The following is a 56,701-nucleotide window of genomic DNA, read 5'->3' on the forward strand; positions in this document are numbered from 1 at the left end:
GTGTGGGGTAGGGGGCAATATACACTTTAACATTGTTTTTACTCCACATATAAGAATCAAAACTGAATGATAGAAATCACCGATAGTTAAGAGGATATGAACTTTCTTCAAGGATTTGGTCATGAAGCACTGGATGGAGTGGAAGTTTGGTAAGTCTTCAGTTGTTCTGGCTGGTCAGGACTTGAACCTACAAGATTGCCGCCTTAAACAAATCTTGCCGTGAAAAGGACAGACATGTTTATCCAGTTGTTCTAAGACATGGATTACCCTTAAAAATTTACTAGAAACAAACCTTTTGTTATCAGCTTTCTCCTTCTGTGGCCCTTGTTAGGCCACAACAGCAGCAGTAGCAACAGATCAAATTGCTACAAGACATACATCAGAGATTTAAATTATAATAAGCTACAACAAAAAATTACTAGGTACAGAAATAAGAAGCAAGAAAAACATGGCCCAATTCCAGCATGACGTTAATTTCTTATTGGTTTCTCTTGTTTATATTAGAAGTCCTATTGTTAAAATTAAACAGTGAGGAGTGCCCTAACACTTTCCCACATCTAGAGTAATACCATAAAACAATGTGTAAGTGATAAAGAAGGAAGGAGATAGATCAGTTCTGAATACATGTAGCATACAAATCATCAGCTAGACTTGCTAGAACATGTTGGCGTTACTAGGATTTTGACAGGTTCTCCTTTTCCCTTTCTCTTGCAAATAAAGATTAATTCTTAAGTCATTAACGTGAACGATACTCGGAAACAAATAGAAGACATAGGCAAAACTTATCTGCAGTTCTACAATCTTTGCTGTAAGCAAGGCTCATCTAAATCCAAGTTCATGCAGTACTGCTTTTAGCTGCTAACAAACAAAGCCAAACTACATATAGGTATATTTTATTTTGGGGGTGAGGTGGAGTAATTACAAAACCACATATTTGGGGAACTTGTATAAACAAGATAACTTCATTTCTGGGAAAGAAATCTACTACATAAATCTTACCTTATCGTTACCCAAGTTAAGTTCCTGCACAATTAGAGAAAAAGTATCAATAAATTTTCTGAAACCAAGAACTTGGTTCACATAAATCAAAATAGAGAATGAAACTGATCTTGCGCTGCAGGCTGAGCAATAGTAATCAAATAATGGTGAATGCTTAGATGATTTAAGAGAACTGATCTTAGGCTATAGGCTGGGGGAATCCTCATTTGTAATCAAACTATGTTCCTGTAGGATTCTAGGGAGCTAACGCTTTATTTGGTTTGTAGCAAACAAATTTCCTAGGCTCAAACTAGTATTGCACACCAAAAGAATTTACATATAGAATGGTTATACTAATGTTGGTGAAACAAATCTGAATAAGGTATACCTGTTTTCCAAAGATTTTTTCACTTAAAAATGACAAAATACTTCTAAAAATCAAGGATAGATGAAAACATATGGAACCAAAATTAACTACTGAAGATAGGAAAAGCAACCATACTGCTAGCATCTGCATGTTGGCTTTAGCAAGGTGCCAATTCTGATGCTGTAGTTTCTGCTTGTTGATTCCTAATTTCTGCAACTCAGTCTTACTCAATTTGATGGTTTTGCTAACAATAAAGGTTAAGGAAACACAAGAAAAAATATAGGAACAAAAAATAAATAATTTAGTTCCAATTAAAACTGCAAAAGGTGAGTGGAAATAATTTGATCATGGAAAAGGGTACTCCTCTGCCAGAATCCTGAAGAGCTCTAAGTTTTCCAGCTTCCAATGTCCATAGAGAAAAACCCACTAAGCTACAGTGAACACAACATAAGAAATAGGTACAGAGAGAATAGGCATAGAATGGTGGAGTAAAATGAAAATAACTTTAAGATCTTGTCGATATGTTCTCTAACTGTGGATAAACAGGTTTGAGATTTTCGTTTTGAAGAGCCTATTCCTCACTGCACTTCCTGTAGAAGATCTCTTGGCTATTTTATCTGCTCCTATGCTCCCTGTTAATGAGAAGAGCTCACCAAATCACTCCAACAAACCCTAAACAGAATGTGATTAGGTTTCCAAAGGATATAAAAAGAGATTCCCAAATGAAGTCATATGATTCTACCAAATGGGAAGAGTCATGTTGAACTTAAAAAGAGACCCAACTAGAAGAAAATATCATCTGCACCTGCTAGGGATCTTGAAACCATTTTTATTGGTTGATGTAGTCAATGTTTAATAAATAGTTTGAAATCACTTCTCTCTGCTGTGCAATGAATAAATAAGTGATCCATTCTTGGAGCATGTGCTACAGAACAACATCCAGTTGCATGGAGGAATGCCAGATGAACTTGTCGTGTCCATAAAAAATCATCATTTCAATTACCAGTAGATATCGCTAAAGGTCAAGCCAAAAGCATTCAACTTTGTGAGATAGAACGCTAGTCAGGCCCAGGAATAGATAACATTATCCAAGATCTCTGTATAGAAATTTGCTTGTATACTTGAGAACTTCCAACTCAATTCAGATTGGCATTGTCTGAAGTGAGCCACATAGAATCCCTTCCTGGCTACCCAATGAGAATTTAAATAGTTTACATAACTAGATGAAGTTTCAACCTTAGAAATAATAATGAAGATGTCCAATTAAAAATACTCTAGAAAAAAGAGAAAACAACTGCTGCCCAATCAAATGATATTCTAGAAAACAGAGATAACAGCTGCTATTGAATAATAAACAAACTTCTAACACAATAAGCACAAAGTATATATCCAATTAATTTCAGGCATCAAATGCGAGAAATCATGACCTATATAATAATCAATCCTAATAAGCAATAAGCATCAAGCAAAAAGTTCTTGAAGAATCTGGATTCTCTTTGGTTCCATCTTGTTGGACACAAAATGGTGTAAAGTTAAAACAAAACAGAAATGAAATTTTCAACTTACACCAAGAATAATTGTATAAACACCACAAAAGCATACTAAAATGGCTCCTTTCAATTTGAAATGCATCAGCAAAAGGGGGGAAAAGTAACATGAGTTTCTGAATATAGATATTATTTCATAAAAAGTAACTAAAAGTGCAGTTTAGCTTCATAGTGGGGACTGCTATTCTATGGCTAAACATTGTGAACTATATAACCGGAAGTAAAATATTCCCTTTAACGTTATTTAAGTATTTGGAAATTTACATCAAGTCGAACAAAGCCTATATAGTAAATGGAACATTCCCATAATACCTCAGGTTTTTGTAGAAAAGCATGGCAAAGGAAATAACTTCTATATCACTGGAATTCTCTTCTGAAAATATTTGTCTACTTTACATCATTTTACATCCCACCAGAAAGAGACTTAAGTAATTCACAATAACTGGTGGACGAACTAAATCCTCATGAAGGACATTTACTAGCACAGATCCACATGTGGGTGATACCTGACGAGTAAGAAATAGAAAATCCTGAAACCTTCTATCAAAATGGGCATCAAAGTTTACGAAAATGGGAAAATCTAAAAGCATTCATTTCCACTTTTTCGACTCCACAGAACAGATTCTGAAACCTATCCTCACCCACTAACCCACTAAACGATTGAACCCTGTTTAAAATGAGATTCATCCAATCTCATGATATTCCATCCATAATTCTATAAACATCAAATACATATTCCATTCATAATTCTATAAACATCAAATACCATTAGTCCAAAGATTTTCTTAGCACCTCAAAAAGAGCTGTAAGCACAAAAATAAACATTAGGTAGTGCACAGTGATAGAAGAGAATGATATGAATCATAAACCAGCTAACTAAAAGTCCAGACCTTACACCCAGCAACCACCGAACACAAAATTAGGCAGCCATTAGTGTTTCCAAGTCCCTAAGAAAGATAAACTAACTATAAATGTAGCTTCTTCTCTGTCCCCTTCTTCTAACGAGTCCGAAGATCTTTGTGAGTTGGTTTTCTGTTTCACCCTACCTGAATGGAAACTACACTTGCTAAGCTTGAGCCTCTCTCTCAATTCTCTAGCTTTAGGTTGGTATTAGCAGGTAATAAGCATTGGTTACGACTGAGAAAGTTAGTCAACTGTTAGAAGCAAATTGACAATGTGAAGTTTGATATTCGAGTGAAGGTGTTTGGGTTAATACCAGAGGCATTTTATATTTATAATTTTCCTTGTTAATGTAGTGAATCTTGGCATGACTCAAGAACTGAGGGAGGTGGCTTATATAGTCCACATTTTGTGGGTCATCAAATTCCTTTGTGGTTGATGATTTTCATACAATTGGCCTCTCAGTATCCCAATATGTTATAGAGGAGTTTGTTGTGGTGAGGGGTGTTTTAATGAGTTCTTGGTTTGGACTCCATTAACAAAGTTGAAATTACTTGCAGACACCCCGGCTTTAGTTTGATGTAATCACACAATCTTATGCCAACAAAGAAGAACAAAAACAGAAGTGTTAAAATGAAAAAAAAAAAAAAAATCTCTGAAAAGTAAGTGTGAAAAGACCAGCTACCTAATTCAAAGTTTATTACAAGCATTAGAGATGCACCTAATAGTGTCATGACAGATTTGGTGGTGAGGTAAGAGGAAACTAAAAAGCAGAAAAAGAAACAAAGAAACATAACTCCTATCAATTTTCAACTAACAAGATTCAAGCATATCCTATGTTCTCACATAGAAAACGTTGAACACACACACACACACACACATAGAGAGAGAGAGAGAGAGAGAGAGAGAGAGGGCTCAGTTGAACTCAACTGTTGGGTCGTAGCTTTAGATATTGTATCCTGAAAATCAACCAGTCGGCCATCAAACATAAATTAAGGCAAACCAATCATTAAGAAAGAATAGATCCTGCATACCAAAGATTAATAAAGAGCTGATGCAAAGGTTGTGAAAACAACCAAAGAATTCAAAACAATGGACAGATTCATAAATCGCAACAATGAAGTGAGGCTAGGAAGGAGATGGTGGAATTCAGGTTTGAAGACATGCTTCTGAACTGCCCTAGTTGAAAGGAGGAGAAATGGGGAGTAATAACATATGCTATGTTCATATTTCATGAGAACTTCCAGAATTAAATGAAGAACAGCATAGAGACAAGCTCTGGAAACATAATCAACAAAATAAAGATACTGAACTTGAGAGGCTTCAAGAAACGGAGAAAAAAGAACTGTCTTTAGGGGCTAAAAGGAGGTTAAATGCAATGGTTTCAAAGGGAAAGCAATTAATTGGAGGCAGAAATCCATGCACTTTGACTATAGTCAGGTGCAGAGGCTACTCTTACACCTATGCCAAAATAAGAATCAGAATCAACTACATAAGTAGAATATAACATAGACGTCTTTTGTGGAGCACAGAGATAAGGCTGGCAATTGAGATCTAGAATGAAGAAGTAGACAGATAGAGTGGCCTCTTATGGTTATCACTAGAGTGGCTTGAATTGAAAATTCTTATGAGGAAGTGAAGCATTTGGACAGAACTTTCATGAAAGAGATCATGGACAAGGTTGTAACTTCTAACTGCAAACCAAGGGGCTGTTGTCAACATTTACAGTTATTAAAGATAGCAACATTACAAGAAAGAAAAACATGCAGGGTAGTCCCTTATTCATGAGGCCAAGAGCACATGCCAGCTAACTTGAAACCTGTGGTTAAACCATGCAAGTTGCATTCCCACAAATACTCTTTTCCAGACACAAGCTTTCTTGAGGAAAACCTCAAGGAAAACATAGTAATAGTACTTGAGTCTTATTCTAAGAATCTATGTTGCAATAAATGGATACAAGTGTTAGAATCTGATCAGCCACAGTTGATTTTTTCTTTATACTTCACCTTACATATCGTGGAGATCAAATTTGGATTTGCAACTCTGCTGATTGTCTGGTTAACTACTAGAGGTTAGGCTGTAGCTCTTCTTTGTGAAAAACAGCAGTGCTCCTTCGGAACAATAGGAGTGTCATGCAAACATGTTAAGGACATGGCACTTATAAAGACCTTTATTTTTTGGAGAAAATAACACATCTCAGCCTTATCCCAACTAAATGGGGTTGGCTACATGGATCTGAGTGTATATATTAAAAAAAAAAAAAAATGACTACTTTAGGACATCCCACCCACGAACAATCAGCAACCCGGATCTTAGCCCTCCAACAATCACAACTATACCCAAATTCCAAAACTCAAACAACACTTCCTCCCCTGCCTTACTTTGAACTCCGATATTCCCCTTCCTGGTGTGCTAGCAAATGATTCTTGGAAGAGAAATTTTCACAAACCAAAATGTGAGGGAAAAAATCCCCCTTTCTCTCTCTGCAAAATGAGTCCATTCTGATTTTAAAAGCGGAACAATAATAAAGTTGTGTAAATGAATGCCAATCACATTCTACTATTAAGAAATAACAAGCCAAGTAACACCTAATTAACCATGGGTTGCTACCATGATGGCAAGGTAGTTGTCTTTTGCAGGGTGCTAATTCTTGATAAAAAAAAACTATCATTTTCAGATTAGGAGCTACTATTAAAACTAATGGTACCTTTTGCTTCGCACTGTGATTACTAAACTAATCCAATAAAAAAATGATCTTCTCTTCTTCTCTCTCTCAACTTGGGGGTTGGGGGGAAAGTAGTTTTCTATTTTCAATTCCTTTTTTGACATGTTTGACCATCTATAGAACATTTCCATTTCATATCTAGGTGTATGCTATGCACAACAACCTTCTTCTGCACAAGAAAACTATCCTTTTCGCTAAACTCATTTATTGCATTTTTTTTTTTTTTTTGCTATTATTTTTTCAGGGTTTGTTAATTGTCTTTGGTTGCATCGTGTGTTGTACAGTCTGCAGCCAGTGCAGTCCAAGCAAGCACCAAGGAGTTTACTTCAAGGTAATTTCTAATATAGATCTTTCCCTTGCGTTTGACCATTGTTGTCAAATTTGAACACAGTAGAGTCGACTGCGTATAAACAAGTTGACTGGTTTTTTACTTTTCCTTTTCTCTTTGTTTCTTTTTTTTCATCTTCCATTCTGCCTTTAGTTTTGTTAAAGTTAAAAGATTATGACAATAAATCTCATTATAAGATTATGAAAAAATCCCCCTGGATTAGGAAGAATACCTTTCCACTGCACCTATTCGTGCCACATGGAAAGTAATGTGGTCATTCCAACTATTGGATGGAGAGGATGCGATCTGGATTATTGAAAAGGTCAAATTTCTGAGCCTAATTCAATCAAATACCCACCTATTACGCCCATGGACACTTTTTGATACTCCGGCCACTACTGTCATTTCTTTGGTCTTCCACAGTACTGATTTTTTAAAGCTCTATTTTTCCACATGAAAAAATCTGTTTTCTCTGAAACTTAAGCATGTAAGAATGGGCATGGGGTCTACCTGTACCCAAAATTTGGCCCCCCTTAGAGATGCCATGAGGCAAAACTACTTGCCAGTCTACATATTTTTCCTAGACCCACCAAAGCAGGAATCCCATTCCTTAATATTATACTGTTGTACTGAAGAAATTAAAAACTTAACAGGTGGGAGAAGGCGGGTATGGATATGATGACACCGTGAATGTTGTGGCTCTAAGGGCCACAGAATTTGGACAAAATACTTGGGGAATTATAAAAAGTGTAATGACCATGGCATCTCAAAAGATGGAAGATGCAATCCAGAGAAAAGCAGAACAATATGACCCCTTAGAAGTGAACTGGACCAGTGATGGTAATGCCGAACATGAACATGAACATGAACATGAACATGAACAGTGCAGTATCGTTACCATTTGAGTTCTGAGACAATTTTCTCCCCATTTTTATCAATGTTATGTTTGCAGGTTGGTTTTGGGGATCCTCAGTTGTTTTCCATTTTCCAGAAGATATATCTCCAATGCCTTTTTCCCAGCCAGTTTCTCATGGTAGTGGTACAAAAGTCAGTTCTGCTGCTGATAGTGGTGTATCAGAAGAACTTCTGGTTACACTTATAAGGTTGTTAAAGAAGTATATATTGGATGATCCTGTGAAGATAATTGATATAGCTTCACAAGCTCTTCAGGCAAGTCCACATAGATCCTGTCCATTACTGCACTAGTCTTCTTGGCTTCTTGTCATGGTCAGAAGATGCTATTCATTACCTATTATTGTTCAATATAAGTACAAGTAGTTAAATAAGCAGAGACACAACTGCACGTATATACAATGCATATTATATCTCTTCAGAGAAGTACACATAAATCAATCTATAACTTCCATTATTTGATTCTGTAAAATGTAATTAGTTATTCCTTTCATATTATCTATACATCTAATTAGCAGTTGAGCAGTAATGTACTAATGTCCCTAGATTTTTGTTACTAAAAATCAAGGAAAACAACTAGCAACCCTGGGTGGGAACCAAAAATATGGATGGAAGCCTGCTGATATTCAATCAAACTATTAAAAGTGTTGTTTGCGCTGAGAAACATATTATTAATAACTCTACTAATCCTATTCTAACTTAAATGACTCAAATAACCCAAGCTAATCACTTAAAACCGGGGCTAGTTGATCGAATAAATGATGGACTCGAGGAATAACATTAATATAGATAAGCCTAGTTAAAATATCTAATTGGGGGAATATTGACCTAAGGGTGTTCCCAGTGCATGAGGGTCTTAATGTGACAGCCTTGCCCCCTCTTCATGAAGAGCCTATTTTCCGATTTGGACCCACGACGAGAAACCTTACCATTGCGGCGAGATCCACCCTCAATATTGACCTAAACTAACAAGAAAATAAAGAAACTACTATGATTAGAAAATGATAGGGAAGGAGAGGGGAAGTGACAATGCCTGTTAATTTGTCAAAACCTACTTGAACTCCTATCGATTTTAGCTGGTTTGAGCCTTGTATTGACCACAATACTTAGGAGAGAGCAAAGGTACACTGGAAGATTTGGGTGTTTGTCCCAACCTTTTCAAGATATATTAGATTGCTATATTATTATTTGGTTTCCTAATTAGAGTAGGTTTCCTATTAATACTACAACAGTAATTTGTTACACTAGTTATAAATAAAGGAAGTTCCCACAATAGACATACAATCTAGGTCTACCGTGGGTTCAACAACTTCTCTCTCTCTTCTCTTCTTCTTCCTCCATTGGTCTTGGTTTATTAAACTAAGCTTTCACAACAGTTCCAAATTTTAATTTTTACCAGCTTTTGATCATAGTGAAACCAATATTTAGGGTCCAGGACTCAAAAATCTGCAAAATAGACTCAAAATTTGATATGTTCCACAGCTCAACCCGAAATCGCCATTTTGGTGGCCAAATGATGGAATTTGCCCTAAAACTGAAACTTCTTATACCTATTTAAGAATGTTTACACATGCTTGAATTATTAGATTGGGGGGAAAAACCCAAAGTGGTAATTTGGCGTCGGACCCTAGGTTGCTAGTGCACGTTGTAGCCTACTATGTCCTTTTTCTTATAGCCTATTCTACACATAATTTAGTCTTATAACATAGAACATTTAGTAAAAATTGGAAAGAAGAAACATAACATTGGAAAGAAGTTATAATATAGAACATAATATCTTCTTTCTCACTCATATTTAGTAAAATATAGAATATGAATGAAGAAACATAATATTGGAAAGAAGTGCAAAATTGAGACTATTTAAAGCAAAATTTTGACCAATTCAAGTGAAATTTTGACCGTTTCAGTCATTCCGGTAATTTCTTCAAAATTTTGATCAAAACCCTGTAAACTCGTCAAGTCCCTGGTGGTTTTGCTTTGACCAAGGCTGAAACTGAGATAAACAGCCAAAATTTCAGCTTTTTTACCTAAATTTTGAACTATGGTTTGAAAATACTTTGTTGTAATATCTTCCACCACCTAAGCTCAAGATGATACTAATTGAACTGATATGGATTCAAATTTTAAACCCCAAAGCTAAAGGTGTTATACAGATTGATCCCTACTATATTTCTTAATGTATATGAAAAGAAAGGATAAGGCATCATAAAGCAATAAATTAGACTCATATGGTATCTATTATCGATAGATCTATCATGATATGACCCACAAAGGAATTTTTTTTTTTTTTTTAAATGTCAAGGCTTCCTCAAGAGTGTTTTATTAGACAAAGTTTTTCCCCATACATTATCTTAAAGTTTTTTGTAGAGCTTTATCATAAAGTTTTTTGTAGAGCTTTCCTTTGGTTTTGCTCCTCTTTCTGCATTAATAAACTTTCCCTTTTGCTATACCAAAAAGAGAGAGAGAGAGAGAGAGAGAGAGAGAGAGAGAGAGAGAGAGAGAGAGAGAGAGAGAGAGAGAGAGAGAGAGAGAGAGAGAGAGAGAGAGAGAGAGAGAGAGAGAGAACTGTGTGGCGGCGTGTGCCAATTGGTAACATTTTAGGCCAAAAGGACTAGAGGAAGTAGCTCAACTCAAAATTACAGAGATTCCATTTGAATTCTTATGTTCAACCCCCTCTAATGGTAGTTTTGTAATTTCACTGAAACTTTGCATCAAAATTTGGGCCACTCCTTGATTCCAAGAAAATTTACCACCGAGACGAGTGTGGAGTCCTACGTTAGATGAACCCACTAATGTGTACGTGGCAGATCATGACATGTAACACTTTACTAAACTATGACACTGTATAGTATTAGAAGAATCTAAGCATGTTTTACATCTAGTGACCGCTATAGCACAATTTAAGGTGCAGTATCATCACGCAATCCCTAAACTAAGATAGATCAGCACAGGTCAGCCCCTTAGTGACTGCTACAGCATAATTTAAGGTGCAGTATCAACATGCAATCCGTAAACTGTGACAGATCAGCATAGAGCATTTACACAGAAATAGGTCACCCTCCCCCCCTCCTTTTCTTTGACACAAACTACTTGAGCTAATGATGTTCCCAGTCTTATCATGGATATTATTACAACCGTCTTTACTAATTGATTCCAGCAAATGACCATGAAGATGCAAGAACATAGCAGTTAAGCAGTAAAATTTTCAAACAGAAATTTTCACCAAAAAATCAAAAATGTACTTCTCTCTTCTTTTTTTTTTGGTAAGAAAATGCACTTCTCTCCCCATCAATACGATATACAAAAATATTTCAGGAGGTAGGAAATTCAGGGATAACGTCAAAATTTTTTTTAGTTGATTTGGAAAAGCCGGGAATTTAAGAGAGAAGAGGAAGAAGAAGAGCTCATGATTGGAGACACCTCAAGATTCTACTTTTTATATGATGGCATGCATATAATAATGTCCACATGAAATGGAACAAGAAAGTCCTCATGTATAAACGTATCTCAATAACTAAAGTACCTTTAAAACAAAAAAAGTGGCGTTGATGTCATTGAGATAATAAAGTTCCATATGTTAATAGCATGGGATGACAGATTTATATTATAGGGCGACTCAGCCAATCATTGGCTGGATGAGGGTTCAACAGCTAAACCACGTAGATGTTTACATCCCATCAGGGACATTAGATTCCCAACATTCTGAACTGCTTGTTCCAAGGGAAGCTTGGAGTGATGAAGAGATGGCACATGATCAGATGATTTAGCAAAATAAGGAGCTATGCCGCCTTGATTTCCTCGCATGCAATGCTTAATATTTCTACTTCCAGACAACTTTGGTCACCTAGAATCTTTCTAGAACCCTAAAATGCATTAAACAGAGCCAGATAAAAGCAAACCCCTTGTCTAATCCCACTTGTGATGTATAACAGATCAAAGTCATCAGACAACACTACTTATTTAATAAAGAAAACAAGGCTGATGACATGTTTGTATTTATTGAACTTCCCTAAGTCTCCACATTCCTAAAAAAATTATATATAATACTGTACATCTACTCCAACAAACAGTGCCTCTTCACAAGGCCATATGCTCTCTCCAAGTCATTTTGCATACCATGTCAATGCATTCACTAGCAATAGTATCCAAGCTGTTTTTCCCTTCCTATACTAGGAAATTATTTTTAGTTTTACACTGTTTTTATATAAGCGGGTGTTATTAAGGTTAGTAGAAGAAAGTGCAGCCTGATAGATTGACCCAATTCCGCTTCTTGGCACTTTTTATCATGACTATGTTTACAAAGAGAAGTACTGTACTAGAGAATAATCAAGTAACGTTGATAAAGAAATATTTCACGTTAGTTACCTCATATTCATCTACACATTTAACAATCAGGCATACTCTACTTTCACCTGCTAGGTTGGAAATAAAAACCATATAATATTGAAACTAAGAAGAAGAGGTGAAAATCGAAAAACAAAGTAAATAGAAATCAATGTATGATGCAATTCTTACAATTAAAAATAGTTTGTTGCACATATCAAGAGGGGAAAAAATAGTCCTACTTTTAGAAGAAACAAAATCAACAATAATCTTCAAAGTAAATGGCCATTAGGATAGGGAATGCAGAAGTAGTAGTAAAAGTTACAACTGAAATGAATGCAGAAAAAGAAGTAAAACTTACAAATGACGTAATGTTACTGAATATGGGTAGCACATGCATCAACAGGTCCAGATTATATGCCAGCTAGTATGATGCTGTATAAAATGTTCAAGCAATCAATCTCCTTTCTTTTAGAGGGGGTGTGGCGTGCAAGGGTTGAATATCTCCATTCTCACTCATGTTTAAGAGAACACAGATGAAATGAGACATAGAAAAATGTAAACCATTATTCCATCAATCCACCAGTCACTTCTTAATCTCAATTTGTGGGAACGAGTCTCCATTCAATCATACTAAAAAAGAGATGACAATAACCACCTTTAAAAATAGTCTCCCCTCTCAATCATTTTGAAGAAAGGAGACTTGATAAGAAAACAACCCACAAAAAATATCCATCAGTCTCCTACCATTCATGTTTTAAGAAAATAAAGTCAAGAAGAAATAACCACTAAAGAATTTTATAACCACCATAGCATTTTCATCCCCAAAATATGGATTTTGACAATAAAAAAATTATAGAAACATTGCAAGTTCCATGCCTTAAATCTTATCTTCACCAATCATTTTAAACCTCCATGATGATGCCTCAGCCTGAATTTTGAACTGTAAGAAAATCAAATGGGATTTGGTTTGCACGACTAAACAGTTTAAGTGATCGGGGTTCTTCAGCAATTTTTTTTTTTTGGTGTGTGTGGGGGTGGGGGGAGGGTGTAGGGTTCAACAGCTGCCATCCAACAAAAAAGACTCCAATAACAGTAGGGACAACTAGCGATATTTGCGGACACACTCCATATGGCCAATCAAGGGGATTACTATAGTACCTTCAGAATAATATTGCCACAATCAAAAAGGAGAGAGAGAGAGAGAGAGAGGGCTCTTCAGATAAGGCGGTAAGGCGACGGAGGCATTTGAGGGTCTTTCGGAGTGCCTTAGCGATAAGGCGGGCATAAAGCATCGCCTTATTGACTAAAGCGTTCTTGTGTAATTTTTTTTATAAAACCAATCTATTTGGCTCAAATCCTAGTTGAATCCTATTACTCATATGTTAAATAAATATTAACAATTCATATGCAAACCAATGTAAGATATTCATTAAGAAAACAAATCAATAAAGTGAATAAACTAAGTTCATCTTCATCAATCATCAATCATCATAACATATTAACATATAATATAAATACATAATTATGAAACAAAATTATAAATATAAAGAAAAGAAGAAATAAAAAATACAAGTATTTATTATACTTACCTCTATGATGCCAAAATGAATGCCTAAGTCCTAAGGTCATCCACTATATTTCTACTCCCGTCAAAGAAGAATGAAGCTCACCGCTGCCGGAGCAAAATGGCGGTCTGGATCAATGGTTCTTCCTTGTTCCTTGATTCCTTCTCAAAGCCCTTTCTTAAAACCCTTGACAAAATCCAAACCCTGTTTGTGAATCGTGTTTTTTTTTTGTTTGTTTTGGTTATTTTTGGTGGAGTAAAGCTGATCCCATACATCTCAAGTGTTAACAAAACCATACACCTACCAATAAAAAATCTATATTTGGAATCTTCATCAAGTAATTTTAAAATGTGTTTAAAAAAAAAAAAACCTATAAGGCCCCACTTCACGTAAGGCGGAGCACTGCCTTACCATCTTTAGACCGCATCAGCTCGTCGCCTTACCAGCTCCTTAAAAACTATGGTCTAATTATCAGATGGTAAAATGGACATGTAACACCAAATCCAAAGAAAACTCAAAGCCCAAAGAAAGATCAGATTGCGATTGTTACCCAATAAAATTGCGGAAGAAATAAAAAGAAAAATTATGGTTGTTCCTAGTCTGAGGATGAGGGATTTCCCTTCCTGTTTCAGTGAGAATGGAGTTCAAGTGGCGGATTTGTCTTCAAGTACCAGCAAATCTGCTCTGAATATAATAAGTTGCGTTTACCAAGGTAGATGGCTCAAGGCTGACAGTGTTGGGATCGACGATTCGAGCAACCATTGCCTCTGTAAATTCGATATAAAGCCATGTTTGTTTTGGAAGAGAAAAGGGTTATAAGAAGATGAAGGGGTTAGGAGCAGATGGGAGAAGAGAGGTGGGGGTTAAAACTATCAAAAAACCTCCTCAATTGAGGGATGACACTGTTTTGGGTAGTTCTGTAAACCCAAACCCCACATAATGTATTTTTGTTAACTGAAACATAGATTGGGTAATTTTGTAATGGGAAACCCAAAAGTGGGTAATCATGTAATTTTACCTTGTTTTTTAAACTATCAAAACTAATCTGAATTTCTAACCTCAATGTAATTATGCTTTGTGTCTCAAACTAGAGTTAGGATTTCTTATATTCAATAATGTACTCTTGGAGCTGTTCCAATAAGGGGGTTATTTAACCCCCCCCCCCAAATAGGAAAATAGTCATATATGTGCCCAAGCAAAATACATCTCAAAGCTTTCACAATTATGCCTTAGAACCAATTAGTTTGTTACTGTTCTAGGGAGCAGGAAAACAGAAACATATCTGTTAAAAATAAGTTTAAAAAATGGTTATACATCCATAATGCCAAGAAAAATGCCATGTTAAGCAACTGCATGAGTGTATGACTGTACTAGAACAGCTCACCAAAAATGACACACCTCACAGTAATGAAAATTGACATAATTGAAAATAAAAACATTCAGAAAAATTAGTATTTCCTAAGTTAACACCGAGTAACAAACTCCAAAAGAATTTCAAACAAATGCATAAGCATAAATTTACTAATAATAGCATCGACTTAAGAGCTATGTAACTCCTAGTAAGCAAAGGTGTGGATGTTTTTCATTTTATGTGTCTGTTATAACTGGTCAGATATAATTTTAACAGACACATGAAGTAGCCTCCTGCCTGATGGATAAGAAAGAAAAAGAAACGCCAATAGTCGGATGATAGATATATTCATGCACATACAAACACTTCCATGTATTTCCACAAATTTTTTTTTTTTTAATTAGAAAGGATCACATTAAATCCTACAGCTAATCAAGTACAAATACAACTTTCAAATCTCATAAACATCCTCAACATAAACAACCATGTAAGCTACTCGATGTGAGTGCAAAATAATAATTGAGTAAATCAAATGAAGCATAATAGAGTTCCTGTCACCGACTCGACAACTTTGTATCCTTTGCTCTTTTGATGGTAATTCGAAGGGATTTTGGAGGAAGCAAATTTGGTAGTCACCTTTTGCTTGTGGATATCTCTGAGGCTATACATTGGATGAGCAATGTTACAAGGAAAGGCCATGTTTTAGTTGCGCACAAACAATGGATTAGACAAAATAAACAGAAGATTAACAAATATTGGTGGTCACCTTTTGCTTGTGGATATCTCTAATGCTATAGATTGGATGAGACAAGGAATGGCCATGTTTTAGCTGCCGAAAAACAATGGATTAGACAAAAATAAACAGAAGTATTATAACGTAACTCCAACAAATATACCACAATGAATATTTTCCAAATAAAAAGAATATCTGAGTATAATGCAAGCTTACAGTGAAGAAGCTTTGCAGTGCTCGGTTTAAGCTTTGCAGTGGTCTGGCTTAAAATCTTGCAGAAGCCAAATGATCTTTCCCCCTCCAACCAATTATCCATAACAAATATGGATACATCACATGCGTGAACATTTAGACTTATCTCAGTGCATATATATTTATAATGGTAAATTGGTAATTATGATCTTTCTGATATGAATTGTGCATGAATACTTGTATTTCTTCTATAACTCAGCTATCTATCATGTGTCCATCAGTTCAAGTAATGTTTTGTTGGACGAGAATTTCACTGCGAAGGTAAGAATTATTTGCACATGGCACAAATGGTTTCTGCTTGTTGAAAGTTTGATCTTCTCATATCCTGCTGAGTGATGCTGATGAATACCAGAAAAGAGTGATTGGCAATTTTCTTTGCAGCTCTCTGATGTTGGTCTTCTTAGCTCTCATGGAAATCACATTGGAAAGTCTCATCTGTTATGTTCCAGACGTATGCTGTACTCTAACCCATGTAGTGAAGTAGCAACTTACCAATAAATAAATACACATTCTCACTTTCCTTCGATTACCCTTCATTTTTCTTTTCTTTTTTTTCATTTCTTCTCCCTCCTTTCAGGGTGCATGGATCAGGAATGCAGAAACATAATCTTCCAGCTTGGAGTGCTAATTCTTGAGCTAATAACTGGTCAACCTTCAGAGGAGGATGGTACTGACTTTTAGTCTAGTGGGTCCAGGATTCTAACTTTCTCAGATCTGTGCATAAGATTGTAGACCCAGACCTTGGAAATACTTATGATTCTATAGAGATTAGAACTCTTCTAATTGTAGCAAGATTGTGTACCAAAACTGATGCCAACCCAAAATTTTCCATGCAATAAATACTTTGGTATCTTCAAAGAAAGGTAGAACCCTAAGTTATGCTTGCCTATTGCTGTCCATGTAGAATTTTGCTTTCTTGTTGATATTATGTACATTTGAAAGAATTCCATTCCTTAAATCTTATCTTCACCAATCATTTTAAACCTCCATGATGGTGCCTCAGCCTGAATTTTGAATTGTAAGAAAATCAAATGGGATTTGGTTCGCAAGACTAAACAAGTTAAGTGATTGGGGCTCTTCAGCAGGTTTTTTTTTTTTTTTTTTTTTGGGGGGGTGGGGGGAGGGGGTAGGGTTCGACAGCTGCCATCAGACAAAAAAGACTCAAGAACAGTAGGGACGACTGACGATATGTACGGACACACTCCATATGGCCAATCAAGGGGATTATTATAGTACCTTCGGAATAATATTTCCACAATCAAAAGGGGAAAAGAGAGAGAGAGAGAGAGAGAGAGAGAGAGAGAGAGAAAATAAAACCAGTTTTGGTTTCTTTACTTAGTCATAGCCCTTTAGCCTCTCCATCTTCCTTCTAGAAGTGGAACAAGGAAAAAAAAGGGTACCAATTCTACACCACAACGAAAAATAAGTTCAGATATTGCTGAAATTTCTAAGCTTCTAAGGTTACTTACTTCCCACGAACTCCCACCTTCTGCTACTTAGTATTCTCATTTTGTTTTTTTCCCTCTTAGAAGGTTCCTTTACCCAAGTCTCCTACAAATGAGTGAGTTGCATGCTCCTCACTACCTTAGAAAGAAAGTCTCAAATTTTGACAAGTCATTGCTCTCCACAATGTAATCTAAGATTCTTACACACTTGCAGCATCATTCCATTGGAGTTGGGCTTCTCTTGTTTGATTTGGGATTCTCCCCCAAGAGTTCCAATGTAGATGATGCCAATTGTTTCTGTCTAAATACCAAATGGTACAGTAGTCATGTAACACCAAATTCAAAGCAAACTCAAAGCCCAAGAAGAAGTAATGCAGGGAGGGTAGGGTAAAACTAGGAATCCAATTAAACCCAAACCTCAGTCCTCCTAGGTACATCTAAAAGGGTAGAAAACCTAATGTTGTATGGATACTTGGGTTGATTCCGTACAGGGATGGAGGTTTATTGGCTTTTGTATAGGGGGTCTAAGTGTTGGAGGCTCCATTTTGGCTATAACATCCTTTTATAAATTGCTTTTTTATTTTTTTCCTTTATATCAATAGAATACCTGTTTCTTTAGAAGAAAAATAATAATAAGCTGACTCCAAATGAAAATATGGAATCACATATTTCCAAAGATATCAATTAACTTTTAATTCTTCCAACAAAATAATACGATAAAAACAAAGTAGCCAAATACCTTCATAGAGGTGAGAGATAAGCACTGTAGAGTATCCACACTTGCTTGGAAAAGCAGCACAAAAGAGAGTTCCTGCAAGGCTCCTTCAAATGCATTGCAGAAATAATAAATCTTCAAAGACAACAAAAGCGATAAAGAAAAATAAACATATCTTGCAACTTTAAAGCAACTGCAACTCAAAAATATTACCAGTAAAGCCCACAAAACCAGAACAGTTCAACAAATAGATGGCAATAATGTAGTTATAAACGTATTGAATTATGGAGTCACAAATAACTCTATGATAGCGATAAAGCAAAAATAAACATACCTTGCAACTTTAAGGCAACTAGAATTCAGAAATATTACTAGTAAAGCCCACAAAACTAGAACAATTCAACAAATAGATGACAATAATGTATTCACAAATAACTATATGATAGCAATAAAGCAAAAATAAACATACCTTGCAACTTTAAGAAACTGCAACTCAGAAATAGTACCACTAAAGCCCACAAAACCAGAACAGTTCAACAAATAGATGACAATAATGTAGTCATATAAACGTATTGGATTATGGACTCACAAATAGCTATATGATATTAAGAAAATTCGAAACTATGTATTAAACAATGAGAAATATGTCACAACCCACAGTACACCATTGTAAGCATGATATGTGTTTCCTTTATTCAAAATCCTACAAGAAAACCCAAATCATCAATCCAACCAAAAGATCATTTGAGCATCACCATCAACATCACTATAGCAACATAGGCATCTAAATGACGAGCAGTACCCAACATGCATATATGAACAGGTTTAGCAAATAGCATTTAACCTATTATTCAGGGGAAGCCCAAAAAAAATTTCTAGAAAATTCCATGGATATAAAAGGTATAGTGAAAAATTCTAGCTATAATTCTCAGTAGTAGTCTGTAGGTTCTTCAATCAATCAATTAGCTCATCAAGCACTCATCAAGAAAGTTGTAAGTCCTTGCAGGATCACTTCTCAATAGGGAAAGTCATGGTTTCTTGCGAAACAAACAGTTAATTCTGTCTTCGGGATTTTATCCATTATTTCCATAGAAATTCTTGACATTCTGGTTTTGAGGAGTTACTCTTTCCTCCAGTATGCCTCTTCATAATGTGGGACATTTCTTGCCAATATTTATTTCAATTTATGCAACAAAATTTTGGAATTATAGCTTTTCAAATTAAATCTCGAAATCCCTATAAATTGAAATGCCTAATCATGCTAGTCAGCATCCATTGCAAGTACTTTAAGCCCACGAATTGAAGGCAAGTTGGTCAATCAGTGTGCCCCAAGTAACAATCGACCAAGTCGCTATCATTCATTTGGAATATCTTTAAGGCAATGGTTTGTTTAGAAAATCCACGGGGATATTTATCCTACCTAATAAAACAGAAAAGTAGAGACTCTGGAGTAGAATCTCATGTCACAACAACAGGAAGATCGAACTCTAAATCATGGGAATTGATTTCTAGGTCCCAGTGATTGAACTTTCAGATTGAGATCATAAAAGAACTACTCTTTCTTTTTTGGGGGGTGTTCAATTTTCATTTTTGTTTTAGGAGCTTAACGGCCTGCCTCTTTGAGCATGCACTGATGCAGCAAAAACCAAGACCAAAGGTGTTACAACCCTTAACCAAGCGCTACTCTAGAAGCTTGTTACTAAAACTACAGAAGATCTGTTCTAGTTTTTATTTCAATTTGAGTAATTCTTTTTTCTGCTTGGTTTGAGAACGTAAGTTGAATCTGATCGTAGAAGCTCCAGAAGCTATTATAAGAGCTTATATTTTCAGATTTATCAGTCCACAAGTTTATTTGGAAATTATAAATTGTATTTTCTTTCACATATTAAGGGTGGACCTCTACCTATAAATAGGAGGCGTGCTGCTCGCAAACACAGCTCTCACTGAATAAAATGTTCTGCTGATGCTTTCAGTCTTATGTGTGGATTCACTGGGAGATATTGACATGGACTCCTTGAGGTTTTAAGTGAGGATTCCCTAATTGTCCCAGGGGGATTACTGTGAACATCTCTTCAACTTCTGATTCCTCTTATATTCTGGTTCAGTTCTGCTATAAATTCAGATCAGTTTCTGTTCAAAATTATACAGTGCAGATATGAACATCTCTTCAACTTCTGATTCCTCTTATTCTGGTTCGGTTCTGCTATAAATTCAGATCAATTTCTGTTCAAAATTATACCATGCAGACACATTGTTTTCTTGTCCAGTTTCAGCTAGTGTGTTTTGTTCATCTCTCTTATTTCTATATTGGTCTAGACTCTATTGATTCCACTGTTAAGACCCACTATTATAACTGCGACTATCACTATTTAGCTACCTCACCGGTTTCTGTTAGATGCCCTCGTGGAGACAAGCACACTCCTTTATAGTTGAGAGAAATCACCCATATGTAAACCTCTTAGGACTAACTGAAAGGGCAATGACCTGAGTTTCAGGCCTAACTGATCAGTGGTTTAGAAGTTATTAGCCCCAATTCTGCCTAATTTCAATTCTATTTCTTTATTTCTGTCCTATTATTTCTCATTACTTATTTTGTCCTTTTACTTGATCAGACCTTGATCATAATTTATTTTGAACTATCAAACCTAATCTGTATTTCTGACCTCTACGTAATTATGCTTTGTGTCCCAAACTAGAGTTACGGTTTCTTATTTTCAACCATGTACTCTTCTTGGAGCTGTTCCAATAAGGTCGTTATTTAAACCATAGTTCGAAATCTCGCCGAAATTTCGGAATATTGGTGGTTTTTTTTTTTTGGCTGAAATGAAATAAGGCCCGAAATAACATTTGTACAAAAATTTGGTTGAAATTTCGGTATTTCAGCAGAAATTTCAGTCTCGTTTTGGTATCTCGGTCATCTCGGTACATTCTATGTGTTATAAATATCATATCTCGGTCAAAATTTCAACTCTGTCTTGCCTATCTCGGTGGTTTCGGTTCCATTTGCATATTTTAAAGGAAAAACACTCCAAGTCTCTAACAAGCCTCTAATTAGCCACATCCTCACACATTTTAACTTCCATTGGATTTCTACAAGATCTACACATTCAAAGCTTAGGAAAGGTAAAGCTCTTTCTCCAAAACTAGGTAAAATTTTCAGAATAGTTCAACGGTTGCTGCCAAACAAAGGTGTAACTCTAAAACAATGTCATGTCATGATATTTTTGCATTTTTATGTTCTAAGCATGTTTATTAACCTTAAAATAAGCTACCCACCAAGTTTCAGGTCAAAATATGGCTGTTTGACCACCGAAACAGTCAACCAAAACAGACAAAAAAAAATACACCATTTCGGCCAAAATTTCACCAAAACGAAACGAAACTGGTGTTTCTGAACCCACCGAAACACCAAAACGAAACGAGATTTCGAACCTTGATTTAACCCCCCCCCCAAAATACCAAAACAGTCATATATGTGTTCAAGCAAAATACCTCTCAAAGCTTTCACAATTATGCCTTAGAACCAATTAGTTTGTTACTATTTTGGGGAGCATGAACAGAAACATATCTATTAAAAATAAATTAAAAAAATGGTTATACATCTATAATGCCAAGAAAAATGCCACGTTAAACAACTGCATGAGTGGATGGCTGTACTAGAACAGCTCACCAAAAATGAGGCACCTCAAAGTATTGAAAATTGACATAATTGCAAATGAAAACACGCAGAAAAATTAGTATTTCCTAAGTTAACACCAAATAACAAACTCCATAAGAATTTCAAACAAATACATAAGCATAAATTTAATAATAATAGCATTGACTTAAGATCTATGTAACTCCTAATAAGCAAAGGTGTGGATGTTGTTCATTCCATGTGTCTGTTAAAACTGGTCAAATATAATTCTAACGGACACATGAAGTAGTCTCCTACCTGATGGATAAGAAAGAAAAAGAAAGAAACACCAATAGTCGGATGAAAGATGCATTCATGCACATACAAACACTTCCATGTATTTCCACAATGGTTTTTTTTTTTTTTTTTTTTTTTTTTTTTAGAAAGGATCACATTAAATCCTACAACTAATCAAGTACAAGTACAACTTTCAAATCTCGCAAACATCCTCAACATAAACAACCATGTAAGCTACTCAATGTGAGTGCTAAGTAATAATTGAGTAAATCAAATGAAGCACAATAGAGTTCCTATCACTGACCCGAAAACTTTGCATCCTCTGCTCGTTGGATGGCAATTCGAAGGGTTTTTGGAGAAAGCAAATTTGGTGGTTGCCTTTTTCTTGTGGGAATCTTTGAGGCTATACATTGGATGAGCAATGTTACAAGGAATGGCCATGTTTTAGCTGGGCACAAACAATGGATTAGACAAAATAAACAGAAGATTAACAACTATTGGTGGTTGCCTTTTGCTTGTGGATATCTCTGATGTATATAGATTGGATGAGCAATGTTACAAGGAACGGCCATGTTTTAGTTGCCGAAAAACAATGGATTAGAAAAAAATAAACAAAATATTAACAACCATTGGTATTATAAAGTAATTCCAACAAATATACCACAGTGAACATTTGCCAAATTAAAAGAATATCTGAGCATAATGCAATCTTACAGTGAAGAAGCTTTGCAGTGTTCTGGCTTAAAATCTTGCAAAAGCCAAACGATCTTTCCCCCTCCAACCAATTATCCATAACAAATAAGGATACATCACGTGCATGAACATTTAGACTTATCTCAGTGCATATATATATTTATATTGGTAAATAGGTAATTATTATCTTTCTGATATGAATTGTGCAGGAATACTTGAATTTCTTCTATAACTCAGCTATCTATCATGTGCCCACCAGTCCAAGTAATGTTTTGTTGGACGAGAATTTCACTGCGAAGGTAAGAATTATTTACACATGGCGCACATGGTTTCTGCTTGTTGAAAATTTGATCTTCTCATATCCTGCTGAGTGATGCTGATGAATACCAGAAAAGAGTGATTGGCAATTTTCTTTGCAGCTCTCTGATGTTGGTCTTCTTGGCTCTCATGGAAATCACATTGAAAGTCTCATCTGTTATGTTCCAGAGGTATGTTGTACTCTGACCCCTGTAGTGAAGTAGCAAATTACCAATAAATAAATACACACTCTCACTTTCCTTCGATTACCCTTCATTTTTCTTTTCTTTTTTTTCATTTCTTCTCCCTCCTTTCAGGGTGCATGGATCAGGAATGCAGAAACATAATCTTCCAGCTTGGAGTGCTAATTCTTGAGCTAATAACTGGTCAACCTTCAGAGGAGGATGGTAATGACTTATTAGTCCAGTGGGTCCAGGATTCTAACTTTCTCAGATCCATGCATAAGATTGTAGACCCAGACATTGGAAATACTTATGAGTCTATAGATCTTAGAACTCTTCTAATTGTAGCAAGATTGTGTACCAAAACTGATGCCAATCAAAAATTTTCCATGCAACAGATACTTTGGTGTCTTCAAAGAAAGGTAGAAACTTAAGCTATGCTTGCCTATTTGCTGTCCATGTAGAATTTCACTGAGAAGGTAAGAATTATTTGCACATGGCACACATGGTTTCTGCTTGTTGAAAGTTTGATCTTCTCATATTTTGATGAGTGATGCTGATGTTGGTCTTCTTGGCTCTCGTGGAAATCACATTGGAAAGTCTCATCTGTTATGTTCCATAGATATGCTGTACTCTGACCCCTGTACTGAAGTAGCAAATTACCAATAAATAAAAACACACTCTCGCTTTCCTTTGATTACCCTTCTTTTTTTTTCCATTTCTTCTCACTCCTTCCAGGGTGCATGGGTGCATGGATCAGGAATGCAGAAACATAATCTTCCAGCTTGAAGTGCTAATTCTTCAGCTAATAACTGGTCAACCTTCAGAGGAGGATGGTACTGACTTATTATTAGTCCAGTGGGTCCAAGAGACATTGGAAATACTTATGATTCTATAGAGCTTAGAACTCTTCTAATTATTGCAAGATTGTGTACCAAAACTGATGCCAACCCAAAATTTTCCATGCAACAGATACTTTGGTATCTTCAAAGAAAGGTAAAGCCCTAAGCTATGCTTGCCTATTTGCTGTCCATGTAGAATTTTTCTTTCTTGTTGATATTATGTACATTTGAAAGAAATTATGAGAAGAATATAAAATACTTCAAGGCTTTCTCATTTGAAATATTAATCTGCCTGGGTGGATGCTCTTTGGGAAGGATAAATCAGTTTGTTAAAAGAAGAAGATAGGTGAGATACGCAGAGAAAAACATACTAGCCAAACACTGACACAGCAAAGAGCTCAGAACTGCACTACAGCAGAACAGCAATAAGAACAGCAACAAAATTGTGCAACCCCTAATATGATGAAAGCCTACATTGCAGAAGGCTTTCTTGCCATTGCCTTTATTCCTTCCTAAATAAATTTTGAGTAAGACAAGAAAGAACGAAAACACAACAGAAAAAATAATAAGCGCCAACAAATAAAGCATTAACATACTTACCGAGCTTTGGCCTTATCTGATGAAAGCTTCGAAACGAATTCTCGAATATCTCTTGAGGTTGCCATATTATCTTCCACTTGGACTTCACTTCTTGAATTTCTAGAAATATGTGATTCCAAAAAAAAAAAAAATGATTTAACCTACTTTTTGTTAGTACAATGGCGGTTAAAACATTGGAAATGATTACTTCAAAATTGTAAACACCATTAAAGAATTCTTAATGGTGTTATCTGACAAAACATTAGAAACGAAACGATTATCCAGTGGTCTTGCAACAGAAGGAAGTAGGGGGAAGAGATTTAACCTACTTTCTTTAGAATAATAGCGGTCGAAACCATTTATCTGCGACGATCGAGTGGTTTTACAACAGAAGTAAATTAGGGAAGAGACTCAACTGACTGGCAATGTCGATCTGGAAACCTAGAACACTTGCTTGAGCTTTTATTATACAAAAAGTATGACAAAAGAGAAACAAAAAACAGAAAAATTAGTAAACGCCATTAAATAGATCAAGAACACACTTCAAAATTGTAAACACCATTAAAGAAATCAAGAACATACTCTTCGAGCTTTTGCCCGTACCTGACCAAACCTTGGAAACGATTACTTGAGAGTATGCCTTGGAGGCAGCAATGTCATTGTATTCTTAGGAAATCTTGAAATCTTGAACTCTTAACTGTTTAATTCATTAGGAGCCCGCAGATCTAGGGCAAGAACCAAATGGGAAGGACGACGGCTACAGGGGAGGAGTTGTCCCCGGTGACTGGGAAGGCGGTTTCTGGCCCCCAACTGTCGACGAGCATCAATTCAAATGACCGCTTCGCAGAGTTGCAGATAATCGGATTTTAGATTGCGAGATTATTGAATCAAAGGTCTGATGTTATGAAGCATCTTATTGAATCAAATGTCTGACGTTTGTTATTAGTTAAGAGATTTATTTGCGACTCTCGAGTGGTTTTGCAAAAGAAGTAGCGGGAAGAGATTCCACCGACTGACGATACCTAGAAACCTAGATCACCTGCACAAAAGAGAAAGAAACGACCAGAGAGAAAAATTAGTAAACGCCACTAGATTAATCAAGAACGTACTTCAAAACTGTAAACACCATTAAAGAAATCAAGAACCTTAGAAACGATTACTTGTGAATGCCGTATTCTTGGACTTAAAAACTCTTGAATTCTTGAATTAAAGAAATCAAGAATTCAAGAATCATTGAAGTTTGTGATTAGCTAAGAGATTTAACCTCGTTTTTAAGTAAAATTAAGTGTCGAATTTACATATCTGCAACTCTTTTGAGCGCAACAGAAGTGACGGGAAGAGAGTGAAGAGACAATGGAGACTTGCAACGTTTTCTTAGGAAAGAAAAAACAAAGCAGCTGCAACGGTTAGCTATGTAAAATAATATATATTTATAGGCTTGGATTGGTAGCGTGGCATTCACGCCCGCGCCTGAACCATGGGAAAAAGTGCATAAAGTATTCGAAAAAAAAGAGCCGTTGGCAGTGCAGCCGGGTAGAGATTTTTCCAATATTTTATTAAATGGAAAAAAAAAACCAAATGAGCTTTAACGGCGTGTACTAAGGGGGCCTTCCGTATATAATCACGATGGTCATCTGATGGTCATCGTTATTCGTCAGAATAATAGGATTTTGATCAGATTATGGAAGACTGAAATTTTATTTAGAAATTTAGGAAAATGTTTTTGTGGGACAAATGATTGGCCTCCCCCTATGAAATAGAAAATTACTTTTTATGTAAATGTTTCATTGTGTGCTCCTATTGACCCATACACGTAGGAACCATACTCCTTTGCACGAAACACTTACCTAGTAAGTTTTAGACCCCATCGCTACTAATTTAAGGTATGATCGAGTGACATTCTAATCAAACTGATTCGTTTATCCCATATAAAAAAAAAAAAAAAAAACACTATCAATAGATTAATGTATTCTATGGCGTCAACATAAAACCAAAATTGCACACCCCCCACCACATGGATTAATATAGCACCTAATATCCTAATATCACCTCCATGAAATATCCTAATATCTCCTCATTTGACGAATTTCTCGTAATACTCCCCTCTAACATTTGAAACTACACACTACGATAAAGAACATATTTCTTAAATTGTAAATTGAGATGAGTGATGGACATCATAAGAAAACATTGAATAATTCTAGAGTTGAGGTCTCTGGTTTGAGCCTAGGATTTTCATGTGCACGTTTAGTTATTAGTATTGATATTGGTGTTTGTATTAGTTTTCATTGATAGTGATATGATCCCCATATTGAACCGGTGAAATCGAATGATTTGATTGATTTAATCAACCCTTAGGCCAATGCATCTAATTTGTATTGTTATTGAATCTCTGGTTAAAACTATAATTGCAAATTTGTCTGAGGCAAAAATAATAGAAAATGCCCTTAATTGACTAATTCCAACCCAATTAGGGCCTGTGGATGATCATAATAGGCTAAGAGAGGTTGGGTTTTAATAATAAAAAAAAGTTTTCTTTCACTGCTAGGTGAAGGAAGTAGGAAGTGATGCTCAAATGTGACCCGCCTATTGTACGCTTCTAATGGGCCACAGGGAACTAATGTCCATTTATCGTGGCCTCAGGAAAATTTGGTCCTAATAATAATTATGTGATATAATAAACAACACAACTTTATCTTCCTACGAAAAAAAAAAAAAAAAAACTCAACTTTATCTCAATATAATATGATCACCAACATGAATCTTTGCCCTCCAATAAGTTCTATTCAGTTTCATACTTGACACAAGGCCTAAATTATTCTTGTTTTTCCTCACTAATACAATCTCCTAGTGTCGTTTTAGCATGTCATTCTCCCCCCCGCCCCCCAAAACAAAAAACAAAGAGGTTAAAACAAAAAATTGGGGGATCACCCGATCAATATCTCACTTTGATTTGCACAATGAAAATTAGTTTAAAAAAATCAAAGAGGATAACAAAAAAATATGAGAAACAATGAAAAAGAGTTGGTGAGGAAAAAAAGAAAGAAAGGAATAGGGTCTTCAAGAAAGACGGAGTTAGCTCATCTCCAATTCTCCGCATGAGCGCAACACAGTTCCCATACTTTCCCTTCAGTTTGCACTTTTCATCCATGTGAGCAACCCTTGAAAATTGCAACCTTTCTCTAATCTCTAATCTTTCTCTGGTCCCTATTGGAGAGCTTGGCGACCTCTTGGCCTAAACTGCATCATACCAGAATCGATGGTGGTTCCTGGATGTGTGATCTCAGTGCATTATAGCTCCATATAATGGAAATAGCTTCACTTAATCGGTTGCTTTTTGTTGTTCAGATATCAGACAAGAAAGGCATGGTTTTCTTGTGGAGTCTTCGAAGAGATGTCAATATTATTATGATATTATTTTATTTTAATTTTTTATTGATCTAAAAATAAAAAAATAATAATGATAGTTGAGTCCACGGTTGTTGGGCCATTACCATCATCTCAGCTTTATGTTAATAATTTCTCATTTTTTTATAGCTTTACTTTGAGTTCCATGGCTGAGTTAAATAATTTGTGAAATCGACTTCTTTTACTTTCTCTCAAGAGGAAAGCTCTAAATAAATTAAGTAAGAATTAAAAAAAAAAAAAAAAAAAAAAAGGGTACAGAAGAGAGAAAAGGACTACACAACTAGCAGCCTCATCCACTCACCAAAATCAATGATGCTTGTTGGAGAGTTTGGAACCAAGCAATGGAGAGAGAAGATAAGATTTCAAAAAGGATTAGAATGTGAAAGCACAAGAAGAAAACTTTCCTGCTTCGGACAACAATCAAGCAAGATCTGCTAAGAGAAAGTGCTAAAAATGGCGGAGGGCGCTGTCTCATCTCTTATATGTAAATTGGGTTCCCTGTTATTAGAGGAAGCTAATTTCCTCGGTGGAGTGAAAACGCAAATCCGGTCTCTGCACGATGAACTTGAGTGGATTAACTCCTTCCTAAGAGATGCTGATGAAAAGAGCAGAAGCAACCGGAGGGTGAACTTGTGGGTGAGCCAAGTCAAAAACTTAGCTTTCGATGCTGAGGATATCATTGATTTGTACAAGCTTCAAATCGTGCGACAACGGCAAAGAAATATAGTGAAGAGGTTTATGGGTTCTCGCAAATATCTTTTTACTCTACACAAGTTTGGAAATCAAGTGGAGGACATCAAAAGAAGGATTGGAGAGATTTCGGCTAACAGATCCAAGTACGGGATTGAAACTCTTGAAACTGGAGAGACTTCAACTCGTTTGGATGATTGCTTAGCACGAAAGAGAAGGAGAGATAACATGGAAGAGGAAGTTGACATTGTTGGCTTTGAGAAAGATATTGAGAAACTAGCGACGCTTCTGAAGCAAGAAGAGTCCGATCGGCAACTTCTCGTTGTTTCCATAGTGGGTATGGGTGGTTTAGGTAAGACCACTCTTGCTAAGAAAGTTTATAATAGGAGTGATGTCAAGAACACTTTTGATTCTTGTGCATGGGTTTATGTCTCTCAAAAATACATAATAAAAGATCTTCTCTCTGGGGCCATAGCACAACTAATGATGCACCCAAAAAAAAGAGTTGGAAACCAAAGATGAGGAAGATTTGGTGAGAATTCTCTCAGGTCACTTGAAAGAAAAACGATGCATGATCGTATTCGATGATGTATGGAAAAGAGAAGATTGGGATAGATTAAAGTTGGCATTTCTAGTTCATCAGGGTGAGGGGAAGCAACAGCGAGTGTTATTCACCACCCGTAATGTGGAAGTAGCCAAACATGCTGATCCATTAATTGCTCCATATGAACTCCAACTTCTGGGTGATGAGGAGAGTTTTGAACTCTTCTCAAAGAAGGTCTTTCTCTCCAAGGCCGAACTTTTAGCATGTCATACTCCCCCTCCCCCTCCCCCCCCCCCCCCCAAAAAAAACAAAAAACAAAGAGGTTAAAACAAAAAATTGGGGGATCACCCGATCAATATCTCACTTTGATTTGCACAATGAAAATTAGTTAAAAAAAATCAAAGAGGATAACAAAAAATATGGGGAACAATGAAAAGGAGTTTGTTGGTGAGGAAAAAAAAAAGAAAGGAATAGGGTCTTCAAGAAAGACGGAGTTTGCTCATCTCCAATTCTTCCCATGAGCACAACACAGTTCCCATACTTTCCCTTCAGTTTGCACTTTTCATCCATTTGAGCAACCCTTGAAAATTGCGACCTTTCTCTAATCTCTAATCTTTCTCTGGTCCCTATTGGAGAGCTTGGCGACCTCTTGGCCTAAACTGCATCATACCAGAATCGATGGTGGTTCCTGGATGTGTGATCTCAGTGCATTATAGCTCCATGTAATACTCAAGTAATAAACAATGAAAATTTCCTTTAATTTAAGAAGGATTTGTTCTCTTGGGGCCGTAGATAATTAGTTGTTAAACTGAAAGAAAACTAAGATTCCTAACAGTTTGAGTGAGATGACCTTTGGCCATCCTTTCTGATGCCCCATCCCACGTTTTCATTGATGCCTCCCGATAATGTATAGCACGCGAGACGTGTGCCTTCCCCTCTCCCTATCAATTAATAGGAGGGAGTTTATTTATTTACATGTAAAAAAACAAAGACACTTTATGATGTACTTGTTTACAATGCTTGAATAACTATGACAATTTATCGATTTATGATACTAAACCTAGGGTGAATGACACTGAGGGACAAGGGACAATAAAATAAAAGTGAATCAAAGTTGAGAAAGGAAGCTCAACATGGCTGGACGTGGCTTGCATTTAGCCTCCAAAGGCTTGGCTTTAGATAAGGTGAGTCCGGGGCCTTCAGTCATGTCGATCAGCTCTTCATCAACCCTTTCCCACTCAAAACATTGAATCAATGACCCCAATGTCAAGCCAACCACGCGCAAGGCCAGACCCTCCCCAGGGCAACTCCTCCTACCTGACCCAAATGGCATTAACTTGTACCCATCCCTAACTGAGGTTACTCCAATGCCCTCCATCCTCTCTGGCATGAACTTCGTGGGTTCTTCCCATAACTTGGGATCATTTTGGATGGCCCACATGTTCACCAATAGCATCGTGCCACGTGGAATGGTAAAACCTCCTACAATGCACTCCTCTGATGATTCATGGGGCGCTAGCAGTGGGCCGGCAGGGTACATCCGAAGTGTCTCATTTATGATGCAATGAAGATATGGGAGATTGGCCAAATCTGATTCATTGAGGAGTCTACCTTGTCCTACAATGGCATCGATCTCAGCTTGTGCCTTCTTGAGAACTTCTGGATGGTTCAACAATAGTGACATCACCCATTCCATGGTCCCTGCAGCGGAATCATTCCCAGCTGTTATCAACACCTGCATCACAGTGAAGACTCATAAATTAATCATGACCACATCATCCTAACATGATAGACTATTGATTCAAGATGTGTTAAAGAGAGATAGAGAGGTCTTGCCTGTATAAGGCCTATGATGATTTCATCGGTATAGTAATTTGGGTCAGTTTCTTGCAGAGACAACATAACGTCGAGCAACACCTTCTCATCCTTGGATTGAGTTCTTGCCATCCGATGCTCTTCAATCAATTTCTGCATAAATTGGTCTCTCTTTCCCTGCAACCTCACCAACTTCTTTTCCAAACCGTTGAAGCCAACCCACCTCAAAAATGGCAAGAAATCTACGACGTTTGACGCCCCAGCTGCTTTAATAAATTCCTCTATGAGCTCATGGAACTGTCTTGCCTTATCCAAGTCCCCCAAGTCATCGCCATAGTACCGCTTTCCGGCAATCATCATCATCATATTATTGAGGGTTAGCTCAAAGAGCAAGGACTTCATTTCTACCATCTTAGAAGAGTTTCCGGCAACGATGAGAATCCGCCGCAACAAAGAGCGTACCTCGTTGGTGCGTATGGTGGAGAACATTTCGAGACGAGAAGTGGAGAAGATCTCAAGAGTGGTGAGGCGCCTGAGGTTGCGCCAATGTTGGCCATAGGGAGCAACAGTGAGGGTGGTGTGATTGAAAGCCATGTATTTCCCAAGGAGAAAGTGAGGGCGGTTGGCGAAGACGATGTCATTGGTTGTGAAGCATTCCTCAGCTGCAGCAGGGGAAGAGACATGGAGGATACGGCGTGAACCAAATTTAAGGAGTAAGATGGGGCCGTATTGGGCTGAGACGCGGGCTAAGGTGCGGTGGAGTGGCTTCTTGAGTAGATATAGATGGCCTATTATGGGCAAGCAGAGATGGCCACTAGGTGGAAGGTTTTTTTTCTTTGAAAATAAGAGATGTCTGGAGAGGAGGAAGAAAGCTAGAAATAATAGGAAGTAATAGAATGATAACATCTCCATTGTTAATGGACATGAAGAGAAACAGACCATGGCTTCATATTTATATTATTTGATCGAAGTTCTCAAATAAATAATATATTCAATCAGATTGTTAATTTTATTAAGGGACAAAAATATAATTTTTTTTTCTTGGGGTAGGGGAGAAAGAAAGAAAGTTAAGGAATCCTCTCCATCCGGCTGTACTGTCCAATCCCATTTCACATGAATGCAGACCTCAAAATATAAAATAATAATTTTATATTGAGTTGTTAAAAAAATTTAGAATTTATTTATTATTTGGAAGAAGACCGAGTTTCCCTTGACCAATTTTTCCTTGACCATGGTCAAGGGAGACCGATAAGTTCAAAGGTATCCATGAGGTATAGAAGAACATTCAGTGGTAGTATTATTGAATGTAAGGTAGTATTATTGAATGTATGGTTATTCACCGTGCAATGAAGGAAAACAATCTTCTCTTACTAAAACTAAAGAATATCCGATTTGGTTAGCATTTCTCATGCCATCTTAAATTTTAGGTTATCAGACGATTTAACGTTTAATGCATCCTTTTATTGTCTACAAGTCAAATTTTTAGACTTTCTCAACCCAATAAAAAACGTCCTACATGCCGTGTAAAGACTGATTTGGTTTAAACAAGACGAGGAAACTTCAAATTTACTCAGATTAAATTGCATTACAATTTTTTTTTCTTTAAATCTACTGTTACAAACTAAATTTATTTTGAAATGTGGGATGGAAATCGAATTATTTATTTATTTATTTGTTTATGGTGTTTACTGTGAATTATGACCTTAGTAGTCAAAGTCCAAACGTTGAAGGGGATATGTGGAACCCATAGAAGACTAAACAGGTAACGTGGCCACCAAGATTGCATGTGTATTGAATTCTTGTTCATCGAGAGTTTAACCGATTTAAGTTGGGCAGAAGATTCAGAACTGTGCTTTCTCTTCCTCACTAGATGGTAAATTTGTCCCTTCCTGATGTCTTCCTGATATCAATGCAATATTGATATTTATCAATATTTATTATTCTTTTAGTCTTTATTGATGTCGGATTGGCATCAACCGAAATGAGATAACAATGAAAAAATAGATTTTAAATAAAAATTGGCTTAGCTTTGGGCATTGTGAGCCCTGGGATTTAGCATTCAAGAAGTCAGAAAGAGAGCAAAAAAAATATGGTTAATTAGATTCTTTCCTGCCCATTGTTTAAAAGTGAAAAGACTCGGTCTAATTAAGTCTTGCTGCTGGATCATTTGTGATTCTGTTTATTTCTTTTCTCCCATGATAGGGAGTTTATATGTCATTTTATAAGAGGGGAAGAAAGATGGATAGTAGACACAGGGATTGAGGAGCTGATGTATGATACACAGCCTAGTAACATTCTTTCTTCCTTGATATGTATGTCATAAGATAACTACTTAATTATCAAGTTGAGGTGGAATAGTGAATCATGGGTCTACTTGGCTCAATAAATCTTTGAGTCACTCCAACTTAGAGAGAGAGAGAGAGAGAGAGAGATGTTAGCAGTATAATGTCTATGATCCACTAAATTGATTTTCTTCCCACTTTAATTTTTTAATGGAAACATATAAACCCATGACAATTCTTGAAAGAAATGGAAAGACCAACTCGATATACAAGCGCTAGTGGCAAGATTGGCAACGACCCCGCAAGATTAATTTGAATCTAATTAGCCCTTGAATTGATTTCCCAACACCTGTTGGTCATGCTTTAAATCCCCCTCCAAAGGAAGAGGAATGACAATGGTTCCTCCCATATTAAATCTATTTTCTGTGTAGCCAAGATGAAATTAGGTAGACCCATCTCTCATGATTCCATGATTTCCATCCATAATTGAACTAGGAATATTGAACTATATTATCAAATAATATGAGAGAATTTATTTATTTATGTATAAAATCACAGAGAAATTTTATGATGTACTTGGTTACAATGCTTGAATGACACTAAGGGACAAGCTACAACGAAATAACAGTGAATCAAATTTGAGAAAGGAAGCTCAACATTGCTGGACGTGGCTTGCAGTTAGCCTCCAAAGGCTTGGCTTTAGGTGAGTCCGGGGCCTTCAGTCATGTCGATCAGCTCTTCATCAACCCTTTCCCACTCAAAACATTGAATCAATGACCCCAATGTCAAGCCAACCACACGCAAGGCTAGACCCTCCCCAGGGCAACTCCTCCTACCTGACCCAAATGGCATTAACTTGTACCCATCCCTTACTGAAGTTACTCCTCCAATGCCCTCCATCCTCTCTGGCCTGAACTTTGTGGGTTCTTCCCATAACTTGGGATCTCTTTGGATTGCCCACATATTAACCAATAGCATCGTGCCACGTGGGATAGTAAAACCTCCTACAATGCACTCCTCTGATGATTCATGAGGTACTAGTAGTGGGGCGACATGATACATCCGAAGGGTTTCATTTATAATGCAATGAAGATATGGGAGCCTGGCAATATCTGATTCATTGACTAGTCTCTCTTGTCCTACAATGGTGTCGATCTCAGCTTGAGCCTTCTTGAGGACTTCTGGATTGTTCAACAATAGTGACATCGCCCATTCCAGGGTCCCTGCTGCAGTATCGATCCCAGCTGTTAACATCACCTGCACCACAGTGAGGACTCACAAATGATCATTATGTTATGAATTAACAACGTAGCAGAACAACAATTTGCAAAAGAAAAACGAAGGAAAATCACTCACACACATATAGCACATTGATTTAGATGGTTCACCTAAGATGGGCTACTTCCATTGTTAAGCAATAATCAGAGCTTCTACTTATTCTGATGAAAAATTTACAATAACCGAACCCTCTATCTCCTTATGATATAATCCCTTAAATATAGTGTGTTGTGAGAAATCCTAATCCCTGAAAGCACAAAATTACCCTAAATATAAATGACTCCAAAAAAAATCAGTCGAAGGCCTCCCACTCTCATTATTGGAGAAAATCATCGGTAGTTCGTGATTGAAACTAAGATCAGGCTTCACCAATAATAGATCATGTCTTCCTTACTTGATAGACTATATATTAAGCCAAGATGTGTTGAGAGAGGAATTTTGACAGATATGGCTGATCTTCCCAGACACATCATGCGAGTGTTAGCTACATATGCAAATTCTCAGCCTAGATTAGATTTTCCTAATTGACGAATATTGAGGGGTTCAAATAAGGACAATGCCGAAGGTGAGCCCCCTCTTTTTGTCGAGTGTATTTTCTGACGAGGTTTTTCTTTCATTTTTTTTTTTTAATTGGTATTGACAGATCAGTGGGTCACCTCGCTGGCCTCTTGTGGGTCTCTATCTGGCTGCCAATGTCGAGTTTAGTACAAAAAAAAAAAAAAAAAAACATAAAGATCAGAAGAATAGGTCCAGTTGGAGAGAGGCCATTGACCTGTGTTGATGTATATATTGATGTTGTCATTCCCTAACCGTTTGAGTTTTTAGATGAAACAATAGTTAACAAATACATATTTTATGAGATGGGTGGATAATATTGATAAAAATAATTGTTATCATTATTGCCACTACAACTACATTCTTTCCCAATTTATAATTCCTGTTGGAATACTTGCTCTTTATTGTAGGTGAGGAGAGGTAAGCTAACAATGACAATAATCTAACAACCTCACACCATTTCCAAGCGACCCATGGAATTCAAACCCCACCAACCCACACCTATTTTAGGGACTAAATCCAAAATTCTGGCCCCACTTTCCCTCTATATATATCCATCCAGCTTTGCTGCTCTTCTTCATTCAATCAAGTACTAGTCTCCTCTTTGTAAGATCTTCTCCAAGGCCTTGTTTCCTTACAGCCATGGCTTCCAAGACTTTCTTCAGTTTTGTGGTCACAGTACTTTCACTTCAAAACATTGACATCACCCTCGCTGCTCGCAATCTACTTCAAGCCATACCTCCTACACCAGCTTTACCAACCATTCCCTCAATCCCAAAACCAACATTGCCACCACCCTTGCCAACCACCCAAGTGCCACCATTGCCTAAGGCAACGTTGCCGCCGCTACCTGCCGGAATACCGACCAGCCCTACCATACCGACAATCCCTTCTATTCCTAAGGGCACATTGCCACCATTGCCCTCTGTTACAGTGCCCACCATCCCTTCCATCCCAAATATCCCCTCCATTCCAACAATCCCATCTATCCCTTTCTTTTCCCCACCCCCTTCTACTTCAAGTACTAGTCCTTGAGATCTTCATGGGATTTGATACTCCTTGCATGACAAGCGTTGCACAGTTCGGTTTATTCCTACATTAGCATCGATCTCAGCTTGGACCTTTTTGAGGACTTTTGGTTGGTCCAACAATAGTGACATTGCCCATTCCATGGTCCCTGGAGAAGTGTCAGTACACATTATTAGATAAACCATTAAATTTTCAAAGCTCATGGGTTACGAAAAAAGAGGTCTCTTGTGCAGCTCACTACTAAGGGATTTTTCTCGAGTAAAATATTTACCACATGTTAGCTCAGAGGGTGCCCAAAATTTTAATAGACCCATAAGTCTTTTACTAACATATCAAGTTTTATTCTTAATAGATTAACTATGTAGGCATATAAAATGTTAAAAACCCTCGTAAAAAACATGAACACTAATTCAAAGATGTGTGCCAAACATAGGAGAGAATTTAATTGAATTGGCCTATGAAATATTACATATGGCCAATTCAAACTATAACTTCTCTATCCAACAGTTGAAAATGTCACATCATCCTTCCATGTTGAACAAAAGAAAGCATCCCCAATTGTGCTGCCTAAAGAATTTTTTGTCTGGAAAAAAAATGAATGAAATTACAAGCCAATTTGCATGACTCCAAAATTTTGAATAACAAAAAAAATTTTGCCGTATGGTTTAGATGAATTTCAATTGATTCACCAAGTCAAGTAAAAAAAAAAAATAAATCAATTTAGTTAAGAGTCTGACTCTCGAAGACTCGCCCACTATTTAAAGTGAAAAGGCTCAGTCCCAATATTGTTGCCAAGTTGTTTGTGACTCCATGCGTCTCTTTCTCTCTCTCTCCTCCTATGGTAGGAGACGACATATGTCATTTCATAGGAGGGGACGAGAGGAAAGATAGACATGAAAAAGCACTGACATACACTACGTAATATGACAGTATTCTTAATTTCTCACTAACATGTATTTGTAGACTATTTTGTAATGTTGTCATTAGATAAGTTTTGTAATGTTGTCATTAGATAAGTTGAGGTGGCCTCGTGATTCGTGAATCATGGGTCTAATTTTTTTAGTAGGAAATCATGGGTCGAGGAGGCGAAGGCGGTTGGCGAAGGTGATGTCATTGGTTGTGAAGCACCCTTAGGCTAAGGATGGCGAAGAGATAAGGAGAACACGGCGTGAACCAAAGTGGAGTAGTAGGATTGGACCATAATGACCGGAGTTTTGGACTAAGGTGCGGGGGAGTGGCTTCTTGAAGAGGTAGAGATGGCCGATTATGGGTAAGCAGAGAGGGCCAGAGCTTGAAGGTTCTTTGTTTTCGGGAGGAGGTGTTTTGAGATGAAAAACAAAGGTAGGAAGAGTAGAAAGAAACAGAAAGGTAACATCTCTACCTCCATGGATCATGGAGCTAGCTCTGAAACTAGTGATCTAAGGAATTATGAGGAAGTTTGGGTCTTGAAGATAATTTACATGGGTTTACCCCTCAAAATAAATAAATAAAAACTCTTTTTTGAAATAAGGTAATCAATCAACTCTACTTTCATAAAAGTAAGGAGGCAAGAAATCTACCATACATCTACTCCAAGCAATGCCATCATGAACCCTCCTATTACCAAAAAATAAAATGTCATCATGAATCCTAGACTCTAGTGGCAAGCATGGTTCTAAATGATAAGTTCTCAATGAGGAAAGAAAGAGGACTCGGCAATAAAATAAAAAAAAAATTAAAAAAAAAGGTGGGGATAGTATGTTGGTGCAGATCACCTATGGAAACTTTACTCAGAAACATCAGGAAGAACTGAGGCCTTCGAATGCCTTATCAACCAATCTTTTGTAATTTGTAAATCCGCTTGTATAAATAACTGCTACTTACCTATCAATCAGATGAGAAGTCGGTTTCGACATATGGAGATCTACATCTCTAATATAGAAAAGGTGAGCAGAGAGGCCATGTTGTAACTGCACTGCAGGTTCTACATAGTAACAGGGAATCAGGGATGCATAGTTAAAAAGGGCCACAATTAATCCATGGTTTGATTTCAAAAATCAAATAACTTGGTTGCCATAACTAGTGGACAGAATGGTTAGAAGATGGGTGAATCCATCCACATCAAAGAATTTATGGGGAAAATAAAACAAAACAAAACAAATTCTTAAAACAACCCTCAAAGAGCATTTATCATTATAAAATTGAAAAACAAACTGAACTGTACAAGGAAAGATAAGGAAGTAAGAAACAGTCAACTCTTAAGATTTTAGCTACCATACAATCTCACCATCTTGAAAACATGGAAAGAAAACTGAAATAGCCAACACGGGAACAAGTTTAACCTTTCCTTTTTTCCCCTTTCTCACCTTCAAATGCTAATCTAGACCTGTAAAAAGTGTTTCTTCTCAACCAACTCCAACATCCACTAATTTTTTGTTAATTGTTTGTATGCAAGGAGCAGATCACCTTTATAGACGCCAAACTTTTTAGCTATTAAAATTTTCCTCGGTATCAGCCACGACCACGACCTCCACCTGTTACAAAAAGTGGATAGATCAGACATCTGCACAACTATGAAAGGAAAAAGACCGGCACCCCTCCTTAGTTGGATAGAAATTGACAAGCTTTCAACTGTCCACAGACAATCCCCAAGCAGAAGATAGCATTGAGCAATGCATCCTAGCTAAAATTGATAAAGACTATAAACTAGTGGTATTTGTCTCTTTTAAGGTATAAGTCAGTATATAGTTTCCACGAGGAAAGGCCACAGCAATCCATGTTTCTGATATAATGTATAAAAAGGAGAAGAAACTGTACCTCTGTTAGCACCACTCCTTCCACCACTTCCACCCCTGCCCCGACCTCCTCTAGCACCTCCATCATCTTGGCTACGCCCCATGCCTTTTACTGGCCTCCCACCAACACCATCCTCCCTACCTCTTCCCCTTCCACGGCCTACTCCGGGGGGCTTCCTGTCTGAAGAAATCATTGAACAAATAGACAAAACCACCATAAGATTTCCATTTATACAGATATAATAACCATAGTTCACCATATTCTCAAAGGTGTGGTGGGATGTGAGTTGAAAGAAAATTAAAAACTTATCGAACAACTTTAATCCAACACCACCATAGGAGTGACAGGAAAAGCAATACCTATATAGCTTCCACATATGCATAGTTTAAAAAAAAATGTGCTTGTAAAAGACATAAGTCAAAAATGGCATATACTTGAATTCTGAAAGCATGACTCACAGGAAATGAACATTTCAACTTTTCGATGCCTACAAGCAACACAAGACGGACAGGATTGAGAAAAAGCTGACAACTTAGCAGCTTTTTCTGAAAAAATTTCCAACCGTAGCTTTTCAGAGTATATTTATCATTTCATGCATGGAGATGGAAATTTCATTCCCTCTTAACTGGTTTTCCCAGTTTGATTCCTGATTTTGATGAAACCTAGAGAGTTACCAGAATTACAACCATTTCTTGTTCTATGAAAATAATTAGATGTGAACATTAAGTCAATAATTCCCCTGATCTAAGATAAGGATCAATAGGCCCAACTGAAATTTATTTCAGCATAAATCAGGTGCAAAAATGTTCTTTCGTTCAGAAGAAGTTTGGCAAAATAGTATAGAAATGGTTTCTCTTGGCATACAAAAATCAAGATACTAATAACCGCAGCCGCTACCATTAAAATATCAACCCCCAAAAAATTGATCTGTTAAATTCATAAAAACCAAAACAGTACATACCTGCTCGGCTCTTGGTTTCTTCCTGAACTTTATCAATCACCTGGAAGTCAAAATAGATACATTCATCATAAGTCAAAAGATACCCCCTTAGGAAGAAAAAGAATTGCAATCATTAAAATAACTACAGGCCAAAACCTGAAGACTTTAGGATATGACTCTCGAAGAAGACCAAAGAATGTATATTTTCCATAGGTGCCAGGATTCACAAAGGCAAATAACAAGTATAACCAAGAAAAGTTTTTACAGTGAGAGTCAAGGAGTAGAACCAACAAAGAAAAGAAGCATTATTTTTTATTTTTTTTAGCATACACTCTGCTATCAACCATCATTGAAGCACTAAAATTATCAATAAATAAAAAATCATATAAGACTAAAACAGGACTTTGTACTTCTATATAATATCTGTTTTCCTTTGTAAGCCCCATGGCAGACACATAGAACTCTAAAATTGTCTGGACATTGCTGCAATACATTCAACAGGAAATACATCAATTCCTTAAGAAGCATACAGAAATTCAGTTGCCTGGCAAAGTGGCAGGAGCCCATGAGTGGAACTGGTGTATTGACTTCAGACATAAACTGCACAAAGCATAGTCCAAGGCATTGAGGACAGCTTAGGAGTAGTAAACACTTCTTCTTATATATTAAATGATAAAACATATCTTAAAAGAAAAAGTATGGTACACGTATGGTTTTGGTTTTTAAAACCCTTTTGTATCGATACGTATCTTACGACACATACTGATACGCACCGATACTCACTGATACGTACCGATACTCTATGGAAAATTCAAAATTGAAGTGAAATGTACGTTTCAGTATGTATCGGTACGTATCGGTGTGTATCAGTGTGTATCGACCGATACGTACCGATACGGTCATAAAATGGCCAAAATGGGTAATTTTTTAGAAAAACACAATTTTTTGAGGTGTTTTTGTTCCAAAGTTGCTGCCAACCATTTTTCTCTCTAACTAAAGTGGAAATCAAGGTTGGGAACAAGGATTTTACATTTATGGGACAACTACAAACCTTGGATTCTTAGTGCGATACTCTCAATTTACTGTTTATGCATAATACATGTTATATATAACTTTTTTTAACTATTTTTTTATGCAAAAGTGTATAAAAAAGTGTTTCCTATCCATTTATGTGCGTATCTTAGCGTATCTCCGATACGATACGATACCCTCCGATACGTATCTTAATTTTGGCTGACCGATACGGCGACCGATACCGATACTTTAATCCTTGGGTACAAGACGAAAATTGTGGAAATGGAAATACTTGTATAAATAGGACCAGACTGAAGACTTGGAAATTTTGGGCAAAGTATTGATGAAATAATTTAAAGACACCAGACATTTTTCTCAAAAAACAAAAAAGACACCAGACATTTAAATCTGTCTATAAAGCTTACAAACATAAAGCAAGTAATTTAATATACAGAATATCAGACAAAGAAGTGGGAAAAAGGTCATGTGCCCACCACAAATAACAGTAAATAATATTTATCATTTTCCACCATGCCACCAGTTTATTGCTTACTTGTATCTTTGATGGCGAAGTTATAAATATATATTTATCGAATTTCTCCAGCCATGTTCATCTTTGGCATTGAAATCCAAAAATGAAAGAAACTTTGTGCAAAAAAGACAGAGATCAAGTAAACAGACTCCAAGCAGGAGAACAATAGTTATCAGAAATGATCTTCAAACTAAAGGAAGAAGATAGGAGAATTCTAGTCCTTGTTTATCAACTAATGCTATCAATAAGATGTACAGTAATAAGCTGCAAGCCAAAAGGGTCACTAGAATAAGTGAACGTCCAATTTTCCAAATAGGACAACCAACCAGTGATAACCAAATGCTTCAAAGGGGAAGTGACCTACAGAAAGTAATTAGATGAGGTTCAGAGGGGAAGAAGAGCAACAAAGAAGTAAGCAGTCCAAGTATCTCATCACGTAACAGCATGATACAATCACCAATACAGATGCACCAACAGATTCATATGTAAGTCTATGACAATCAATATTTTACCCAAAACTCCTCTAAAACAACTTGAATTCATGAAAAAAGTGGTCTCTTGGTAAAGGCAACTGAACAGCACTTCAAATAGCATAGCGTCATGCAAAGCAAATAAATTTTTATTTCAAGAAATTAGCCTTAAAAAGTGATGGAAAGGAACCAGAACTTTCTAAAAATTAAGAATATGATACAGAGGGGCAACCCAAAACTCCCACCCCCCGCAGCACCCAAAACAATATCAAAAGGGAGATATACTAGAAGAGAGATAAAAATGATGGCTCCATATACTGAAATAAAACAGGAAGTCTGAAACTGCTAATATTCAGCTCCAGAATCTGGACCACTATTGGAACAGATGATGCTCATAGCTGATTATTCTATTGGAAAATTTAGCACACCATTGAAATGTTTGGTTATAATTAGTTGTCACTTTTTCTTCAAACTCCACACCATGGCATTCTCTCAACCTTGGTTGAGAAATTCTAGCAATCTATCCACTTGAACATTGGTTTAGAGATTCTATCTATCAATTTATCTGTGAAGCCCCCACCAATCCAATCTATTGTATAAACAGTTAATTTAGAGTCAGTGATATCCCTTTGGATATCAAGCCACAAAATCATAGGCACAATCCAGTAGCTGAAATTCCATGCAAAACCGAAGAGTTAGCCAGTGGCAGATAACAGCTTGAGCCTATCTATAAAATGATAACAGTTTTTTACCTTCTCTAAATCATTTCATCGCTATTTTTATTCCTCATTGTTATACAACCAGCAATGATGCATGGAGCTGAATGTTTGGCAGTGAAGAAACAAATAAAATGAGGATGTTGAGATGGATAAGTAGTCAAGTTAGAAAAGATAAAATAAAGAATGAAAAAAATTGAGCTAATTTAGGAGTAGTTCTTATACATGATAAATTGCGAAAAAATTGTTTAAGATGACATGGGAATGTGCAACGGAGGCCTCTGAATGCTCCAATATGGAAAGGTGACTTGTTTCAGATTCAAGGAGTTAAAATATTCAGGGGAGGAGGCCTTAAATGACTCAAGGAGTAGAGGTGAGCAAAGACACGCATAACTTAGGACTAGTAACAAGTATGGCTTTGAATAGAGCTGGATGGAGAAAAAGGATTTACATAGCCGACCCCATTCAGTAGGGATAAGGCTGATTTGAGTTGTACCTTAATGTTATTTCTATTACCACACTGAATGTATGATGTTATCAAAGGCTTCCTCAAATATTAGATATTATAGTATATAAGTCTGAGAAAGATCTGATTTCTCAAAACATTCAAAAGAAAACCTGAATGAGGTGATGGTCAACTAGAGTGAAGAGGTAGGCGATCTAGGGGCAACAGTAGAGAAGAAGACTTTGTGAAAAAGACAGCAACTATGATTAGATTCTGTCAACATTCATTATAGCAACGGAAAACATAGGCCCCTCGAATAAGCCAATGTAGAAAATGGTTCATGTTTGAAACAATTTTCTAATAAAAAGGCCTCCACAGATACAGTAAGAACAGTCAAAGATAAGGAAATGAAATTTTAAGTATTATTACATTCAGTCCTATTATCTGATTAAATATTTGGACAATGCTTCCAAAACATTATGTGGCTATATATTCTGTTTCATACCTCATCTGGTACACGAAGATACTTAATTGTATTCCCCCGTATGTAACATTCTGGCATTCGCCAAAACCTGTCTCCATCCTACAGAGAAATTCCATTCTTAGATGCAACCACAGATTAAAGAGTGCAGCAGTCTTGATTAAAACTAATAAATAGATTAAAGAAAAAGAAATAAAAAGAATATCCATTTACTTTTGAGGTACAGATGACTTCACGGAGATGAATGTTCATCCAAGTGTCACAATTCACTAGATGCCCATTGTAGGTCTCCCCATTCTTCAGTTCTACCAACTAACACAACAAAAGAACAACAAAATACAGAAAATAATAAGCCTAGAAACAAACAGCCTCCCAATGCCCCTTTCAGTAGAGAAATGGAAATTCTTACCATAGGATGACCTTGTGATGTCTTCAGTAGAGAAAGAGGCAGCTGCAACAACAGAAACTGCTTCAGTCAAAAATCCAAAACACAACCCTCTCCCATGGAAAAAGAATTTAGAAACACAGGTACGACAAGACAACTCGACAACTATATAAATAAGAAACGAACCATCTTCTGGAACAGTAAAAGACAAAACCACCGATAAGAATCCGCAAGCTGCAAATCAAAGAGTTGCAAAATTATTTCACTTTCTAAATCTTCAAATATCAAACACTGCAGCAAACAATTGGAATATGAACCCTACATTACGATAAACCCTAGATTCTCATGAAGGTTTAGGAAGCAAAAAGATCTTCGCCTTGACTACGACTTGATAACAGAAAAATTGGATGTAAGAATCCTAGATGTCCACAGCAAATGAATCGAAAATCAAGCACGAAAACAGAGCAGAACTGGAAAGAAAGAATTAACACGATACCTCTCGTGAAGTTTCTTCAGTGAAGCTATCAACTATCAAGCGAGCGGGTTTTTCTTTTCAAAACGCGTCCGAAGCGGCAGGTAAGCAGGTGCGCAAGTGCAACATAACTCGAACCACCCCCACGCCCCCTAAATAAAAGTTTCCGGGCTTCGTTTGGTTTAGTCAGCCCATTCATCGGGGACTCGCCCGAATCCCGGCCCAGTTCTATAAAGGCAGTTCCATAACAACCGTAAAATTGCTCCATTATGATCCAGTGATCACGTGTTTGGATCAAGAAACAGCCTCTCCATGTACCTTATGATCCTCCTTATAACCCATCCTGGTTCAGTGGCAGAAGCCTTGTGCCCTGGGCATGTTTTTTATAAGGAAAAATTACATGATTACTCGTTTTTGGGTTTCTCTTTACAAAATTATGCATCAAAAGTTTCAGTTAACAAAAATACCCAAAATTAGGCTTCTCTTTACAAAATTACCCACTTAAAGTTTAAGTTAACAAAAATACCCAAAATTGAATTTGGGTTTACAAAACTACCCACTCAAAGTTTTAGTAATAAAAAAATACATGATTATATGTGGAAGATGAAGAATCACTATTTTGGGTAGTTTTGTAAACCCAAACCTAATTTTAGGTATTTTTGTTAACCAAAAATTTTTGTGGGTAATTTTGTAAAGGGAAACCCAAAAATGGGTAATCATGCAATTTTCCCTTTTTATAATGCTTTTCTTAAAACTAATAGTGCTAGTAGTGACTAACGACCCAACAAAGGAACACAAATAAAATCGAACACATTGATAAATGAATTACACAAAAAAAGGCAAAAGAATTTTCTACATTGATCCACTTTGATAATTTTTCTAAGCAGGCCAAGTAATTTCTCCCACTTGGAAGGGTGACCTTGCAATTCTAGTTGTTGGATTTCAAGGAAAAGCTCTTGACGGGTCACATGTCAAATTTTAGATGCAAATTTTATCAAACACCCCATGTATCCCTATTTTGTTTTTTTTATTTATTTATGCTTTTATTTTTTTAAACTTCAAATTGCTCTTTGGCCAAGTCGAGATGAAACTTGACATGTGACAAAAAGACCCTAGGGTCAATCAGTCCCCAAAATTACAACCTTACTAACATGTCAAGTGAGAGAACCAATGCCCACTTGGAGAACCCTCTCTAGGTCTTCCAAACATGAAATCCACCCATCCCCCTCAAAAAATAAAAACAATAAAATAGAAAACTTTGGAACAACTTTGATTGAATCTTTAAATAAAAAGTAAAAGTACATGTTGAGTTATAGAGTGTATTTCAAAGAGGATTATAATGATCAATGTTATCACCAATTGCTCAAACAAGGATAACATTTAGCTTCAAAATAAAATGTTAAAAACAAAATAATTAATTGTAAATGGAGCAAGAGAATGCTACACACCAATGCCTACGGCCAATAGGAGGATATGCACAAGCATCTTCAACGCAGGACAGTGTAATTTAAATTTTTTGCCTTTACAATGTCTTTGTGCAAGTATATGCTATCATGTAACGTTTTTTTTCTTTTTTTCCCCTTTTAAATGAGTATAAAAATGATATTAAATTAGTATAAAAGATTCATTATATAATGATGAACTAATAAATAAATGGAGATGGTATTTATTATTTTTAATAAGGAAAAATAAATAAATTTCAATTATTATCCAATTTAAGGCTGACTTGGCTTTGCCATTAAGCCAAGGATTTGGTTTGATCCGTCCAAACCAATCGCTGGTCCTTTCTCCTTTGGATCAGTTTCAATTTCAAGGAGTGTCCCCTTTAGTAATCCTAACAGACACAGCAACTTAATTTGTTTTACTGACTAAATATCGCCTTAATTAAGGTAGTAAAAACACCTTCTTTATTCTCCGAACTTTCTGTTACTGTCACGTAATTTCTCCCTATAATCTCTCGACATAAAGAGAAGAGACTGCAGGAAGCAAGGCACGGCAGGGCAGGCTTTTCCTGCGAGAACGTAATCTCTTGTATGCTGAGGATCTGTCTTTACCTTCGTAATGTACCAAGCGTTGTTTTATTGTTACTCTCTGATCTCTATATAAAGAGAAGCCTGCCTGCAGGCTGCAGGCGTAGTTCCTATTTTGGTTTACCCTTTTGATTTTGCCTTTCCTGCAAGAATCCATCACCTCTTGTATATTGTGCATCTGCACCTTCGTAAGAAACAGCGAGCCGCCCGTAATCACCGGACCTCTGCTTCTCAATCCGATAGGCAGGAATCCCCGGGGTTGTGAAGGTGAAGATGCACAAAGTACAAAAGGTTATGTATTGGGCAGTTTCTCCTCCTCCTTCGGATGGATATGTGGTGACTGGATTGGATTTGCACCTAGTGAAATTTATTACTTTTACTAATTTGTTCTATTCAATCTTAATACAGACAGAATAGGAAAGCAAAGCTATGTATTATCTTCTGTTATGATCAGACCATGTTCTTTGTTCAAGTATTTTTCATGTTCTTCACATCCTTTATGTATTGACATAACTCACCATCTGCTTCTAAGGCTAGAAGGGAGAGAATATCAAGCCTCATTTGTTGGGTTTGGTTGTGTCCTACATGTTGTGGGTTCATATAATTATTATTAGATTTGTAATTATAATCTTGTTGGATTTTGGGTTCATTACATTTATTCACTTTTAAAGTTTGAAAAAAGTTGATAGACCATGACAATAACAGATAAGGGTTTTTTTTTTTTTTTTTTTTTTAAATCAAAACTGTAAAATGTTGGTCTAAACACCTAAAATATGACCTAAACTTAATATGAAATCTAACAAGGAAAAGAATACGAGATTGAATAAATATCGAAACCAAATCTATCTAGGTCAGTCTAGTTTTGGTTTCTAAAATGTGTCCATTCTCTGTTCAATTTTGGTTTATGCATTTTATATCTTGAACTGAACCGATTGACACCCTTAACTCCAATTCAAAACCAAATCAAGAAGGACATCATTTGATTTAATTCAAGCAAAAACAATCAATTTTAATCGATCCAACCAATTCGGGCTGAATTTTAACACACTTGAGCAATGATGCTTGGGGACCATTCTTTGAAAGAGATCCTCCAAAGACCTGCTTTCTTCCGGAATTAAGACAATTTTACAGCAGCCCTAATGCTTTTTTTTGTTACCATTTGTTGTATAGAGCAACAAAAAAAAAAAAAAAAAAAGGCTGGTCCTTTCTCCTTCGGGACCAATTTCATGGAAGTCCAATCCGGTACCTCGCAACACTGATGGGTTATGCAACTGCCTTGCATGTGAGGTCTACAGAGTTGAACTCGGGTGCTCTTTCCATGTGTGACCTACCCACGTTGATCATTAAAGCCTTATATATTCTACCCAACAAATTCATGGATTTTAGGTTAATATAACTGTTTTTTTTTTTTCCACACCTTTATGATGATATGTCTGTGGACTTAATTTATATGTTTATCAAACAGCTTAATCCTAGCAAAGTTGTGGGCACCACAATTTACGGTATCAGAAAAGTACCATTCTCCGGCCGGAGTGATTTGAGCCACCGCTAAATATATTTGCCAAATAATGATGATCCAATTCATCTCCTAGTGAAACATCCTCCAAGGTTGTGTTGGTGTACGTTGACGAGAGTAAGGATGTGAATTTGAAATCAAAATCGTTTTATCAAAACTGGACCGAGCCTATATTGAATTCATAAAATCGTTTAATAATTGGTTTGGTTTTGGTTTTAAGTTTAAGATCGGTTAGATAAATGGGTTGGTTCGATTTTAACCGTTTAATCGTCCGTTTCAAACCGAGTTGATACCGTAAAAATCGAACCATTTACACCGTCAAAACCGACCCATTCAACCCGTGTAGCGATTTAATAGAAAAGTTAACCAGTGCCTCATGCTCTTTAATTTTAGAACACTAACAATAAGTTGTGTTCATTAACAACTTTGTTTATATTTCACTTTTTCCATGTAATGTTTTCTTTTGCTTAGTTATTTGATTGTTTTAACAAAACAAGATGGGTTTAATTTAGGGAAGAATTAAGGACCATAGAGGCTGTCCAACAGTCAATTTAATAATTTACTCATACTATGTAGTAATGTAGTTAAATCATTGCTTGTTCAATGCCTCATTTAATTTGATACAAGATTGAAGCGTTTATCAACAAAAGCAAATTTTAGTAAGCATGCGAATAAACTAGTAAACCGATTGCTAATCATTTAGAAACCGTATGGATTAAAGCGTGATCAAAATCATCTAAAACCGTAAAATCAACACCATTTAAAAATTGTAAAACCAAAACCATTTACTAAATGGTTTCGATTTTAGAAAATGCAATTGTTTAGTAAATAATTCGATTTTAATTTTAGCTAAATAAATGTGAACCAAATCGAACTATATTGTATACATCGATATCGAATCGATTAACACCCTTAGATAAGTGTACCAATAACCTGTTTCCTGTTTCCTGGGTTTTCCCCAAATCATTGGGAGTTGGCCTAAGGGCGTCAATTGGATGCCATTTCATTCTGTTATTTGGTCAACCTAAATTCAAGCGGGTAAGAAAGTTTCTATTTGAATTTTGATCCATTTGTTTTCTTTATCAGATTACTATTGGTCTGGTCCCGATTATTCATGAAACTTGAACATTTTTTTTTTTTTTCAGTTTGATTCGATTGTAGAACTACCAGTTCCATAAAACTCAATTCAAAATCAAATCAATAAGGATTTTGTTTGGTTCCATTCAAAACTGAACCAATTAATTTCTATCGATCCAACTAACTCGGTTTGAATTTTGACACTCTTGCCCGATGCTAAGGGACCATCCCTTGAAAAAAATCCTCCAAAGACCTGCTTTCTGGAAATAAGACAATTTTACACGAATCCCTGATGCTTGTTTTGGACCTTCGATTATTCTTTTTTTTTTTTTTTTTTAAATCTTTGGACTTTGGTCCTTTTTATCGTTGGAGCAAACATCAAAGTTTATGATCAATCCATCTACATCTTTATCAAGTTTAGATGATCATCTGATCGTACATGTGATTATATGTATTATGAATTCAAACTTTAACATCCTCCAAGCTGACATGGCACATCACAAGACTTAGAGGTGATGTGTCAACAACATGCATGATGTTCCCCTCTCTCGTTTGGGTCATAATTTGTTTGAACTTTGAAGTGTAACTGATCTGATGTATATATTAATTCTCCTAATAAATGAGTTTCAATGTGTTGCAGTTCATTCAATGCTCTGCTCTGCTCTGCTCTGTAATTTGAATTCAAACTTATAAAGATGGGTTGAAATCGTCTGCAATTCCGATCTAATACAATTCCATGAAATACCACCTTCACATCAAAGTTTATGATCAATCCATCTACATCTTTATCAAGTTTAGATGATCACCTGATCGTACATGTGATCATATGTATTATGAATTCAAACTTTAACATCCTCCAAGCTGACATGGCACATCACAAGACTTAGAGGTGATGTGTCAACAGCATACATGATGTTCCCCTCTCTCGTTTGGGTCATAATTTGTTTGAACTTTGAAGTGTAACTGATCTGACGTATATATTAATTCTCCTAATAAATGAGTTTCAATGTGTTGCAGTTCATTCAATGCTCTGCTCTGCTCTGTAATTTGAATTCAAACTTATAAAGATGGATTGAAATCGTCTGCAATTCCGATCTGGTATAATTCCATGAAATACCACCTTCAGGGGTGACACGTGTACTGATATCAATGCAATGGTCCAGATCTGGTACAACTAATAAAACTTTAAATCAGTGAAGAGTCATTTAAATCAGATATGGACCATTGCATTCGTATTAATACACGTGTCACCCCTGAAGGTGGTATTTCGCGGAATTTTACCAGATTCGAATTGCAGACGATTTTTTTCCTATAAAGATACATATCGCTTCTACCGTTTTAAAGCCCAATCCTCTTTCTATCTTTGGCTGAAGCCTTCCTCCGTCCTCCGTCCTCCGTCCTCCTTCCATGGCGATGATGTCATTCTACTACATTTTATTAGCTCTGGCCTTCTTTCTCATCTCCCTTCATCTCCTTTCACAGAGAAAGAAAAACCTTCCACCCAATGGCCCTCTCTGCTTACCCATAATCGGTCACCTCTACCTCTTCAAGCGACCATTACACAGCACCTTAGCCCGGATCGCCGACCAATACGGTCCCATCTTATTCCTCCGCTTGGGTTCTCGCCCTGTCCTCTTAGTCTCTTCGTCATCGGCAGCCGAAGAATGCTTCACAACCAACGACGTCATCTTCGCGAACCGCCCTCGTCTCCTAGTCGGAAAATACTTAGGTAATAACTATAGTAGCCTCGTGTGGGCTTCCTATGGCCACCACTGGCGAGCCCTCAGGCGCATTGCCACCCTTGAATTCTTCTCGCCGAGCCGTTTTGAGATGTTCGCCGGCGTACGTGCAGCCGAGGTGCGGTCTCTAGTACGGCGTCTCTTTCTCATCACAGGAGGAAACAGTAAGGTGGAGATGAAGAAAATGTTTTCTGAGTTGACACTCAATGTGATGATGAGGACTATTGCCGGAAAGAGGTATTATGGTGATGACGGCGATGACGGCGATGTAGAAGAGCCAGAGAAGGGGAGGCGGCTCAGGCGGATTATGGAGGAACTGTTTGCTGTGGGCGGATTGATAAACGTTGGGGATTTCATGCCAGTATTGAATTCTGTTAGGTACTTTAACAAAGGGTTGGAGGAGAAGTTGGCTAAGGTACAGGAAGAGAGGGATAAGTTCATGCAGGAACTGATTGAAGAGCACAGGATGGCAAGGTCTGCAACTGATAGTGCAGAGAGGAAGAAGACATTGATCGACGTTATGTTGTCCCTCCGAGAAACTGAACCAGAGTTTTACACCGAGGACGTCATCAGAAGCATTCTCGAGGCATCTCTATCTCTCTCTCTAAAAAGCTTGATTGGATTCACTTAGCAATAAGCCGAATTTCCTGAATACCGAAAACCAACTGCCATATAAAGAGCGATTATAATGTCTCTCTAATGTACCCCAATGGTAACAGAGTTGGCAAGGACCTTCCTCTCAGGAAGTGTATTGTTCTATGTTCAACTCCTCTTAACTACTTAGGTTCTTTTTTTTTTTTTGGTAGAACTCCTTAGAGTATGGATGATTCTCATTCATCGTAGGTATGACTACTTAGGGTCTTTTTTTTTTCAGTAGAACTCCTTAGGGTATGAATGATTCTCATTCATCGTAGGTATGATCAGATCTATGCTCCTCTTAACTACTTAGGGTCTTTTTTTTTTCGATAGAACTCCTTAGGGTATGGATGATTCTCATTCATCGTAGGTATGATCAGATCTATACAATTATGAGATCAGTATAAATCGAGAGACTAGTCAAACCAAAAGTCTAAATACCCGTAATTAGCAAAAAATAATAACAATGAATCTGAATTACCGGTATGGTGATCTGAATTGTTTCATAAAAAATAAAATTGATGAGAATTACCTGTATGGATGTAGGTATTAATATCAGCTGGAGCTGATACTACAGGAGGAACCATGGAATGGGCAATGTCACTCTTGTTGAATCATCCAGAAGTTTTGAAGAAAGCCCAAGCCGAGATCGACGCCTGTGTAGGACAAACCCGACTGCTCACTGAATCGGATCTTGCCAATCTGCCATACCTCCATGGCATCATCAATGAGACACTTCGGATGCACCCGGCCGCCGGTGCAATAATACCACCGCATGAATCATCGGAAGAATGCACCATAGGCGGTTTCACTGTCCCATGTAGGACAACACTATTGGTGAACTTGTGGGCTATCCAGTATGACCCTAAGTTATGGGAAGAACCCACAAAGTTCAAGCCAGAGAGGTTTGAAATCACAAGCACGGGAGGAGTGGGAAAGGAAGCTGGATGCAAAATGATGCCATTTGGGTGGGGGAGAAGGCGCTGTCCTGGGGAAAGCCTGGCTATGCGTGTGGTTGGCTTGGCATTGGGCTCACTGATTCAATGCTTCGACTGGGAAAGATCTGGTGAAGAGATGGTGGACTTGACTGAAGGAACTGGAATCACTTTGCCCAAAGCTCAGCCACTGGAGGCAAGGTGTAAGCCTCGTGCAATCATGTTGAACCTTCTCTCTCAACTTTGAGACTATGTTTGCATGCTTCAGTTGTACCTTCCTGCACCTCCTATTGCACTTCATCCTATGTCTCCCATGCTCTTTCTAATGGACAAAAACAAAATAAAAATTGATGAATCAATTAACTCCATCAACTGTCTCACTAAAAAAAGAGTTAATTACTTAGAAGGTAAAGGTGTCAAAGTTCATCCTGAATTGGTTGGAATGACCTCAATTAACTGGTTCAGCTCGGACCAAATCAAACTGAACACTTAGGTTTCGGTTTGGGTTTTATAAAAGGTAGAAACCGAAAAATAGATTGAACCTACTAAAAACCAAGGCCGGACCAATAGTAATCCAACAAGAAGCCGAAAACCAACAAAAACCAGAATTTTTCCATTGTATCCCTATGTATATATGTAACACCAAAATTGGAGGATTTTGAATGCTCCTATCTCATTGCAACTTGTTGGTTGACCATTGAATGGGGTTTGTTGTTTAATGTGAGTTGTTGAGAGATTTGCCCGATCTAGAAAAAGATAAAGAAGAGGCTTGCAGTGATAGTGCGGTAGAGATTTTACATCCTCATATTTGCTTTGCCATTATTGTGTGTTTTATAGTATAGCTGCTAATTGTTGTGAAAGCATACTAGCTTAAGCTTGATTATAGAGAAATTTGACCCAAATATTATTGCTTTAAATCTATAAAGGTTGTTTAATAGGTGTTAGGGCATGTATTAGGTACTATTATAATAAAGAGTAATTTAAATCCCCTCCCCTATATTTTGCTTTTATTCCAACCCCCTCCCCTGTGTTTTCAAATATTTCATAGACCTCCCCTATCAGATAATGCTGTTGGTAGACTATTAGTTGTGGATGTTAAAATATGATTCTACCCTTCTGTCTTTAATAGCTAATTCGTTTTCTAATTTTACCCTTATCCCTACCTTCTAACCCCCAATATGAAACCCTCACAAACAGATGGGAAAATTGTAACCACGAAGCTAAAGATTCTTTAATGGCATGAAAGCGTTTAACCACTACAGGAAAAGAAAAAACCAACGCCCAGGACACTAAAATTGATTTAAACAAGAGTGATAGACGAGTTTGTAGTACCCCACCTCATGATGCTCCAAACAGAAAAAACCGCTTCCATCTCCTGCTCTCTTGCTTACTTGCTAACTCAATACCTTACTCTCTTTTTCTCTTTAAAGACACCCAGAGAAAAACAAGTGTTTGTGGTAGAGTTCTAAATCAATTACAAGACAGGGATTTTATAAGCCAGGGGAATGAGAGGGTGAGGCCCTCACAAATTTCCAGAAGCCCAATCCTCATCAAAGAAAATATGGAATTTGAAACCTTCCAAGTAGAGGAAACGATTTTTCCCTGAGCACCAATAAACTGTGCGAAGAACAACGTGGTTCCTTGGGTTTGCCACGGTCTCCAATCGCCATCCGTCGTTGCACTGCTAGCCGCAGCTCTTCTATTGATCGCAAGTTCCAGTTCACTGCTTGTCAAGCTGCCGCTCTCCCTTGTTGAATGTATTTTGAGAAGAGCGGTTCGCCGCAAACTGGTTGACGCAACCTCCAATCGCTGCGCTGTCCGTCACTCGAGGCGCTGGTTGATGCTCGTCGCTCATCGCTGCTTCAGCCTCAGTCTACTAGCAAGTGAGAAACGAAAGTGAAGATGAGTTCTTCACTCATCTTAATAGGTATAATGGTCCATTTACATTCCACAAGGGTAATTTGGGTATTTAAAAAATATTTTGAAATCTTAACGGACATAATATAACGGAGTCATATTTTTTGTCAAATTTGTCAAAATACAGGGGAGGTGAGTCACATTTTTTGTCAAATAGATATGAAGTTTTTACAAGTACTACTCCGAGGACATAGACATCTTGTCAAACTTCGTAAAAATCCATATGTTGTGCATGTGAACTTATTACTTATATTGTATTGCCTAGAAATACGTGGAATGCAAAATGGGTATGTACGCTTAAAAGTGCCTATGAGAGATTGAACAACTACGAGAAAATGATTCACCTCTCAGAATCGTATTAAATGATCAACTAAAACCTCTAGAGTGAAGAATATATTTTTTATTATCATTGAAACAATTATTGCAAATCTACCATTGTTTTAGGTGTAAATGCCCGATAAGTAGGAATAGCCCAACTAGAAGGAGACTTAATATAGATATTACTAGCTAAGGCAGCTAGGCCCTCTTTAAAACGGATGGAATTTCCCTTAGCACCTCGACAGTAGTGGGCAGGCATCGACAATGAATAGCAATTTCCCAAAAGCAAAATGTTGTTGTCATCAATGCTTCTCATTTGGATCCATGAAATTTTTAAACCCTTCTTGTGTCTGTCCATTATCATAGATGAAGAAGATGTCATGGTCATCATTGTCGTCGTCGTCTACTTCCTCAATGAGCCACCTGATGTGGCATAAAACTAGCAATAATAGTCACATCTTCTCCCTATATCTGGTGGCCTACGAATGATCTCTCTGATGATAGGTAATTCGGAACTTCTAAAGTCACAAGTTTTTATAGGTCCATGTCCTTTGCTGCTAACGGCGTAAAATAGTCCCTTGTGATATATAACATCATGGAAACAATCCCATTGTCTGAGCTATAATTAAACGAGAAGTTAATTGTATAATGGTTGAAAAAAAAAAAAAAAAAAAGAACTTGGAAACCTGAAATGGAAAATCATGAATTTAGGAACTAGAAAGAAAAGGCAAACGGACATTCAAAAAACATTCTTGATCATGGATTTAAGTATCGATATTGTATTAATATTGATGATATCGATATTTGGTCAATTTAGAATTGGGTATCGTATCTGTATCAAGGGTAAAATTATACAAAAAATTAATTTTTATGAAAAATAAAGGTAACGGTGATCAATCTTGGATCAGTATCGTAATGGCATCAGTCAAGACCGATACCAATATCAATATCAATACCTATACCTAAATCCATGCTCCTACCAGCTTGCCGCACATATCAAAACTCAATAAAAAATTAAGACAACGAACTAAACCAGATTGGTATGATACCAGCCAGCTTTACTTGATATTGGGCTAATCAATGAAGAATAGGATCACAGGTACTCATTCTTGGAGAGTATATACCCCAAAATACCCATGCATATAACCCTAAAAATCTTTACTAAAAAAGTAATAATAATAAATAACTCTAAAAATCAATATCCATATATAGAAGATATCATCAGAATACAGAGAGAAGAAGGCTAAGTAAATATAAATACCAACTTGATCGATGATCGCAGTGTCAGCTTGCTTCCTCCAAATGCCCGCTGATGGTCTCCCCCTATATACACTACTGCTGATGAGGAGCTCAATAGACGGATATATATGAGCTAGAGACAGGGAAGGGATATATACAAAGGAAGAAAGAGAGAGAGAGGAGTTTTGAGTTTGAGTTTGAATACATGGAAGTCTAGGAAGCGACCCATGGCCAAACTACATACATAGAGTTTGTGTTGTAATGTGAAACTCGATTCCCACAAGGCTGAAATACCGGAGGCAGTTGCATCAATGCGAATAGGGGTGTCAAATGTTTGGTTCGGCTTGGTTTTGGTTGGGTTGAATCAGTTTTGGTTTAGAAATGTGGGAGATCAAAGCTAATTCATGAGGAATTTTGGTTTTTGATCCGTCTAGGTTTTGATTTGGTTTGGTTTCAATTTATTTCGGATTTTTAATATCGGGTTAATATCGATCAAGATCGTTTTATTGTCGGGCTTAAATTATAATGAAATGTTGCACTCATAATCTCAAGTGACGAAAAATTTGGTAAAAACACTTTAAATTTGTGATGAAATCATGATTTATCATTGTAAGGGAAAAATTAATTAATATTAAAACTATGGATAATTAATTACTATGATAATAATTAATATTGAAATCACAAAATGAACCTTACTATCCAATCATTCATTTAATTGTCCAATTAATTTTGTATAATGAACAAGGAGATCAATGGAAGCATTATTGTTATTATTATTATTATTATTATTATTATTATTATTATTATTATTAT

General features: G+C 36.7%; 6 protein-coding genes across 7 annotated transcripts; 2 read left to right on the forward strand and 4 right to left on the reverse strand.

Annotated features, from left to right (window-relative positions):
• Window positions 1–15,370: 15,370 nt before the first annotated feature.
• LOC122059008 lies at window positions 15,371–25,172 on the reverse strand. Its single transcript, XM_042621718.1, has 7 exons — window positions 25,145–25,172; window positions 24,980–25,060; window positions 24,672–24,770; window positions 22,362–22,505; window positions 18,169–18,251; window positions 15,766–15,828; window positions 15,371–15,660 (listed from the first exon to the last, which is right to left on the reverse strand). The coding sequence occupies exons 1-7, from the start codon at window positions 25,170–25,172 to the stop codon at window positions 15,451–15,453; spliced, it is 708 nt and encodes a 235-aa protein (XP_042477652.1). The 3' UTR covers window positions 15,371–15,450.
• Window positions 25,173–28,317: 3,145 nt separating this feature from the next.
• On the forward strand, window positions 28,318–29,508 carry LOC122058605 (putative disease resistance protein At1g50180). Its single transcript, XM_042621235.1, has one exon. It carries the CDS (start codon window positions 28,512–28,514, stop codon window positions 29,268–29,270), a length of 759 nt encoding a protein of 252 aa, XP_042477169.1. The 5' UTR covers window positions 28,318–28,511; the 3' UTR covers window positions 29,271–29,508.
• A 710-nt stretch (window positions 29,509–30,218) lies between these two features.
• LOC122060254 (cytochrome P450 81Q32-like) lies at window positions 30,219–32,019 on the reverse strand. The gene is made up of 2 exons (XM_042623454.1): window positions 31,129–32,019; window positions 30,219–31,027 (listed from the first exon to the last, which is right to left on the reverse strand). Exons 1-2 carry the CDS (start codon window positions 32,017–32,019, stop codon window positions 30,401–30,403), a joined length of 1,518 nt encoding a protein of 505 aa, XP_042479388.1. The 3' UTR covers window positions 30,219–30,400.
• Window positions 32,020–33,941: 1,922 nt separating this feature from the next.
• LOC122060198 (cytochrome P450 81Q32-like) lies at window positions 33,942–38,260 on the reverse strand. The gene is given in 3 exon segments (XM_042623393.1): window positions 33,942–34,094; window positions 34,096–36,399; window positions 38,115–38,260. Coding segments are annotated over 2 exon segments (621 nt in total). The 5' UTR covers window positions 34,644–36,399; window positions 38,115–38,260; the 3' UTR covers window positions 33,942–34,021.
• A 131-nt stretch (window positions 38,261–38,391) lies between these two features.
• Window positions 38,392–44,648, reverse strand: LOC122060199 (sm-like protein LSM4). 2 transcript variants are annotated; one of them, XM_042623394.1, is made up of 8 exons: window positions 44,506–44,648; window positions 44,196–44,243; window positions 44,034–44,075; window positions 43,838–43,936; window positions 43,649–43,726; window positions 39,988–40,027; window positions 39,048–39,206; window positions 38,392–38,764 (listed from the first exon to the last, which is right to left on the reverse strand). In XM_042623394.1, the coding sequence occupies exons 2-8, from the start codon at window positions 44,196–44,198 to the stop codon at window positions 38,742–38,744; spliced, it is 444 nt and encodes a 147-aa protein (XP_042479328.1). In that variant the 5' UTR covers window positions 44,199–44,243; window positions 44,506–44,648; the 3' UTR covers window positions 38,392–38,741. The 2 variants fall into 2 exon arrangements, with proteins under 2 accessions (XP_042479328.1, XP_042479329.1); XM_042623395.1 differs by lacking the exon at window positions 44,506–44,648 and adding an exon at window positions 44,332–44,489.
• A 5,813-nt stretch (window positions 44,649–50,461) lies between these two features.
• Window positions 50,462–52,728, forward strand: LOC122060116 (cytochrome P450 81Q32-like). The gene is made up of 2 exons (XM_042623297.1): window positions 50,462–51,429; window positions 52,026–52,728. The coding sequence occupies exons 1-2, from the start codon at window positions 50,512–50,514 to the stop codon at window positions 52,659–52,661; spliced, it is 1,554 nt and encodes a 517-aa protein (XP_042479231.1). The 5' UTR covers window positions 50,462–50,511; the 3' UTR covers window positions 52,662–52,728.
• The last annotated feature ends 3,973 nt before the right edge of the window (window positions 52,729–56,701 follow it).

The sequence above is a fragment of the Macadamia integrifolia genome, chromosome 13, assembly GCF_013358625.1.
Source record: "Macadamia integrifolia cultivar HAES 741 chromosome 13, SCU_Mint_v3, whole genome shotgun sequence".
Lineage (NCBI taxonomy): Eukaryota > Viridiplantae > Streptophyta > Magnoliopsida > Proteales > Proteaceae > Macadamia > Macadamia integrifolia.

Bases quoted from the DNA above. Each gene is read 5' to 3' on its own strand.
- LOC122059008 (XM_042621718.1), bottom strand. From the start codon at position 25,172: ATGGCGTTTACTAATTTTTCTGTTTTTT. The intron at 22,506-24,671 runs GTAAGTATGTTA...GTTTGTGCCCAG, and splicing joins TCAGATAAGGCCAAAGCTCG to CTAAAACATGGCCATTCCTT. The intron at 15,829-18,168 runs GTATTTGGCTAC...GTTTTTCGGCAG, and splicing joins TATCTCTCACCTCTATGAAG to CTAAAACATGGCCATTCCTT.
- LOC122058605 (XM_042621235.1), top strand. From the start codon at position 28,512: ATGGCGGAGGGCGCTGTCTCATCTCTTATATGTAAATTGGGTTCCCTG.
- LOC122060254 (XM_042623454.1), bottom strand. From the start codon at position 32,019: ATGGAGATGTTATCATTCTATTACTTCCTATTATTTCTAGCTTTCTTC. The intron at 31,028-31,128 runs GCAAGACCTCTC...ACTGTGATGCAG, and splicing joins TCATCATAGGCCTTATACAG to GTGTTGATAACAGCTGGGAA.
- LOC122060199 (XM_042623394.1), bottom strand. The intron at 39,207-39,987 runs GTATGTACTGTT...TGATTTCTTCAG, and splicing joins AGAAACCAAGAGCCGAGCAG to ACAGGAAGCCCCCCGGAGTA. The intron at 38,765-39,047 runs GTACAGTTTCTT...TTTTTGTAACAG, and splicing joins AAGGAGTGGTGCTAACAGAG to GTGGAGGTCGTGGTCGTGGC.
- LOC122060116 (XM_042623297.1), top strand. From the start codon at position 50,512: ATGGCGATGATGTCATTCTACTACATTTTATTAGCTCTGGCCTTCTTT. The intron at 51,430-52,025 runs GCATCTCTATCT...GTATGGATGTAG, and splicing joins TCATCAGAAGCATTCTCGAG to GTATTAATATCAGCTGGAGC.